This window comes from Delphinapterus leucas, chromosome 1 (assembly GCF_059928025.1).
Source record: "Delphinapterus leucas isolate spDelLeu-1000000601 "Yukka" chromosome 1, BTC_Dleu_Yukka2, whole genome shotgun sequence".
In the NCBI taxonomy this organism is placed as follows: Eukaryota; Metazoa; Chordata; class Mammalia; order Artiodactyla; family Monodontidae; genus Delphinapterus; species Delphinapterus leucas.
In genome coordinates this window covers 37,557,840-37,629,928 of record NC_143129.1, presented here as the reverse complement: position 1 = coordinate 37,629,928, position 72,089 = coordinate 37,557,840, and the positions used below count along the sequence as shown (strand labels likewise).

At 41.8% G+C, this 72,089-nt stretch overlaps 1 long non-coding RNA gene and 4 pseudogenes across 1 annotated transcript; 3 read left to right on the top strand and 2 right to left on the bottom strand.

Moving 5' to 3' along the window:
* Positions 1–5,194: 5,194 nt before the first annotated feature.
* Positions 5,195–8,576, top strand: LOC111171279 (UDP-N-acetylglucosamine--peptide N-acetylglucosaminyltransferase 110 kDa subunit pseudogene; annotated as a pseudogene).
* A 16,610-nt stretch (positions 8,577–25,186) lies between these two features.
* LOC111171423 (UDP-N-acetylglucosamine--peptide N-acetylglucosaminyltransferase 110 kDa subunit pseudogene) lies at positions 25,187–53,776 on the top strand (annotated as a pseudogene).
* Positions 53,777–59,564: 5,788 nt separating this feature from the next.
* Positions 59,565–64,679, top strand: LOC149750467 (uncharacterized). Its single transcript, XR_016392235.1, has 2 exons — positions 59,565–61,865; positions 64,472–64,679. It is a non-coding gene; the product is annotated as an uncharacterized LOC149750467 (long non-coding RNA).
* A 4,113-nt stretch (positions 64,680–68,792) lies between these two features.
* Positions 68,793–68,898, bottom strand: LOC115801783 (U2 spliceosomal RNA; annotated as a pseudogene).
* A 474-nt stretch (positions 68,899–69,372) lies between these two features.
* LOC149750466 (putative POM121-like protein 1) overlaps positions 69,373–72,089 on the bottom strand; it is a 3,355-nt pseudogene continuing 638 nt past the window's right edge.

Genomic DNA, 72,089 nt, shown 5'->3' with positions numbered 1-72,089 from the left:
GCTATCACCATGCCTTTTTTGTTCTCTGTTCATATATCTAAGTCCTCTTCTTTCTTTAAGGTCAATCTCAAATCTCATCTGAAATGTACATTTATTGATAGATTCAACCCATAATGAACTGTCCCTTCTTTGTCCTCCTTAGGCTCTGATTATTTATAAAAACTCATTTTTGAACTTAGAAACTGTCCAATATGATATATTAGTTATTTCACCAGCATGTGTTATATCCTCAACACAATTATACGCTTTTGTGGGGCTGGGATCATACATTCTGTCATTTTTCTCAGTACTCACACTTACTTTGATAAAAGGCACATTCATTCATCTAAACATCATTTATTGGGTGTTAATTAAATATCTCAACTCAGTAAATATTGTTTGAATGAATGCATGCATGAGTGAGGGAGTATGCAATAGGTAGCCTAATGTAGCGCCCAATGTGAGAAAACCAAAAACATAAACACAAAAGCAAGCCAAAAAGTGGACCAGGACTTTCTGTAAAATATGCTTTTTGTTGGATGATGCCATGAAAATCAAGATGCTCCTGAAAGGTCTTAATAGCTGACCAAGAATAGTAAACAATTGAAATTCTCTCAGGCTTCTTCAACCCTATCACTGGACACATTTATAGCTCTCAGGAATAGTATTAAAAGAAGAGATTAATGAAGCTTTTATAGATGAGTTGATAAATCTCTAAATATTTAAGTCTTCATTGCCTCCTAGGTTTTCTCTATTTTGGGTTTCCAAAAGATTTCAATAAACCACAGGATAATTAAAAATTAGACATTATCTTTCTTACCTTGACGTTTTGATGGTAAACACCTTTTCATTGTCTACATAGTGTTGCCCAATTTCCACCAGTACAGTATTTAAGTGAATTTTGCTCTGGATGGTGGGATATATAAGATGTAAACGAATTGTTTGTATATGTTTTAGAATTCTTCAAAAGGGCCTGGCCATGGAAATGCATTGAATCTTACTTAAATAACTAAAGTAACTTCCTCAGAATTATTATTCTATTCTGGTTAGGATACTCTCTGCTCTGGTTTGTTAAAATTTCCCTTTAGAGTGGTTTTAATTTTGTTTCTGATAGGGTCCTAGGATTTATTGCCACACCCATCCTGCATCTGTTTTTCTTTGAATTAGTCACCTTGCAGTTTCTGATTCATAGAAGGCCTTACAGGTTAGTGACAACCGGGCCATCACAACGCTGGGAAGGACAGGCCTACTTTTCAGAGGTGTTGATGTTTTCTGTACCTGAAGCTTTTCAAGAGGTATCAATCTTCCTCACCCCCTCCCTTGGCCCTCTTAATGGACTAAGCAGTTCCTCATGAGATTTCTGTAGGATATCTGTACCAACTTCTCAATATTGTTCCATCCTGATTCTAAATTCCTGGCCTCAAGGTAATGTTAGATTTCTAGCTCCAGCCCCTATTTACATAAAGCCTATACTAAGGAACGGAACCCACAGACATCAGTCCGCTCTTATTTCTCTAGATTTAATTTCTCTGTTACTTTCTGAAACATGCAGGTGTTCCTTTCTTTCTTTTAATCTCAGCTATGTGCTTTTAACTTTTTCAAAATTGACCCAGAATTTACATGTGTCTCCAGTAAGAGTACATTAAATTGAGCTTAGTCTGCTATTCTACTGGCATATTTGAGGTCTAGATAATTTGCTACTTAACTGGATTCAATGACCTGTATATTTCAGGCGTCTAAAACTTACCATGTTCCAAATTTCCCTCCTTATAGTTAGTAATTTTCTTGGGAATCTGGATGACATTAAATGGAATAAAGTTAGTGAGTGGCCCAGGAATGCCTGAAAGTTTGTTTGTCAGAGTGGCCAGGGAAAGTGAAGCAAGGAAGAAAAGCAAATGAAAAACAGAATCACATTATTATGGCTGAGTTTACTCCCAGGATTCCATGCAGAGCTCTCTGTAGAGCTGGTTTGGGTTATAACTTATGCCAGAGCTCTACGTGGGGCTGACACCATCTCATGCCAAGCTCTCAGTTCTGGGCTCACGTCATCTCTGGTCCACTGTGTGGAGTGGAAACTTTGGAGGAATGGCCAATGTATTCCGCGGCGTAGGAAGAGGGAAATTGTGAATGTGACTTTCTAAATTGTGGAGGAACTAACCACTGTAAATGTGCCTTGAACTATGTTGTTTAATTTGACCAGTCAGATCAATGACTTTCCCCTTGAATGAAATGCTGCTACGTATATGAGCAGAAAAACAAAACTGGTATAAGGAAGAGATAGCTAGTGGGAAGCAGCCGCATAGCACATGGAGATGCGCTCGGTGCTTTGTGACCACCTAGAGGGGTGGGATAGGGAGGGTGGGAGGGAGGGAGATGCAAGAGGGAGGAGATATGGCGACATATGTATAACTGATTTACCTTGTTATAAAGCAGAAACTAACACACCATTGTAAAGCTATTATACTCCAATAAAGATGTTTAAAAAAAAAACTGGTATAAGGAGATGGAGAGACTGGGAGTCTTATTTTCCCACCAATTAACTTTGCCTCTGACCATGACCTTCCCTTTGAGTCTCCTAGACCTTGGGGATAATCGCAACCCCTTGGGTTGGGTGATGGCAACCCCATCTTCACTAGAACCTCTATAGTTAACTTTGATTTGTCCCACTCCGTCTATCCATCCCATGTATGCAGTCAGACATTTGATCTTGGACTTTTCCTGACAAAATATGCTTGAATATAACCATTTCTTTTCAATCCCACTGCTACTGCTATTGTCACTGCCTTAACTAGAACTTTATCTTTAAGTTCTTTATATAAATATATAAATATAATATACAAATAAATAAAATATAATAATTCTGATGATTTTAAAGTCTTTTCTTGATAAAAACTTTTCCTAATAAAGATACACAATATATAAATATTTTTGTATTATCTGTTCTTTTCTTAGAATTTTAGTCATATGATTCTCTCTCTTGGTTTGTCTAGAACCTTTTGATTGAATGCTGGCTATTTGGCTTTTTTTGTTTTCCTCTTTGGAAACGTTGTTTTGCTTCAAAATATTTTATTCTACCTGGAAGTAGCAAATCTTCAAATTACAATTTTTTAAATGCTTTCAAATATCAATACTATAGGTGTCACAAAATCTAGAAAAATGACATTTAAAAATTAACTACTGCCAGATGTGTCTCTATAAAACTTTTCCCCCACTCTTTTAGCTATATATTCTTTAACTGCCTCCTCATACGACAGTTTATGTATTTTCGAAATAATATTTTAAGAAAGAAACTTTGTAGTTTTAGACATAGATTTCTTGTAACATGGTTGATTAGAATTTGTTTCTAGTTATTAATAGTTTAGAAAAGTTTATTTCAGCTTCACAATTTATTATTGATAATGTCACATTAATTTTCATTGTTAACTTTGAGAAAACCTCTATGGGTTACTTCCTCATAAATATTTACTATTTTAAATACATTACTGATTTCAGTACTGCTATAGGTTTGTGCATTACAGGGATTCTGATAAAATTCTCATTCACACCATTTCATTACACACATTGTTGATGGAGTATATTTATTTATTTATTTATTTATTTATTTATTTTATTTTTGGCTGTGTTGGGTCTTCGTTGCTGTGCGCAGGCTTTCTCTACTTGCAGGGACTGGGGGCCACTCTTCGTTGCGGTGCACAGGCTTCTCATTGCGGTGGCTTCTCTTGTTGCAGAGCACGGGCGCTAGGCACGCAGGCTTCAGTAGTTGTGGCTCGCAGGCTCAGTAGTCGTGGTTCACGGGCTCTAGAGCACAGGTTCCGTAGCTGTGGCACACCGGCTTAGTTGTTCCGTGGCATGTGGGATCTTCCCGGACCAGGGCTCGAACTCTTGTCCCCTGCATTGGCAGGTGGCTTCTTAACACTGGGCCATCAGGGAAGCCCCTGGAGTATATTCTTGACAGAAGAAAATTTCCGTTTTGACTAAGCATTGATGAGAACTGAATCTTTGACTTATCTTTCACATGCCTGATGATTGAAATAATTTTCCACAGAATAGCTTCTGGTTTTGTACTTTTCAGTTCTTTTTTTCTTCTTCAAATGCACATGTTTTGAGACCTGTGAAGTGCAAGACATCGCTATATTGTAAGGTGGTTTTTGTCCTTATGCTTCTATGTCTTGGGCTAGTTAAGTCAGTAGTCAGTATGAATACTGGAAGTTATTCCTGTTATGGGATAGTATATAGTCAATTACATATGGCGGTGTCTGAAAATCACATAATAGCCTCACTTAAAACATCTCCTTAGGGCTTCACTGGTGGCGCAGTGGTTGAGGGTCCACCTGCTGATGCAGGGGACACGGGTTCGTGTCCCAGTCCGGGAAGATCCCACATGCTGCGGAGCGGCTAGGCCCGTGAGCCATGGCCGCTGAGCCTGTGCGTCCAGAGCCTGTGCTCCACAACGGGAGAGGCCACAACAGTGAGAGGACCGCGTACCACAGAAAAAATAAAATCTCCATAGCCAGATTTCAAAAAATCCTGTGACCATTCCAATATGATCCAACATAGCAGAATATGATAGAAGGAAAATTTGAAAAGAAAGAGACGCTGGTCTTACCTGATGGAAGTTAAAATATCTCACTTTTGACAATTTTGCAAAAACATATAATTCCGTGAACTAATTTCTAGGGTTCTTCATAGGACCTAAAAAGGAACCCATAGAGTTGTGGAACAATAGAAGCTGCTGTGACGTGAAGTCCGGGCACCGCAACAAAGAGTAGCCCCCGCTCGCCGCAACTAGAGAAAGTCTGCACGTAGCACTGAAGACCCAACGCAGCCAAAATAAAAATAAATAAATTTATTTTTAAAAAAGTAATACTCAGGTTTGAGGCATGAGAAATATGATGAGAAATTAGCTAATCCTTTCAGAACTTTTAAAATATCAAACTCAGTCTCTAAAATTTTAGCATTATATACAACATCGGTTGCTTATTAGCGCATTGGGTAGGCCATTTTAAAATTTTCTGATATTACTGTATTGAAATTCGCGGCCCTACTGTTTTCCACAGTGACTATATGAATGATGAAGTAAAGTCAATCATGTATTTCCTCTCCAACTGGACAGAAAACAAAATTTTAAAAGTGTTTGGACTACTGACTTTTGATTTCTTCTAAGGCAAGTGTATGTAATTTTTATTCCCTGATTAGGAGAAAAATGGTGGAAGAGGGCAGGGTTGAGAATTAAGATTTCAAGAGCGTGAGAGGTAGATGGCCAACCAGAGTTCCTAAGGTTCGGTGCCTGTAACTGTTGCCGCCGCTTAAGCCTGCCAAAGCAGTGGTACGGCTGCTGCCCTCGTATTTGCTACCTCTAGAAACATTCTTGCCAGTAGTGGCGGCAGCGGGACTCAATTACCCCCTTTTCTCACTCTCTCCAGAAGCTCCAGATGGCATCTTCTGTGGGCAACGTGGCCGACAGCACAGAACCAACGAAACGTATGCTTTCCTTCCAAGGGTTAGCTGAGTTGGCACATCGAGAATATCAGGCAGGAGATTTTGAGGCAGCTGAGAGACACTGCATGCAGCTGTGGAGACAAGAGCCAGACAATACTGCAGTACTTTTATTACTTTCATCTCTACACTTCCAGTGTCGAAGGCTGGACAGATCTGCCCACTTTAGTACTCTGGCAATTAAACAGAGCCCTCTTCTGGCAGAAGCCTATTCGAATTTGGGGAATGTGTACAAGGAAAGAGGGCAGTTGCAGGAAGCAATTGAGCATTACTGGCATGCATTGCATCTCAAACCAGATTTCATCGATGGTTATACTAACCTGGCAGCCGCTTTGGTAGCAGCAGGCGACATGGAGGGGGCAGTACAAGCCTACGTCTCTGCTCTTCAGTGCAATCCTGATTTGTACTGTGTTCGCAGTGACCTGAGGAACCTGCTCAAGCCCTGGGTCGCTTGGAAGGAGCCAAGGCATGTCATTTGAAAGCAATGGATAGGCAACCGAACTTTGCAGTAGCTTGGAGTAATCGTGGCTGTGTTTTCCATGCACAAGGGGAGACTTGGCTTGCAATTCATCACTTTGAAAAGTCTGTCACCCTTGACTCCAATATTCTGGATGCTTATATCAATTTAGGAAATGTCTTGAAAGAGGCACGGATTTTTGACAGAGCTGTGGCAGCTTACCTTTGTACCCTAAGCTTGAGCCCAAGTCATGCAGTGGTACATGCCAACCTGGCTTGTGTATACTATGAGCAAGGCCTGATAGATCTGGCAATAGACACCTACAGGCGACCTATTGAATTGCTACCACATTTCCCTGATGCTTACTGCAACCTAGCCAACGCTCTGGAAGAGAAGGGCAGTGTTGCCGAAGCAGAAGATTGTTGTAATACAGCTCTGCGGCTGTGCCCCACCCATGCAGACTCTCTGAATAACCTAGCCAATATCAAAGGAGACCAGGGAAACATTGAAGAGGCAGTTCGCTTGTATTGTAAAGCATTAGAAGTCTTCCCAGAGTTTACTGTTGCCCATTCAAATTTAGCAAGTGTATTGCAGCAGCAGGGAAAACTGCAGGAAGCTCTAATGCATTATAAGGAGGCTGTTCGAATCAGTCCTACCTTTGCTGATGCCTACTGTAACATGGGAAACACTCTAAAGGAGATGCAGGATGTTCAGGGAGCCTTGCAGTGTTATACTCGTGCCATTCAGATTAACCCTGCATTTGCAGATGCCCACAGCAATCTGGCTTCCATTCACAAGTATTCAGGGAATATTCCAGAAGCAATTGCTTCTTATCGCACTGCTCTGAAGCTTGAACCTGATTTTCCTGACGCTTATTGTGATTTGGCTCATTGCCTGCAGATTGTCTGTGATTGGACAGACTATGAGCGAATGAAGAAGTTGGTCAGCATTGTGGCTGACCAGCTGGAGAAGAATAGGTTGCCTTCTGTGCAGCCTCATCATAGTATGCTCTATCCTCTTTCTCATGGCTTCAGGAAGGCTATTGCTGAGAGCCGTGGGAACCTCTGCTTGGATGAGATCAGTGTCCTTCATAAACCACCGTACGAACATCCAAAAGACTTGAAGCTCAGTGATGGTCGACTGCGTGTAAGATACGTGAGCTCTGACTTTGGGAATCATCCTACTTCTCATCTTATGCAGTCTATTCCAGGCATGCACAATCCTGATAAATTTGAGGTATTCTGTTATGCCCTGAGCCCAAATGATGGCACAAACTTCCGAGCGAAGGTGATGGCAGAAGCCCATCATTTCATTGATCTTTCTCAGATTCCATGCAATGGGAAAGCAGCTGATCGCATCCATCATGATGGTATACACATCCTTGTAAATATGAATGGTTATACCAGGGGTGCTCGAAATGAACTCTTTGCTCTCAGGCCAGCTCCTATTCAGGCAATGTGGCTGGGCTACCCTGGGACCAGTGGCGTGCTTTTCATGGATTATATCATCACTGATCAGGAAACTTCACCTGCTGAAGTTGCTGAGCAGTATTCTGAGAAACTAGCTTATATGCACCATACTTTCTTTATTGGTGATCATGCTAATATGTTCCCTCACCTGAAGAAGAAAGCAGTCATCGATTTTAAGTCCAATGAGCACATTTCTGACAATCGGATTGTGCTGAATGGCATCGACCTCAAAGCATTTCTTGATAGTCTCCCAGATGTACAAATTGTCAAGATGAAATGTCCTGATGGAGGAGACAACACAGACAGCAGTAATACAGCTCTTAATATGCCTGTCATTCCTATGAATACTACTGCAGAGGCAGTTATTGAAATGATTAACAGAGGACAAATTCAGATAACAATTAATGGATTCAGTCTTAGCAATGGACTGGCAACTACCCAGATCAACATTAAGGCTGCCACTGGAGAGGAGGTTCCCCGTACCATTATTGTAACCACACGTTCTCAGTACGGGTTACCGGAAGATGCCATTGTGTACTGTAACTTCAATCAGTTATATAAAATTGACCCATCTACTTTGCAGATGTGGGCAAATATTCTGAAGCGTGTTCCCAATAGTGTACTGTGGCTGTTGCGTTTTCCAGCAGTGGGAGAACCTAATATTCAACAGTACGCACAAAATATGGGCCTTCCCCAGAACCGTATCATTTTTTCACCTGTTGCTCCTAAAGAGGAACATGTTGGGAGAGGCCAGCTGGCTGATGTCTGCTTGGACACTCCACTCTGTAATGGACACACCACAGGGATGGATGTCCTTTGGTCAGGGACACCCATGGTGACTATGCCAGGAGAGACTCTTGCTTCCCGAGTTGCAGCTTCCCAGCTCACTTGTTTAGGCTGTCTTGAGCTTATTGCTAAAAATAGTCAAGAATATGAAGACATAGCTGTGAAACTGGGAACTGATCTAGAATACCTGAAGAAAATTCGTGGCAAAGTCTGGAAACAGAGAACATCTAGCCCTCTGTTCAACACCAAACAATACACAATGGACCTAGAGCGGCTCTATCTACAGATGTGGGAGAATTACGCAGCTGGCAACAAACCTGATCACATGATTAAGCCTGTTGAAGTCACTGAGTCAGCCTAAATAATGACTGTGTGCACAGGAGAATTACCCCTGTACCTGAGCCTCAACCTTCTGGGGGAAAGGCAACTACTTTCTCCTTATCTGTACAATACCATGTTGCAGATGGATGACAGACAATGATAAGAAATAGCACAGCCAGACTTGCTTCCTGCATGATCACGATCACAATAGGGAGAGACACAAGAGATGGGAAACTGCTGTTCCACAAGGAGTCTCCATAGAATTTTGCAGCATCCAGGTGTCTGGAAGGTCTGGAAAGTAAGTCTGGAAGGTCTGATCTCCCTTGGTCTTCCATGAGATGGATGGTTGGTGTGGAAGGGAGATAGAGATTGCCCAGCCATTTTGTGACTATCATGGATTGATTGAGTCTTCTGGATTAATATTTTTCTTTATATTTTGGGTATTGGAGCTTTTAAAAATGTTTGGTTTCAGGTATTTTTATTCATGTGAAATGTATATGATTCCCTTGAGATAAGGTTTTAAGCTAAAATATTCCTTGTTTTAGTTTCTGAACTCTACAGATAAATGGGGACTTTGCTAGTGTAGTCTTTTTATAGGTTTGATAAACCACTTGAGCCTATATCAGTCATTTTAGTGTCTGACATAATGTTTGGAACTATCAGTGCTTTGTTGGTTTATAGATGATGGCTTAAATTCTTTTCCTGGTCCGTTTCCTTCTTCCCTTCCCCCCACTTTAAAAATTCTCCTGTAACTTGGCTAACAAAAAACAAAGTCTGATTCGAAACCTCCCAGAGTGTTTCTCTTAAACACATCTTCTGATGCCAAATGAAGTTTCTTAGGAGTGATTATTAATTCTGAAGGGCACAGTTGTGGTACTGTCACTGATGATAATAATAATGGATTTTTGGCCTAGAGTTTTGACCTATTTCACCAGTGTTTTACCGTTGACTGCCCCTCTATGCTGCTTCCAAAAGTGATAGTGTTTGTTGATTTTTACTTTCATTGCTAAAGTTTGTTTTTTTTTTAGTGAGTCCTGTTCTTCCTTTTTCTTTCAGCAGAAATGAAATCCCAGGTAAGTATAAGTATTCAAATATTTGATTAGTAATTCGCAGTTATCTCCAGTACATTAAATAACTTTCATCAAAAAACATGTTATAGGTAAAAAGCTCTGAAGGACCAGCTATGTATATGATAATTATGTTTCAGACCTTCTAGGGTATTATATATAATAACTTGTCTTCTGGACGTGGTCTTGAAGTCTTTATGGATTCAGCCTCAGTAGTAGCGAACTGCACTGCTACTTGCTTTGGAGTACAAATTAGACTTTAGCCCTCATGGAGGTTGAGTTTTGCTATTGAAAACCATCGGAATGAAATTATTGTATTTCAACAAAGGATCGAGGGCTCGAGGCTTAAACAAGGCAACATACGTTTGGGAAGCAGTCAGCCTTGAGAGCAGGTAAGGACATGCCAGGCATGCGGCCGCTGCTCGAAGGGACTGTCCCTACTTGTTCCCCTCCTTGTTCCATTCCATGGGGATAAATCACCAGGGCCCAGAAATCAGAAAGAATGTAAAATGAGACAAGCAAAGCTGTCTCTCCCCTGCACATGCAGGTTTTGATGCTTCTGGGTTTATGGGTTTTCTCCCAGGGAATTTAACCTTGAGCCGAGACAGTCTGTAGATAATGTAAACCACCATCTGGCAACCTTCCGATTTCTAGTCTATATTATCTGCAACTGTAGCATAATAAAATTTGCCTTGCCACCATAAGTTGTCTGGGTCCTTCTGACCCCATCCGTCGGTGCTACTTCAGTTCCTTACCCCTTCCCTTCTGACCCTGGGCGGTGAAATCCTCTTTCTCCAGCTGGTTCGCGGCAAGTGGCACACGAACAGGAATCTGAAGCGTGAAGGCAATTAAAAGAAAAAGAAACTGCAGGTAAGAGAACCCTTACGCAAAATATGTGTGGCCACCAGTAAAAGTGAAACTAGTAGAGGCATAAGGCAATAGTCAGAAGTAAAATAAGATGGGGCCAAAGGGCTCAAAGGAGTGTGAATTATTTGCCAGGTTTTACTTTCGATGCTTAAAACTCGGGGTAATAAAGTTTCTACCTCACAGTTGACTGAATTTTTACAGCATATCCATGGTGTATCTCCCTGGTTTCCTGATGGCGGCTCTTGTTGACATAGAAATCTGGCAGAAAGTTGGAGAAGATTTAAAAAATTATTATGAGTCTCGAGGGCCTACTCATACTCCTGTTGTTACATATAGTTTGTGGACTCTGATAAAAAATATGTTTAGATTCTTCTCATGATAGTGTTGATTTGAATGTAAAGTCAGAAAAGCATAAGCCTCTGACAGAAGGAGAGACTGTATTATCAGCTACTGTGTCGCCACTTCCTAAACCGAAAGAGCTAATTAATTTAAATATTTTAGATGAAGAGGAACATTTTGATTTAACAGATGAGGCTTGTAAACATAAAAGAGAGAACTATCCTGAGGATGGTTTTCTAATGGCTATGATAGATAAGTCAGTGAAAAAGCTGCAGGTTAATAAGGACTGTCTTCCTCAAAAATCTACCTCTGTAAAAATGCTCAGTCCCTTGCAGCGCACTTTACAAGGAGCAATAAAACGAGGAGAAGATCCTATTTTCCGTTGTCCCGTCATAGAAAGACCTGATTCTAATAATACTCAACAAGCTACTAGGGAGCATCAAGCTCTCCCTTTTAAAGTTTTGAAAGATTGAAAATCTGCTTGTGCTCAATATGGGCCCACTGCTCCTTTTACTACTGCTACGGTTGACAGGGGAAGCTATTGCAGGAGAAGCTCTTCCCCCCGCTGATTGGAAGTCTATTCCACGAGCTTGTTTAAATGGTGGAGATTATTTAATATGGAAGTTTGATTTTTATGAACGGGCTGCTGAACAAGCAGAAAAGAATGCTGCCCATAATATTCCAGTTGATTATCATATGCTGATTGGGGAAGGACAATATCTTTCTTTACAAGATCAATTAACTTATCCCTTTGTTGCTTATCCTCAGATAAATCATTTGGCATTACAAGCCTGGAGGAAATGACCTTCTACACACAAAACTGAGGATCTTTCAACAATTAGACAGGGACCTGATGAACCATATGCTAATTTTGTAGATAGGTTGTCACAGGCGGTGGGGAGACTCATTGTGGACGGACTCACTGGTACAATTGTAGTTAAGCAGCTTGCTTTTGAGAATGCTAATAATGCATGTCAGGCTGCGATTCGACCTTGGAGAAAACGGGGAAAATTGGAGGATTATATTCGCCTTTGTGCAGACATTGGGCCTACTTATATACAGGGTGCTGCTATGGCTGCAGCATTAACTAAAGTGGGGTTCAAAAACAATCAAAAGAAAACAAAGACGTTTTAAATGCGGAAAGGCAGGTCATTTTGCTAGAGAATGTAGATCTTTTAATTCTAACCCTAGTCCTTCCTTCCCTACTCAAAAACCTCCAGATGGTCAGAAAATCCCTGGTTTATGCCCTAAATGCAATAGGGGAAAACATTGGGCACAAGATTGTTGCTCAGTGGCCCACAAGGATGGGCCACCACTGTCGGGGAACTCCTCCCGGGGCCTTCCCCGGCCCCAACAAATAATAAGGGCAATGTCTGTGTATCCTCCTCAAATTATCAATCAGACATTAACCGAAAACAAAAACATACAATATCCTTGCTCTCCAGAGCAACACCAGGAAGCGCAGGACTGGAGCTCAGTACCTCCGCCCGATATGTACTAACTCCTGAAATGGGTCCTCAGGCCCTCTCTACGGGCATCTGTGGACCTTTACCCAAGGGTTTGATGGGACTATTATTGGGAAGAAATAGTGTCACCATGAAAGGTTTAACTATTATACCAGGAGTCACAGATTCTGACTACGAAGGAGAAATAAAAGTCATGGCACAAACTATTAAAAATATAATAACTATTTCTCCTGGTGATAAAATTGCACAATTGCTACTTTTGCCCTTTGTACCTCGTGGACATATTTGACAACATCAAAAGAGAGAAACAAAGGCTTTTGGATCGTCTAATGCTGCCCACTGGATTCAGAAGATAGGGAAAGAACGTCCAGGAATGAAATGAACCATTAATGGAAAGGTTTTTTCAGGTTTGTTAGACACTGGAGCTGATGTCTCTGTTATGACGCAGATACACTGGCCTAAACGTTGGCCCATTAGTCCTACTATTACAGAACTTCACGGAATAGGACAAAGTTCTTCTCCTATGCAAAGTAGTCAGTTTTTATTATGGCAAGATAGTGAGGGCCATTCAGGATACTTCCAGCCTTATGTTTTGCCTAGGCTGCCTTTAAACCTCTGGGGCCGAGATATATTAAAAGAAATCGGAGTATTACTTTATAGTCCAAACTCTCAAGTCTCTAATATGATGTTGGATCAAGGATTTCTTCCCACAAAAGGGCTGGGAACAAATCAACAAGGAACTGTCTATCCTATTGATGTGAAAATAAAAAATAATAGACAAGGTTTGGGTTTTTCTTAGGGGCCTTGGATTCTCCTCCACTCACTGCTGATCCAATTACTTGGCTGACTGATGACCCTGTATGGGTGGACCAATGGCCCCTCACAAAGGAGAAATTAGAAGCTGCAGAACTATTAGTACTGAAACAATTAGGGCATTTAGAAATTTACAGTAGTCCTTGGAATACTCCTATTTTTATTATCAAGAAAAAATCTGGAAAATATAGGTTATTACAGGATCTAAGAGCTGTTAATAAAACTATGCTAATAACGGGAGCTCTTCAACCAGGCCTACCCTCTCCAAAAGCCATACCACACAATTATCATCTTTTAGTTATAGATTTAAAAGATTGTTTTTTCACTATTCCTTTGTTTCCTGAATATAGAAAATATTTTACTTTTAGCTTGCCTTCCTTAAATTTTAAGGAAGCCATGACGAGATTTCAATGGAAAGTATTGCCTCAGGGCATGGCAAATAGTCCTACATTATGCCAAAAATATGTGGCTCAGGCCTTGACTCCTGTGAGAAAAAGGTTTCCATCGTTATATCTCATACACTATATGGATGAAATACTTTTAGCCACTGATAATATTTCTTTATTAGAGACTGCTTTTCAATTTTTACAACAGTCCTTACAATCATTTGGCTTGGTCATTGCCTCAAAAAAAATTCAAAGACAATCTCCATTTTTATATTTGGGAAAATATATTGATAACACTACTATTAGGCCTCAGGGACTGCAAATTCGAGTTGATAATTTAAAAACCTTAAATGATTTTCAAAAATTACTTGGAGATATTAATTGGCTAAGGCCTTCCTTAAAACTTACTACTGCTCAATTACAGCCTTTGTTTGATGTTCTTAAAGGTGACTCAGATCCTTCTTCTTCACGCTCTATGACTCCAGAAGGATTTCAAGCTTTACAAATAGTCAATAGATCTATCAGTTCTACACAATTAACTAGAATTCATACTCACCTTCCAGTTTTCTTAATAATTTGTCCAATTCCTCATGCGCCTACTGCCGTCTTATGGCCAACTGTTGGAATTATTGAATAGATTCATATGAAAACTACACCCTCTATAGTTATTAACGCTTATTATGAACTTATTAGTAATTTAATAATGCAAGGTAGAACTAGGTGCTTACTACCTATAAGTATAGAATCTTCTCAAATTATTATCCCTTATTCAGTTAGTCAACAAAATTGGCTTTTCCAACATAGTAATGAATGGGGTCTTGCTCTTGCAGGATTTTCAGGTACCTTGGAATGCCATTACCCTGCTGATAAATTGATCCAATTCAGCAAACTTAACTCAATCTTTCCTTCTATAATTAGGCAACAGCCTGTTCCTCATGTACCTTTGGTTTTTACGGACGGTTCTTCTTCAAGAGTGGCTACTGTAATCATTGACGACGGAACAAACCTCATTAAAGAAACTTCCTTGACTTCAGCTCAACGTGTTGAACTGTATGCTGTCATTATGTCTTTTAAACATTTGCCTTCTATATATTTTAATTTGTTTTCTGATAGTAAATATCTTATTAGCTTATGATTTCTTCTGGAGACTGCGACCATAGGACATACTAATGACCCTGAATTATCATCCTCTTTTCGTTTGCTTCAACAGCTTATTTGTTCCCATGATGGTCCTGTTGCAGGTCTGTATATCCGTGCTAATTCTAACTTGCCTGGTCCATTGACTAAACTTAATGTGACTGCAGATGTTTTAACTCGATCTAAACGTGATCTTTATCCTGTACATTTTCCTCCCAAGAATAGAGTTGAAGTTACTCCTCCTCCTCAATCTCTTTTCCCTAAAGTAGGGCATGTCCCAATTTACCGTACTCCTCCTTTCCGTTCGTCATGCTGTCAAGAATGCCTAATGTACTGCATTCATTACCTTCATACTGTTGATACTAATGGTCCATGTCCTGGACACCCTCATATTATGGTAAGTTATGATCAAACTGCTTCACAAGCAGCACAGCCGTTGCACGCTCTACACCGTCAGTCGGCGTCTACATTACACACACAATTTTCCCTTAGTCGTGAAGCCGCCCGACAAATTGTTAAGCAATGCCCACAATGCTTACCTCACCTTCCTGTTCCACCTTATGTTGTTAATCCTCGTGGATTATTACTTAGACATTTATGGCAAATGGATGTTACTCATACCCCGTGTTTTGGGAAATTACAGTTTGTTCATGTCACTATCAACACTTATTCTGATTTCCTCTGTGTTACAGCACAGACCGGAGAAGCTACTAAACATGTTATCACTCATTTATTACACTGTTTTGCTTTCATGAACCTTCCCAAAATTATTAAAACAGATAATGGGTCCGCTTACTCTAGTGCTGCTTTTGCAACATTTTGTAATTCATTACAAAATTACCCATATTACAGGCATTCCATATAACCCTCAAGGACAAGGTATTATAGAACGTGCAAATAGATCTTTAAAGCTAACCATTGAAAAAATAAGAAGGGGGGAATTGTATAGAACAACACCACATAACCTTATAAATCATGCTCTGTTTATTTTAAATGTTCTCACTGTTGACAAATTTGGCTGCTCTGCACGAGAAAGGTGGGTGGCTGAGCCAAGCTTGGCCTGTCAATCTCCGGAGGTCCTCTGGAAAGATCCGTTAACCAGCACTTGGTGTGGTCCTGATCCTGTGTTGATTTGGGGACGTGGTCACGTGTGTATCTTTCCCAGAACAGCGCCTGGACCTTGCTGGCTTCCTGAGCGCTTAGTCAAGCAAATAGATGGCTCGCCACAGCTCACAACTAGTTCAGAAGATGAAGAAGCTCTGCATCTCTCCCGAAAATTTGACAGTGTTGATTCGGAAGAAGAAAAAGAAGAGGAGACCACTTGCCAGGACTCTCAAAGGAGTGATGTTCCAACTTGGGAACAAATTAAACAACTGGTTTCACGAGCTCAAGAGTTAGTGAAACAACAGAATAATCCTGTTACACCTGTAACTTTATTTTTGGTTATGTTGGTAACCATTTCATGTGTTCCCTCTGTTAATGCAGCAACTTACTGGGCCTATGTACCTGATCCTCCACTATTACAACCCATATCTTGGTCTGAAGCAGAGTTTCCTGTATTTTACAATGATAACTGTTTATGGGCCTGTTATTGGGAATATAAAATAAATCAGTATATCTGTAAATTATACTAACTGGTTTAGTACTCATCCTGTCTGTCTTAGCCCATTGCATCTGGAAACTGGACGTGTAAAGCCTATTAGTTATAAGCATACAGATGTTTATGAGGGAACGGATCAATCAGTTAGTTCATCAGGCTCTCCAGGCATCCTTCATTTTACAGGAACCAACATTAATCTTACATGCCCGGCTACCAGCCGACGAGAGGATCTTAAGGATACCATCATTTGGTATAAAATGGGCAACCTCTTAATATTAGAGGTCAAATCTCATACGCCTCACCACTTAGGGATTCCGCTATTACTATAGCCAAGGTTACAGGTGAAGATTAAGGAAATTATTTCTGTATGAAGCGTTTACTTGGAGGACAAGGGATACTTATAGCTGGACATAAGGTTACTATGCTTAACAGAAAATCAAAAAATCAATTTCCTCCTTTTATGACCGTTAACTTTCCTGGATTCACTTTTGAACCTTGCAATGCATCTTGGAATAATAACAAAATATGGTGTACTATAGATTATATCAAGGTGTCAATTCTTATCTCTTCTATTCCCATCATAGATAGGTTTATCACATTTCAAAAGAACTGGGATATATGGCAACTAGCTCTAACTTTTTCCAATACACGTGTTATAACTTGTGTTGCTCCTCCATATACACGTTTGTGTGGTTCTATTAACATTGGTAATTCTTCCGAAGGAGGATGTAATATTAGCTGTGTTAACTGTACTTTTAGCAGTTGTATGTTCCCTTCTGCAGGAACGCAATCTGTGCTTATACTAAAGCAAACCATGTATATTATGGTGCCTGTACATCTGAGAGAACCTTGGTATGAAGATACTGGAGTACAGGCATGGGTGGAACTCTCTAAAGCCTTGCAGAGAAGGAGACGCTTTCTTGGGTGGCTAATAGTAAGTTTACTTGCCTCGGCTGCTCTGTCTGCTACCGTGGCTACTGCCGGTCTTGCTCTTTCACAGAGTATTCATCATGCTCACTTTGCTAATCAGTTATCTCAACATACCAGTCTTGCTTTATCTTTACAAAGTCACATAGATTTACAGATTAATAACAAGTTAGATGAATTTAAAAACGCAATTTTGGGGATTGGAGATCAGATGGCAGCATTAAATTGAGGATGCGTTTAGCTTGTATACATGGATGTTTGTTACTCCTTAAAAGTACAATGACTGTATTTGGGAATGGGAAAAAGTAAAAATGCATCTGCTGAGTGTTTGGTCAGATAATAATATTAGTCTTGATCTTAAGAAATTAAATGCTGCAATTCAGGATATACAAAATGCACATCTTGATGATATTTCGCCAGAAGATGTAATTCAAACTTTACTGGACCATTTAAAGTGGTTAAACCCTCAGTCTTGGATTACCGGAAGGTTGTCAGGATTTATTACCCTGGCCATAATTTGCCTATTATTGATATTAATCTTCTCATGTCTGTTTTGTATCCTCATGCAACAGTATACTATTCTCGGCACTAAACTTCATGGAATTATTTTGCAGCAAAAGTTAAAAAATACAAAAGGGAGACCTGTGGGAAGCAGTCAGCCTTGAGAGCAGCTAAGGACATGCCAGGCATGCGGCCGCTGCTCGAAGATACTGTCCCTACTTGTTCCCCTCCTTGTTCCATTCCATGGGAGAGAAATCACCAGGGCCCAGAAATCAGAAAGAATGTAAAATGAGACAAGCAAAGCTGTCTCTCCCCTGCACATGCAGGTTATTTTTGATGTTTCTGGGTTTATGGGTTTTCTCCCAGGGAATTTAACCTTGAGCCGAGACAGTCTGTAGATAATGTAAACCACCATCTGGCAACCTTCCTTTTTCTAGTCTATATTATCTGCAACTGTAGCATAATAAAATTTGCCTTGCAACCATCAGTTGTCTTGGTCCTTCCGACCCCAACCGTCGGTGCCACTTCAGTTCCTTACCCCTTCCCTTCTGACCCTGGGCGGTGAAATCCTCTTTCTCCAGCTGGTCCGCGGCACTCATGAATATATGTTTTTGTCTTGCTGTACTGCACCTGTGCTGTCTAGTAACAGATATTTTGTCTGCTAGTAGTGTTCTAGATTATGTCTTTCCAAAGCGCTGAGGCAGTGCACCTATTCTGTAGTTGCAGCCGATGCCTGAATGTATCCTAGCTGACAACTTATTGATTAATAAGAAGTTGAATTTCTGAAAGATTTGTACTGTTAACCAAAATCTGAGCAAGGAGTCTCAAATGTAATTCTTAGCCAGAATTACATGTTAATGAACCACTTAACAGTGTAAATCAAGGAACATCAGTGTAAGGATTTCTTTTAATTTATTTTTTACCTGCTTGAAATAAAGTTTGCCAGCTTGGTTGCAGATGAAAGGACGTTTGAAGTACACCAAACTACTAAATGTGGGATAGGATAATAGACTTCCAGCGTCCTCAAGGCTGTGACCTTGCAGCCATTTTACATAGCACATCTTCCTCCTATAGGGATGAACCTTTCCGTGGCCCGAAAAGTGGCAGCTCTGTTGAAGCTTTGCTTATTGTAACAGGCTTTTGTTTCCAGGTTACAGGTCTGTGGAAGACTTAAATCTGAATACAGATATAGATATTACTGGAAATTAATTGTTTTTTCTAATATACTCTGATTTATCAAAAAAGTAAAACATTTAAATTGTGCTACATAAATTCAGAAGTTGTCTTGCAATCTTTAAACAATAAATGAATGAGTTGCCCTTAAAAAAAAAAAAGAATTAAGCAGTTAGGCTTTGTGGACCATATACAGTTTCTGTAACTTCTCCTACCCTTTTTTCTTCAACAACCTTTCTAAACGTGGGACATTATTAGCTCACAGTCCCACAGATCCAGGCTGAGAGTCTGATTTGATTTGTGGCCATTATTTGCCGATTCCTGCTCTGCGTCCTTACTGAGGAGGGGACCATATTTGAGTAATCACTTCTTTGAATCAACTATTGGTCTTCTGGGGCTTGTCCTTACTCTCCTACAGTCTCTCATCAACATGGCATCCAGAGAGATCTTGTTAAAACATAAGTGAGATCATGTCACTTAAGTCTCTTCAATAGCTCCTTCACAGGAAAAGCAAAGTCCTTAAAGTGCGTCCACAGCCCTAGAAGTGTGGGCCTCTGTTTCCTGTCTGTTTCCTTCTCCTCTCCGCTTTGCTCCCTCTGTTTTCCACACACTGACATCCTTTCTGCTCCTTGGATACTCCAAACCCACACTTGCCTCATTGCCTTTCCATCTGACTGTTCCCTCTGCTTGTACTATTCACTTCCCAGATATGCACCTTGCTCCCTCTCACAACCTTAAGTTCCCTCTTATATTTTATATTCCCCAGAAAGCTCTCATCGATCACTTAGTTTCAGATCGCAGCCTCCTCCTACCAGCTAACAATCTCCATCTCCCTTCCCTGCTTGCTGTTTTTCTCCAACACTTACCTGATATACTATTCTATCCATTTATTTAATTTTAATTTACATATTTATACTTATGATTTTTTTTTTTTGTGGTACGCAGGTCTCTCACTGTTGTGGCCTCTCCCATTGTGGAGCACAGGCTCCGGACGCACAGGCTCAGCGACCGTGGTTCACGGGGCTAGCCGCTCTGCCGCATGTGGGATCTACCCGGACCGGGGCATGAACCCGTGTCCCCTGCATTGGCAATGGGACTTTCAACCACAGTGCCACCAGGGAAGCCCTATACTTATGATTTTATATTTGCTTATTTACTTTTGTCTCCCCCTTCAGCTCAAGAGAGACTATATTCATCTGTGTTAATCACTGCTGTGTTTCCTGTACATGCCTATAAATCATACTGAAGAATGGTGCCTGAAAATTGGTAAGGGATCAATCAATTTTCTTGGCTGGATGAAGGAATGTGTTCATAAATTAATGAACAGATCTTCGGGGCTTCTGACTTGAGGACTAATGGGAAGAGGATGGCAAATGGTTGGGACAGGGTACTGCAAGAAGTAGTATTTGGAGTACTCTGATAGCTATCCTAACAGATAAGATTGTGTTCATTTAAGTAGTTTTAATGAGAGAGCTGGGAACTAGGGACACACAGCATTAAGGTTTTTATAATGCATTCTGTAGAGTTCTTTTTAAGTCTGTACAAATATCATTGAAAATATATGCATACATATACACCTCTGTTACTTAGTGCTTTACGAGAGCCCCTCAAGGAAGGGGTAGTAGGAACTCTCAGTATCTTTCCTTTATGATGAGCTTAATTTATTCAAAGTTACATCATAATTTATTTGTAACTGTGAAACTAGACTTAGTTATTGACTAGACCCTCCCTAGAAACGTATGACATTAATAAAACCAACAAAACTTTGTTCAGTTTCCAATGATAGACACACTACAGACTCAATCAATTATGGGCCATCCAGTTTAATGAAGGGAAGAAGTGATTGAACAAATATAGAGCAAACAGAATATGAAGTTTTATCCTCCATTAATATTAGTAACGGATACTGTGGGCTCCAATGCCTTCAAGATAGCTTGAGACCATCATCTCTGTGTCATGGGCAGGGGGATGTTCAGCCAGGATGTCTTTCACTGTCACTGAGAAAAATTTCCATAATATATAATGATACCTACTGAAACTGTTATGGGGCATTTGGGTAATAAGGAATCCATTAGCATATTTTCCGGAAGACTTGACTACAAAATGAAGACAGTAGATTTGGACACTTTCAGCCATGAAGAAGTTGTTTGGATATTCATCTTTATGCCTAATGAAATAAGCTTATTTCATCTCTGCAGCTTCCCATATACCATTTTCCCACCTCTGTTTTATCTTTGGAAAGATTTTAGAAATTGAAAGTCAAGTTAAAAAGTGAGTGACAACTTAAATGATATATGGAATATTTTGCTGACTTACAAGAGCATGCAGAATTAAATATGACCCAGTTCAAATGTTTATTTTAGTGTGTATGTTGAGGTGGAGTTTTCAAGGTGCCAGAAAATGAGAATTCACCTTGCAGTGTGTGTTACCAGTTCTGTTCATTGCACAGAATCATCTTCATAAAACATACTGTTTTCTATGTACCTGGTATATATCTCAATTAGTTTGAAGAATTTCTCAGATACCTCTTAATATGTAATGCTCCAATTCCAATCTTGCCATGCCCTATACCAGTGACACAGCACACAGGAGTTTTATTTCTCTGGGTTGTTCAGAACCCAATGAAAGAACAATGGACTGGGATCCAAGAGATCAGGGTTCTTGTCCCAGATTTACCATAAAATAATTGTGTCCTCTTGGGAAAATTATAGTCATTCTACATCCCTTTTCTTTACTTTGACAGAGCTGCACTAGATGACCCCAAATAATATAACACTCTTTCAGTAGTAGCTTAGATGTTATTGGTATTCTGAAACAAAGGAAGACAATGACACATGAAGCTGTACCACATCTCTGTAACTCTGTTGTCTTAGAGTTGCTTCCATTTTACAGATGATAAGATGACTGTGCATAGAAGTAGATGTTTGGAACCAGTGGTTCCAAAGTAAGTGGAGGTAAACCACAAATTTCCTTCCTTCCTGAAGCTCACTTAGCCAAACCATAGGCTTTTGACTATTAAGCTGTAAAGCATATTATCAGTACATTTTGAAAGAAGCTATTCTTCTAGGATTTCCAATTAATAGCAGGAGGTTTTGAAATTATTAAAAGATCATCTAATTTTGTGAGATTTACAGCTCTATTTTCCTGTCAAGCAAGTTGTATTAGTGCCAGAGAGTCATCTGAGCTTCTGGATGCTTCTCTGAACCTCTTGAAGTTTTCTTCTTGCTATCTGAAATTCATGCCAGATAAGCCTTTTTCTAGAGCGTATGTACAGACTTGTGTATTTTTATATAGGAAAGCGATGCAGTGATTCAAGTCGGGGGTTAAGCCCTCATTCTCAGAGAGGTATTGAGCTCCTGGTGAAATATAATCATCATTTCCTCAGAATCGAAAAGCAGTTATCTCAGGTGTATAATCCCATTAACTAGTTATACATTTACGTAGGATACATGTATTTATTGTACCTAAGAGGTGTGTTCTCTTTGGGAAGTACAAAGCTCTTAGGGACATAAGTTGTTCATTTTTTTGTTATCCCACAAATCCTGTGACCCTTTGAGCAGGAAAGTCCATATTTTACTAACATCTAGAACCAGCAGTTAACACGGTGTCTAAGATGTAGTCAATAAATATGAAATAGATAAATGAACACATTTTTATGTAACGGCCAGGACATGGACAAATAGAAATTTTTCATTTTCAGTCACAAAGCAACAACAGACATAAAAATGATACAGACAACAAGTGCTACGGTCATTCAAAGAAGGCATAGAATAGATAGAAGGATCTCCTCTATGGCACAGGGAACTATACTCAATACTTTGTAATAACATCTGTATGGGGCACCTGCTCCACACCAGGCCGTATGACAGGTGCTTACGTACTTTCTCTCTCCCCCATCCTATGGGGAAAGTACCTCTGCTATAGATTTAACATTTGCCTCCCCCAAAATTCATACGTTGAAATCCTAACCCCCAAAGTGATGGTATCAGGAGGTGTGACATTTGGGAGGTGATAAGGTCATGAACAAAATTATTGCCCTCATAAAAGAGACCCCGCATAGGTCCCTCAACTTTTCTGCCATGGGAGGTTACAGAGAAAACACGCCAACTGTGACCCAGGAAGAGGATACTCACCGGACTGTGAATTTGCTCGCACCCTGATCTTAGACTTCCAACCTCCAGAACTATGAGAAATAAATTTCTGTTGTTCATAAGGTACCCAGACTCTGGTATTTTGTTATAGCAGCCCAAATGGATTACGATAACCTCTGTCCTTAGGTTTCAGACCCAGAAACTCAACTTTGTAGAGGTTACGAGAACCCTAAAGCCACTCAACCAGGCAGAGGCAGATTTGAAATTTAAGTCTCCAATTCCACATGTAAGTCTATCAGACCCTGTCTCCAGACATGATGTCATGAACAAGAGCTAATGCAACAAAGAGTTTACATGCAGCAAAACAATTAGCAAACAAAGTAAGAATATAGTAGACCGACTGTTTTGGTCATCCAATAGCCATTCACCACTCTTCCAGTTGAACAGAAGCCATGCCCCGTGGGCACATTCAGCCCTGCTGTTTTCACTTCCCAGATTTGAGGGTAGGAAATTATTATCCCTCCTGGCCATCAGCACCCTGACCTCTACCACCCACCGGGCCAGCTTCAAGAACAGCTGGATCCACCTGTTCAAATGAAACAGGTCTGCTCTCTGTGGTGTTGGCTTCTAGTTCAAGCAGCTCTCCCCACATGATAGCAAAGCTGGCTCCCAGCGGTTGCAAGCATGAATCCTACCAGCCTAGCAGTCCCAACAGATACCTCTTAAGTATTTTTTCCCCAAAACTCCAGTTAAGAGTCCTAGGCTGATTCCAATTTGACCTGCTCTGGACAAACATTTTCTTTAGAACAAGAAGGCTGTCAGACAATATACAGGATGCCCGCCTCGTTAAAGCTGAACTTCAGATAGTAATTTTTTTAGTAGAAGTATGTTGCATGCAATGTTGAAGACACCCTAAAAAGTCGTGGTTTTCATCTGGGGTTCAGCTTTAACTGGGCGCCCCGTGTGGGCTTTGCCGGCTGTGGTGGGCGTCGAGCGGGGTCGGCGGGGGACTGTGGCCCAAGCCGGGTTGCACACCCAGCCCACAGCGTGCAGGGAGAGAGGGGTAGCCTCGTCTCCGCTGCAGGAGCTGAGACGGGGAGAAGGGGAGCGCCCCAAAAGGAAACCAGCTGCCCCTCCCAGGAGAGAGGAGATGGCTGTTCAGCAGCCAGAAACAGCAGAGGAGCCCGAGCACCGAAGCGCACATATTTCTGGTGGGCGAGGGGCACGCGGGCCGATCCGTGGGAAAGAGGGGAGCCCGCGTCTGCCCCTGCGCCTCCCGAGCCTGTGCGTTTCCCTAAAAGAGCAGCAGCAGTGCAAACTGACGGTTCACAGTTGTGATAAATCGCCTTAGGAAAGCACTTCGATTAAAGTCACATCTAACTAGAACGCAAGAAGTCACCCCTGAACAAATCAATTGCGAGAGGGGCAGCTCTGGGCGCGCACCCACCCCGCTGCTGTTTTGCTTTCCCCGGAGGACGAGGGCCGCTCACTGGGTCGCGGGGACAGCGCGCTGTCTCAGCTGGGGAAGAGGCGCTTCCTCAGGACACATGCAAAACCCAAAGTGTGAAAGGAGGCCTTTATTCCATTCCTTTGGGGGATTTCTTAATGACGTAAAGCCCAACTTGGTTTCAGATCTGCCTGTTGTTTCCGTGACAGAACCTTCCTGGGGGGTCCACCAGAAGCGGGGTGGCCAGGCGCCACAGGGCTGTGCTCTCCTTCCCAAGCCAGTTCATCTCCACCTGTAGCATTTTCAGAGAAACTCTTGGATAGGTTTTCTCCAACAGGTTCTTTTTCCTTCACTTTATAAAGTCATACTCCTGCACAAAATGAACGGCCTGAAGACATCACTGAGCCTCTTTTTCTCCCAGGGTCAGGGCCAGCACGGCCCCCAGACCACAGGGGCGCAGGACCTCACAATGGGCTTCAGAACTTCCCCTCCCCTCCCGCCCCTCCCACCCTGCCCTACCCCTCCTCTCCTCCCCTGCAGAAATCACATCCCTTTCTCAAGACTCCCCACTTCAGCTTGACTTCCAGCAGATCTTTACCCTGCCAGTTAGTAATTCAGGACCAATTAGGTGATTGCTTTCATTTATGGTAGCAGTTGGGGGGGGGATGAAATGGCTTTGCCCCTATTCTTGTTGGAAAAATAAATTACACCCACTGTCACTTGAGATCTTATTTTCCCCCAATGAAACAAATTAGCAGCGTGGTTCATTTTCCCAGCATTCACTCCGAAACAGATGGCAGTGCCCTGGAACGTGGCTTAGAGCTGTGCGGTCAGTGCAATTGTTTGGGGCTGTTTGTGCCGACAATGACAGGAGACGCCTGTCTCCCGAAAGAAGAGTGGCCCTTGTCTTGCTTAGGCCAACGAGCTGCCCAGAGCGCTGCCCGCCTGGCTTCTGAGGAAGGTGTACACCGCCATCTAGTGGAGATGGGGGCTCATTGCAGTGTACTCGTTCTCCCGCCTTTCCTTCTGGCCGGTAAGAACAAGCAATAATGCTTCTTGTAAGTTCCTAAAAATAGGGAGGTCTTATATCACCAGGAGTGAAATGTTTGCCTCAATGTCTGTAATGAAAGTGCAACCGCATGCTTGCACAACGTCTGTCTTGTCAGTAGCCCTCTTTCATCCCGATGTTTAGGTCCAAGACAGGATCGTCATTGTCTGAGCAATGGGTATTTCTCTGAGTTGTTCTCCCCTGTCCCAAGTAGTGTGGGAGGAGACAGTCAGCACCTTCACAGGCGTCTTCATCTCTTCAGCTTCGCCATCACTCCTCATCTCGCCCACAGCAAGCCCAATTCCAAAGTGCACAGGGTAGAGGCGTTCGAAAGTTGGCTTGTTCAACCAGGGGCATTGCCACTTCCCAGAGGGGCCAGAAACACACCCACATCCTAAGACTCTTTTCACTCTTGGCGATGAGGGGGTCCCCACTCTGTCCCCTGACTACACACAAGTCAGTGTCTTTTTCCTTTCCACTCATTCTACCTACATGAAGAGCACGTTCATCTCCCCAGTTTTAACACAGGAACCATGATTTTCTTGGGTTTTGTGTACTGGGGAGGGTGGGGAGAGATTGGGAGAGAGAGCAAGTACATCCCAATATGGAAGGGCTTCGGGCCGTGGTTCTCAACCAGGGGCAATTTTGCACCCAGGAGACATTTGAAAGTGTCTTGGGACACTTTGGATGGTCACAGCTTACGCGAGGCTAAAAGTCCTTCCGTCACAAGACAGGCCCACAGCAAAGAAGCATCCAACCCCACCCAGCAGTCTTGCTGAGGCTGAGAAAGCCTGGTTTAGGCCCGCAGATATCACCCTCCAGCAAGCCGGTGAGAACACTGATTGTCCTCAAATGGCCCACACTGCAGAGGCTGTTGATAGATAATGCATCCTCTCCCAAGTCAGTACTGACCACCGTTTTTCTTCTTTTAGACTCTTCCATTTTAAACATAATTTAGCTGTCTCTTTTTTTTCCCTCTGCTCTGCTGAGAAGAGAAAGGATTGGAAAGGGGGAGGGCAAGGTGACAGAAAAGGAGGATTAGAGGCCTCACCTGTTTCTCCTGGAGAAGCTGGGCACATTCCTCTCTCACACGTGCTTTGTGACCCAGCAGAGTACAATTAAAAGCCAATATTTTGCTTGTTATTCAAGTCAGACATTAGTCCGGGTAATGGCGTGCTTGGTGTAGAGATGGATTTCCTTGTTGGAGCTAAGCACAGGACTAGCTGAATTCTCCATGGAGAAATCTTGATTTGTTCAGGTCTTTCATGTTTTCTACAGAGAAGGGATTATGTCTTCCTAAAGAGGCGCCTTGCTTAAAAAGCTACAAAGTGTAAGAAAAGGATTTAGGGCAGAGGGGCCTGTGGTTACGTAGATGAGGGGTACAGGGAATTTCAGAGCCAAGGATTATTTAAAGCCATAAAGTTAAAAAAATAATTGCTTTAGGGACTTCCCTGGTGGCGCAGTGATTAAGAATCCTCCTGCCAGTGCAGGGAACACGGGTTTGAGCCCTGGTCTGGGAAGATACCACATGCCGTGGAGCAACTAAGCCCGCGTGCCACAACTACGGAGCCTGCGTGCCACAACTACTGAAGCCCACGCGCCTAAAGCCCGTGCTCTGCAACAAGAGAAGCCATGCAGTGAGAAGCCCGTGAACCGCAACAAAGAGCAGCCCCTGCTCACCACAACTAGAGAAAGCCCACGCGCAGCTACAAAGACCTAAGGTAGCCAAAAATAAAAATAAATTTTAAAAAATTTATTAAAAAACATTGTTTTAGCACTACTGCATCAGTGCTGGCGAGTACACTGTAAAGGCAATTTAGCATGAGCTAATATTCATTTTACTTTGGCTAATTACTGCATGGATCCAGGAGAGGGAGGGGAAAGAAAACATGCCCCCTCCCTGGCAATCAGGGAGGACGTTGGTTTTGGTTTCTTTGCCTTATAGGCACGCTTATTAGTTGAGGTGCCCAGAATCCAGCCATCACAAGGGCCTTATTAGTTAAAACACAGGAAAATTGTTCTCTCAAGGCAGAACAGTGAATGCTCTGCTGTCCCAGTGACCAAGCAGAAGCCACTATTAGTTTAAACTCCATCGATTATTCTTAGCCAGAGAGGACATGACATACACAGTCCTGACTTCACCCATGTGCCTGCTGAGCCTGGGTCAGGGGCTCTCAACCCAGAGCAACTCTGTCCCCTTCCCCCCAGCTCCCCGCCTCCCGGACAATTGACAATTTCAGGAGGCATTTCTGCTGTCACAGCTGGGGAAGGACTGCTGGCGTCCGCTGGGCGGAGGCCAGGGATACTGTAGGAGTATCCCACAATGCCCAGGACAGCCCACAGCAAAGAATTATCGGACACAAAATGTCACCAGTGGCAAAAGTAAGAGGTCCTGGTGTAGACAGAGGCAATTTCCTCTCCTTGAGTAGGTGAAGGTCTTCAGAATCTTCGCTTCCTCAAATACATAATGGACGAGTCATGAGATGACCATATTTCATGCTAACTAACACGCTTTTCTTCCCCCTTTTCTACACTGGGTATTTATTCTCCCACTTCAGGAAATCGAGTGACACTAAGAAAAACTTGCCCTGGAAGGATGATCCGCGGGGGCGAACCGAGACCCAAGTCGGTGCCCGCCCTCTCCTTCTCCGATTCACACACACGCACCCAAGAGAGAAGACAGCGAGCTTCTCTGCAATCCCCTGGTTTGGAGATTTGAGAAGTTTTATTCCCTTGTCTGAGATTACCCATTCTTCCCTGCATGAAGCATGTTCAGGGAAGTCATTTGTCCTGCAGCTTTACAGGAGTTAAGATCCCGCAGCAGTGAGATATCAATTTCCTCCCTGGAGAATGAGGACTCTCCCTGAGGGAGGTTAATGCTCAGGACAGGAGCATCCCTGGAGCTGGTGACAGCCAAGGGGCTGTGACTCAGGACTGTCCCGGGCAGGCCATCAGCTCTCTGGGAGAGCCTCAAGGATGCACTTAGCCTCCGTTTACAGGAGGTGAGGAGGGCAGAGTGCTGCAGACGGGGAGCGGGGCGGCCACACCCAGACTAAACCCTAGCCGGCACCCTGCAAGAGACAGAAAACCTCTCCCCTCAGGTCCCACCAGCCCTGCTCTCCCCTTCTGTGCACCCCTTTCAAATGCGTTTTTCTGCTTTGCCCCCTCCCATTCAATCCGTTCTAGGTACAGTGGTCACGGTGATCCTGGTAAGTGCCAAGTCAGATCGTGTTTCTCAGAGCTCAAAACCCTTCAGAGGCTCCCATCTGGATTCGAAAAAAAGCAGTCTTCTCTCCCTCTCCCCCTCCCCATCCCCCCGTCTCTCTCTCTCTCTCTCTCTCTCTCTCACACACACACACACACACACACACACACACACACACACACTGTCCCTCCCCTTCCCTCAAGCCCTTCCAGACACACTGGCACGCTGTCCCTGGCTGTTCCTAGCAGCTCCCTCCCCATAGCCTCCTGCACTTACTATTCTCTCTGCCTAGAATGTTCTTTCTCTCCGTATCTACAGTGGCTTCTCTCTCCGGTCTGTCCCCATATCCCCTTCTAATTAGGGTAGCCCTCTTTCCCTTTGATGCTTTATTGTTCCCGTAACCTGCATCATCTGGTAACATGCTAAAAACTTCCATGCTTTCATTTGCAGGTCCTTCCCTACCCCACCTCTCACTCCCAGATTGCAACGCTCTCTGTATAATGTTTTCACAGCTGTCTATCTCGAGGACCAAGTACAGTGACTGGCTCCAGCAAGCACTCAGATATTCGTTGAAGAAATTAGGAACTGGACCAGGCTACTTAGCTTCAGAAGCTCTTTCATGGAAGTTCCCATCCCCTCCGTACCAGTTCTCAGCTAGTTGACTGAAGACTAGCACCCTGACAGTGAGGCAGCTCTAAACTGTGAACGACAAAAATATTTACTGTGTCTCCGAGGGCCACTTGTGTTTGGTGTTTTATTTTTTTAATACTGTTTTAAATTAATTTTAAAATTAACTAATTTATTTATTATTGGCTGCGTTGGGTCTTCGTTGCTGTGCGCGGGCTTTCCCTAGTTGCGGCGAGCGGGGGCTACTCCTCGTTGCGGTGTGTGGGCTTCTCACAGTGGTGACTTCTCTTGTTGCAGAGCACGGGCTCTAGGTGCATGCACTTCAGTAGTTGTGGCACACGGGCTTCAGTAGCTGTGGCTCGCAGGCTCTAGAGTGCAGGCTCAGTAGTTGTGGTGCACGGGCTTAGTTGTTCCGCGGCATGTGGGATCTTCCCGGACAAGGGCTCGAACCCGTGTCTCCTGCATTGGCAGGCGGATTCTTAACCACTGCGCCACCAGGGAAGTCCATGTTTGGTTTTTATTTGTAGTGAAATGCACATAAAATTGTATCATCGTATCACTTATGAGTGTAGAGTTTAGAAACGTTCAGGAGATTCACGTTGTGCGGCAGCCAATCTCCAGAACTCTTTTCTTCTGGAAAAACTGGAACTCTCTGCCCTCCAGCAACCGCTACCCCCAGCCCCTGGCACCCACCATTCGACTTTCTGTCTTATGAACTTGACCACTCTAGGTGCCTCATACAAGTGGAATCGACAACATTTGTCTTTCTGTGACTGGTAGGTTAGCATCATGTCCTCAAGATTCATCCATGTTGTAGTGTGTCAGAACTTCCTCTTTAAGGCTGAATAATATTCTGTTATGTATACACCCCGTTTTGCTTATCTATTCATCTGTCAGTGGGCAGTTGGGTTGCTTCCACAGTTTAGTTATTGTGAACAATGCTGCTATGAACATAGGTATACAAAGTATCTTGGAAAACCTGCTTTCAGTTATGTTGGGTATATACCCAGAAGTGGAACTGGACCATATGGTAATCCTACTTTTAATTTTGAGGAACCACCATGATATTTTGCACAATGGCTGTACCATTTTACATTCTCACCAGTAGTACACAGGGTTCCAATTTCCTACATCCTCATTAACTCTTGTTATTTTTTGTTTTCACAGTAGCCACCCTAATGAGTGTAAGGTGGTGTCTCACTGTAGTCTTGACTTGCATTTTCCTAATGATCAGTGATGCTGAGCATCTTTTGATGTGTTTATGGGTCATTTATGTATCTTCTTAGCAGAAATGTCTAATCAAGTCCTTTGCCCATTTTTTAGCCAGGTTGTTTGCTTTGTGGTTGAGTTTTAGGAGCTCTCTGTACACTCTGGATATTAATCCCTTATCAGATATATGATTTCCAAACATCTCCTCTCATTCTGTGATTGCCCTTTTCCTCTGTTGATAGGGTCTTGATGCACAGAGTTTTAAAAATTTTCATGAAGTCCAATTTCTCTATTTTCCTTTTGTTGCCCGTGCCTTCGGTGTCATATTCAAGAAATCATTGCCAAAATCTAATGCCATTAAACTTTGGGGCACTTGTGCTTTTTCAAAGGACCTTTTAATAAGTTCCCCAGTTTGGGGAGTTCAGAGCCCTGAAACCGAACTATAAGTGTTCCCAATGCAGAAAGTACATAAGAACCAGAGTGCTTAATCAACATTTCTGTTGGCAAGCAAGGTCCCAAGGAGCGTGTGGAAGCACAGCAGAAGTAACACGGAGGACTTTTAGGAATGTTCTCTGCCACCTTAATTTCCTCCTTATTTCTCCATATATCCCTCCCATTTTTCCTTCCTTCCTTTCAGATAACATGTCTGGGGCAGGATATGGTGAAGAAAATGCTTTTACCTCACTCCCCTATAACAACACTGACCACTCCATGAGCCTTGGAGAAGCAATTTGCCTAATTTGGAGAGAAAAACTCCATTCAAGCCCTGCTGGGATGCAAGTTCAAATCTGCGTGACCACAAAACCCACGTTCATGGACCCACTTGCCTCTATTGCTTTTTTAAGCTATAGGAATGCTGGATGAGGAATGTTGTCTGTTATCAACTAGAAAAACATGATCCCCCTTTGAGCCTTCATGTCATTACCTATAAGATGAAAATGGATAAGCACATTTTCAGTGTTACTTTTGAAGTTTTCAGTGCTATCTTACATGAAAATAACATGAAGAAACAGAAGCAAACCTGCCTGATTCCCCCTTATGCCTTGACTATTTGGCCTGCAGAGAGGCCTCCAAGACCCTCCTTGGATGATCCAGGGTTCAGCCCAGCACTGAGCTAGACGACCACGGGCTCCGCTTCCAGCCCAGTGAGTCTTTGCATGACTGTTTTGGGTTTTTTTTTTCTAGACTCCCATTTCTTAAAAGTTTGAGAACCAGTTACAGATCTCCATTTCACCAAAGGGCTGGCATGTCACGAGGTCACCAATATTTGTTTTATGTACTGCTAAGAGATTAAGGGACAGTATAATTTCAGAGAAAAGTTAGGTTCCCTGGAAGTCAGGAATCCCAGCATCCTGCCCTTATTCCAATGACCTTGAGCAATGAAAGGTCTCCAGACCTTCATTTCTCATCTTCAAATGAGAAGACAAATTGGACAACATCACTGTTTCCTAAAGTGTGATGTGTACACCGCTGTGGAAAGTAAGCAATAGGTAGAAAAAAGTTAGGTGCTTTTATCTTATGTATATATCTATAAATACTTAAATAGCCTCTCAGCTCTACAGTATCTTAGCTATTATTGATACAGCAAGGCTGAAGTCGGTGACACACACACAAGCAAGACCCAATGCTAGTACATGCGGTGAAGGTATTGCACCTTCAGGAATTGTCCTTTCCACCCAAACTGTCCAGAAAGATTGACACCGATGAAATGGATAGCTATTGTGGATCCTCATATACCAAATTCCCATGAGCTTTGCTGAGAAGACCTCAGCAGTGCATCAAAGCATCCCTTTGATGCAATGTGAATAAGGTTTAAAAAAGTTATTAATGGGGGAGGCAAAAGTTAAATCTATAGCAGAAGTACTTTCCCCATAGGATGCAGGAGAGGGAAAGTACGTAAGCACCTATCATAGGGCCTGGTGTGGAGCAGGTGCCCCATACAGATGTTATTACAAAATATTGAGTATAGTTCCCTGTGCCATAGAGGAGATCCTTCTATCTATTCTATGCCTTCTTTGAATGACCGTAGCACTTGTTGTCTGTATCATTTTTATGTCTGTTGTTGCTTTGTGACTGAAAATGAAAAATTTCTATTTGTCCATGTCCTGGCCCTTACATAAAAATGTGTTCATTTATCTATTTCATATTTATTGACTACATCTTAGACACCGTGTTAACTGCTGGTTCTAGATGTTAGTAAAATATAGACTTTCCTGCTCAAAGGGTCACAGGATTTGTGGGATAACAAAAAAATGAACAACCTATGTCTCTAAGAGCTTTGTACTTCCCAAAGAGAACGCACCTCGTAGGTACAATAAATACATGTATCCTACGTAAATGTATAACTAGTTAATGGGATTATACACCTGAGATAACTGCTTTTCGATCCTGAGGAAATGATGATTATATTTCACCAGGACCTCAATACCACTCTGAGAATGAGGGCTTAACTCCCGACTTGACTCACTGCATCGCTTTCCTATATAAAAATACACAAGTCTGTACATACGCACTAGAAAAAGACTTATCTGGCATGAATTTCAGATAGCAAGAAGAAAACTTCAAGAGGTTCAGAGAAGCATCCAGAAGCTCAGATGACTCTTGCTTGACAGGAAAATAGAGTTGTAAATCTCACAAAATTAGTTGATCTTTTAAGAATTTCAAAACCTCCTGCTATTAATTGGAAATCCTAGAAGAATAGCTTCTTTCAAAATGTACTGATAATATGCCTTACAGCTTAATATTCAGAAGCCTATGTTTTGGCTAAGTGAGCTTCAGGAAGGAAGGAAATTTGTGGTTTACCTCCACTTACTTTGGAACCGCTGGTTCCAAACATCTACTTCTATGCACAGTCATCTTATCATCTGTAAAATGGAGGCAACTCTAAGACAACAGAGTTACAGAGACGTTGCACAGATTCATGTGTCATTGTCTTCATTTGTTTCAGAATACCAATAACATCTAAGCTACTACTGAAAGAGTGCTATATTACTTGGGGTCATCTAGTGCAGCTCTGTCAAAGTAAAGAAAAGGGACCTAGAATGACTATAATTTTCCCAAGAGGACACAATTATTTTATGGTAAATCTGGGACAAGAACCCTGATCTCTTGGATCCCATTCCATTGTTCTTTCATTGGATTCTGAACAACCCAGAGAAATAAAGAGAAATAAAACTCCTGTGTGCTGTGTCACTGGTATAGGGCATGGCAAGATTGGAATTGGAGCATTACATATTAAGAGGTATCTGAGAAATTCTTCAAACTAATTGAGATATATACCAGGTACATAGAAAACAGTATGTTTTATGAAGATGATTCTGTGCAATGAACAGAACTGGTAACACACACTGCAAGGTGAATTCTCATTTTCTGGCACCTTGAAAACTCCACCTCAACATACACGTTAAAATAAACATTTGAACTGGGTCATATTTAATTCTGCATGCTCTTGTAAGTCAGCAAAATATTCCATATATCATTTAAGTTGTCACTCACTTTTTAACTTGACCTTCAATTTCTAAAATCTTTCCAAAGATAAAACAGAGGTGGGAAAATGGTATATGGGAAGCTGCAGAGATGAAATAAGCTTATTTCATTAGGCATAAAGATGAATATCCAAACAACTTCTTCATGGCTGAAAGTGTCCAAATCTACTGTCTTCATTTTGTAGTCAAGTCTTCCGGAAAAATATGCTAATGGATTCCTTATTACCCAAATGCCCCATAACAGTTTCAGTAGGTATCATTATATATTATGGAAATTTTTCTCAGTGACAGTGAAAGACATCCTGGCTGAACATCCCCCTGCCTATGACACAGATTGGAGCCCACAGTATCCGTTACTAATATTAATGGAGGATAAAACTTCATATTCTGTTTGCTCTATATTTGTTCAATCACTTCTTCCCTTCATTAAACTGGATGGCCCATAATTGAGTCTGTAGTGTGTCTATCATTGGAAACTGAACAAAGTTTTGTTGGTTTTATTAATGTCATACGTTTCTAGGGAGGGTCTATTCAATAACTAAGTCTAGTTTCACAGTTACAAATAAATTATGATGTAACTTTGAATAAATTAAGCTCATCATAAAGGAAGGATACTGAGAGTTCCTACTACCCCTTCCTTGAGGGGCTCTCGTAAAGCACTAAGTAAAGTAACAGAGGTGTATATGTATGCATATATTTTCAATGATATTTGTACAGACTTAAAAAGAACTCTACAGAATGCATTATAAAAACCTTAATGCTGTGTGTCCCTAGTTCCCAGCTCTCTCATTAAAACTACTTAAATGAACACAGTCTTATCTGTTAGGATAGCTATCAGAGTACTCCAAATACTACTTCTTGCAGTACCCTGTCCCAACCATTTGCCATCCTCTTCCCATTAGTCCTCAAGTCAGAAGCCCCGAAGATCTGTTCATTAATTTATGAACACATTTCTTCATCCAGCCAAGAAAATTGATTGATCCCTTACCAATTTTCAGGCACCATTCTTCAGTATGATTTATAGGCATGTTCAGGAAACACAGCAGTGATTAACACAGATGAATATAGTCTCTCTTGAGCTGAGGGGGGAGACAAAAGTAAATAAGCAAACATAAAATCATAAGTATAGGGCTTCCCTGGTGGCGCAGTGGTTGAGAGTCTGCCTGCCGATGCAGGCGACACGGGTTTGTGCCCCAGTCCTGGAAGATGCCGCATGCCACGCAGCGGCTGGACCTGTGAGCCATGGCCGCTGAGCCTGTGCTCCGCGTCGGGAGAGGCCACAACAGTGAGAGGCCCTCGTACCGCCAAAAAAAAAAAGCTATGGAAACAAAACCTATGGATGGAGACCTACATGAAAGATGGAAGAGTATAATAATGGCCAGAGTACATTACTGTGGCAGAAGCAGCAGCCCTTAAGGAGGACAACTTTATAAATTACAAATTGGATTTAAATAGACAGGGAATTGGAAGTGGAGACATTATTTTCTGCAGAAGATGATGGACAGGGGAGAACAAAAAAAATAAAATTGAGATTGTTAACAAAATACAATGCTAAGCATATAAGTTAGGACTGAGTCCTTAACTTCCATTTTTATTAATGAGTGGGTGAGTATAGATTACTGACTACACAGAACCAAGCCTGGGAACACATTTTATATTTATGATCTTTGTGCCTAAAACTAGATTCTCCTGCAATTTAATATGACACTAGGACAATGACTGGCCAAGTTTTAGATTAATCACTCTTACACAAAGATTTTTCATTCATATAATCTCAAACAAATACTGCGTCACCAATTAAGTTCCAGATCCTATGCACTCTGGCTGAAGATATAAATATCTTGCAAGCCCAGCGTCACTTTCCTCTTTCTCTGGTAACAAATCACCCTTTCTATTATGACAATGGCCCCAGTTATCGGCCCAGGAATAAACACTTGACTCAGAAAGAGCCAATTAAAGCCCTCCTTTAGAGTTGATCGAGAGCTTTAAGGTTAGAGTATTTCAATCTTACGAAATTTTTGTAAAACAAAATTATTTCAAAATCTACTAATTATTCTTTAAGTTCTAGAAACTGCATTCTGTGACTAAGAGGACAATTTATTTGCAGTCGTTTCTGCTCTGCCCACTTTATGTTTCTGTTATTGTGAGATAAAGGCAGTGGGGAATGGCAAACCAATTCTGATTCATTCAACACATGAGTCCTTCTTAGGTACAAAATACCATTCTGAACATTGTCCGAGATAAAAAGATAAATAATACCTAGTCCCTTATAATACCTAGCCCCTTACCCTCAAGGATCTTCCAGCTTAGCAAGGGAAATAAAACATGCACAGAGATGACTGCAACAAAAAGAAGATAATGATTGCTGCCAGATGTTTGGGGAGAATGAGTAGAGCAAAGAGAGAACACAGAATAAGGCAACATTCAACAGTCAGCCAAGAACTATTTGTTGAGCAATTGCAAGCTGTGAGCTGGAAATGGAAGAGGAGAACATAGATCTTCACATGGGCAGGTGAAAAATCAAGTGTTATTACTTGTAACACAGCTCTTCAAATATGTTTTTTGGCACCAAGTACCTACTAGATAGCCTTAAATTAAAAACTAAATAAGGATGCAGTCTCTATCAAGTATAGCCTGAGGTACTGATGCCTAAATACTAGGATCACAGTATTTGTGTTCCCAAGGATGCCTTTCTATTGCTTTGCTTCTTTCCCCCTTTCCAAATTAGCTAATGCTGCCTTAACAGGATATCTGTTTCACTTGTTCCAGCCTTTTTCATCCAATGTATTGAATAGCAGAATAGGTGAGTTACAAGAGGATATTTTGACTTCAAACAACAGAAATAAAATACTATATAATTGAAAAAAAAGAGGCAATCTTTCAGGCACATGTGGATCCAGGAGTTCACATGTTTTAACCAGGTCCCTTTCTCTCTTCCCCACCCCTTCTTCTCTCTGCCTTTTCTCCTCTCTGGTGTCTCTAATTATGGAATTCAAATATTTCCCTGTTTATGTGGGAGCTTCTGGCACAGCTGCGGGCTTATACGCTCGCAGCTCCAGGGCTGGCTGGAAGGGGCGGACGCATCACAGCATAAGGTTGCACAAGGTGTGCACTTATATAGCAGGGTATTCACTAAGGCACCCAAGTTATTCTAAAGAATCCTAATAATACATTAGGACCGTTTTGAATATTTTTATTTGATTAGCCATAATCTTCTAGTTATAACATCCATCACCATTTTGACCACTGAAACTTGGCCTTCTTTTCTTACAGCCTAGCCCTGTGGTCTTGGGCTAATCACTAACCTGCTTAGATACAATTTTCTTCTCTATGAAATAGAAACAATATTATATGCTTTGAAGGGCTGCAGGAAGATGAGCTGTAATGTTTATCAAGTGCCTAGTAAGTATCCTGGCCCATAATAAATACTTGGCTAATTGTAGATGTTAGTTTCATTTTTAGTTTTATTTCGAAACATTGCTCTTTACTTTTGGAACTCTAAATTTGTTTTGAGAGTGGAGGACTTGTTGTTTGGATTCCTCCAACACTCTCTGTATATTCTGTACTTCTATCCCTACATCATTATTCTTAATGGAATAAATGATCTTTGGTCTGGTGATTCCAAGGTGACGAGGAGCTAAGTGGATGTTCAGTATACACCTGGAAGTATGGATTTTCATGCCCAGTGCAAATGTGGGAAAGGCATTATTCCCACATTATAAAGGGGGTAAAGACCTCCAACTTGAGGAGACTCTGGGTTGAGAGATGAGAGATTTACAGGTACTGTGTTTATCCTACAGGGTACCACAGGGGCTTTTATGTTCTGTAGCAAGAATTTGCACCTTATACCCTTGTAGTTAGAAGTAAAGCATACCACATAACTAATATCTAGTAAGCATTAGAGTTAGAATAAATACCATTTATTTAACGTTTCCTTTGTGTTAAGCATTTTACAGTTACGACATATGGATGGATACTATATTGTAATGGTTAAGAGTGTAGTTTTTTGAGCTGGATAATCCTGGATTGGAGTCTCATATTTATTACCTCTTTTTTTTCTGTTTTATTGAGGTATAATTGACAAAATTGTAAGATAGTCAAAGAGTATATCATGATGATTTGATATACATATGCGTTGTAAAAGGATCCTTCCCATCACGTTAATTAATACATCTAACAGCTCATGACACCTTTTTGCTTTTTTTCTTTTTTTGGTGAGAACACTTAAGTTCTATTCTCTCCGAAAATGTTAGTTATACAGTACTGCAGCTGAAAGTTTGTACCCTTTTACCAGTCTTCCCCTCTTTTCCCCACCCACACCCCAGCCCCTGGCAACCAGTTTTCTACTCTGTTTCTATGAGTGTGGCTTTTTTTCTTTTTAGATTCCATATATAAATGATATCATTCGTATTTATCCTGTCTGGCTTATTTCATCAGCATAATGCACTCCTGTTTCATCTATATTGTCACAAAGGAAAGGATCTCCTTCATTTTTTTAAGGCTGAATAATATTCCATTACCTCTTAAATGGGTGACTTTTGGTACATTGTTTACACTTTCTAAGCCTCAGGGTTTCTTTTCTTCTGTAAAAAAAAAACATATATATATATACTAACAGGTTATTTTCTGATATGTGGAATGTTTGTTGAATCAACAAATAATTAGTTGAGATCATAAATGTGACACTTAGCACTGTATTAACATTTATTAATACTCTCCCTGTTAATTTCTACAATAAATTGTATAATAAGTAACAATAATAATAGTACTACTAGTAGTTTTAGAAAATGCATAGGATGTGCCAGGCATCATATACTGTACTATCCTCCTTCATGTGCACCACAAGTTACATGTGGATATCATCTTCCACATTGTTTCCTTTAAAGAAAATTGAAGCTCAGCAAGATTGAGTAGCTTGCTCCAGATGTGAACTCAGGTCTGAATCACTCCACATATAGGTTCTTAATGACTCCATGTCTTTAATTCCACATCTGCATTTGTTTGTTGTTGTTGTTTTTAACTTCCAAGCATCTGATGTGAAATTCCTTTCTCTTTGGGGAATTTTCCACTTTGTGGGTCTTGGTGAGAAACAGAGCCTTCCTCTCCTTATACAAGCTGAACATGTCCGATACACTGTTTACTCACATGCTCAGTCTCCCTTCCAGATGGAAAACAGTCGGGCGACCTCGGGTTGGCCAACTGCACCCTTCTCTTGGATTTTGCATTACAAATAAATGATGTAAAGAAGCAAGGCCAGCAGTGCTGGGTCAACCTCCTGTTTCCTGTTCCTGCTTGGTAGCAAGGCCAGCTAGGACTTATAACATCACTTTGGCCTGATCCTATAATTGCAATAGCATAGCCTTGGCTTTCGGTTGTTTAGTCTGCTTCTAGTTACTGAGACCTAACCATAAGCTTCCAGAAGCTTCCTTTTCTGCTCAAATTAGCGTATCTGGTTCCTGATGGTTACAAATAAGACCTTTCCTGATATACAATGGTGACCTACTTATCCAGGCAGATGTAACATCGTCCTGGCGGGGACAGAGGGCAGGCAAGTTCCTTGAACAGCTGAACAAGAAGAAAAAGACCTAAGAAGGAAGAATTGAAGCCAGTTCTGCTTGTGTTATAATTCTACCCGCAGCTGCCTCTGTTTCACAGACCACATGCTAAGGACCACGTCCCTTCCCCTGTAACAGACGAGCAAAGTAGACCCAGGCCTTCCAACCCAGAGACCAGCTGAGCTGTACCGTGGACAATCTAGGATGTGAAAGACTTCACTCAATGTCTTTGTCACTTGACACATTGTTCCTCTGTAGCTTCTTTGTGTGACAAGAATATGCTAAACCAACACTTAAGTGGACAGAGGTGAAAGATGCCAAAATTAGCTACAGAAAAAAAGGTGTAAAGACTTGTATTTTCTGTTATTTGAAGGTGTTAAGACCCCACATAGAATATGAGTCCTTTAAAGGAAAGTTGTGAATGGCCCAGGGAATGTTGAATTTCCATGTGGCCATATGTTCTTGATCGGTCACGATGATGATGATGGTAGCATCAGTAGCATTTATCAGTGTTTCCTGGGTGAGAGGCACTTTATCCTAATGACCTTTTATCCCCATGACGACCCTGTGAAGTAGGAAATACTGCTGCAGCATCTTCAGCGTTTTTCTTTTTTTTTTTTTTTTATCAGGAATTTACCCTAGATCACAGTTGGGTGGTAGAACGACCAGAACTGGACACTAGCCTTTCCTGAATTCCCAGAGTGTGATCTTAGCAGTTGTATTGCCTGATGCAGAGCCATGTAAATGTTGCCAAAGCAATGAAACGTGTACCTATTTCTAAGAGATTCTAACTCAGAAGCTCTGGGGTTAAGTGCAGAGCAGTTGAGTGTGATTGTCTTTACAGACAGTAGATAACTTAAGAGAAGTTGTTTAAAAGTATATTTGCATATTGCACTACACTGTCATATCTGTGATTGGTTAGCTACGCAAATCCCAATCCCATCTCTAATCTCATTCATCTCTTGTATATTTGACCTAATTGAGGCAGTATTTTTTTTGTTCTTTCCCACAAACACACATCGAACATCCAAAACATGCTTACCATTTGTGAGCATATTCTCTTAGTTATTTAGGAGTTGAGTAAGAGTGAGAGAGAAGGGCTTCCCTGGTGGCGCAGTGGTTGAGTGTTCTGCCTGCCGATGCAGGGGACGCGGGTTCGTGCCCCGGTCCGGGAAGATCCCACATGCCGTGGAGCGGCTGGGCCCGTGAGCCATGGCCGCTGAGCTTGCGCGTCCGGAGCCTGTGCTCCGCAACGGGAGAGGCCACAACAGTGAGAGGCCCGCGTACCGCAAAAAAAAAAAGAGTGAGAGAGAAAAAGACACATAAATATGAAATATGGTCATCATTTTTTTAATATCCTTTATGTTGTTAATCCCTCTTAGCATTTACTGCCATTCACTCATTTGTATTATTTGGGGTATAGCAGTTTATTCACACAGCATTTTTACATATGGCTTATCATTTGTATTCTATTTTAATAACACTAATAATTATAGACTATTGACAAACTCATCAGACCCTACATATTCATTTCAAAATCATGAAAATAAGGTGGAAAATGAGGTGTAAAGTGGAAAATCTATGTGTACGTTTTCATTGGTGGAATGAGGAGCTACCTGAATATCACTCCTTTAGCTTTTCCTTCAAATGGTGCACTTTTTCCTCCATGCATAGGAGTCACTTCCATTAGGTAAACAGTAGTCTTGAGGGCAAACCTCAGAAGTAGAAACAGGAGAACTTTTCAGTTATGGTAAAATCAAACATATTTTTCTTCAGTAGTGAAAAAAAATTCTTCATGAGAAGTTCAACCACCGTGAGTTCCATGGTGAAAAACTTTCCCCTTATAGATGCAACTTCCCCCAGAATTCTGAGAAATGTCGGTAGTAGAGAGGGGTGTTGCATACACCTGTTTCATTTCCCTCTGACTTTTCCTTCTCCTTTCTCTATTGACATTAAAATCTATAGTGAAAGCACATAGTAAGCAGTCTAGGACAAAATCTAGAATTATTCTTATGTGATCAAATGTACTAAAATAACAAAAGCAAATCTTATTTCTAGCTAATAAAATAGCATTCCTTATATGATGTCATATTATGGTAGAAAAGAAATATATGCGTCTATTTTCTTCTATATTAAAACTGCTAAGGAGTGGGGACCCATGAACTAAATCAGTTGTTTTGGGTTCAAGTTGTAGTTTTTAGTAGCAAGTTTTCAAAGCAAATGTAGTTCGTTTACTATCACCACTAAATGTGCAACTGTGTAGATTTGTGGAAAAAAGTATTATCAAATACATATACTTTAAAATGATTTGTGTAAATTTATCTATTCATATTATTATTCTCCCCAAGTAAATCAAAATCTACTATATACTATGTTTTTCTTCTATAGCTTAAAAGGGGAATATATGTTGAAACTTATTCAAATATTTATTAGGTGTCTACTAAGTGCCAGGCACTCTACTAGGCAGTAGAGCTGTTGTATTAGAGGTGGAAAATGTCCTTGACCTCCAGAACTGATACTCTTGTAAGAGAAATACTGGGTCAAACTAAGTCAACAGTTTCTTTGCTACAGAGCTTTTTACCAGTCTTGTGAATTATGAGTCTCTGATAAGGAGATGTAGTGGACAACAGATCCCAAATTTATTTGAAATCTTTTCCTTCATGGACTGTCTCATAGGATTTATGATCCACTGAACATACTTGAGAGACACTAGTATTCTGCAGTGGTTAGTTAATTGTTTTCTATTAAACAACTATATACTAAATCCATGATATTATTATCTGGATTTTTTGGAGGATACAATGATGTACATGGCCACTGTGATGATAAGGGGGTCCAATTTAGTTAAGAAGAGAAACCACAGGAGTTGTAACTTAATGTAACAAAGAAATACACACACATATACATATATTTATATGTAAATTACTATTTATATAGTATACAATGTCTTCTGAAGAAGATAGAGTTGTTTGTAACTTGGGATCTCACAGGAGGTTTCAGGTAGACCCTGAGCTGGGCAGAATTTCAGTAAGTTAATTTGGTTCTGACCGTACGGTAAAATCAGGTATTTGCACTGGTCAATCTGACCTTGATGGAACAGCATTCCATTTGCAGGGAATAGTGTGATCAAACATGCAGTGGTAGAGATTGCCAGATTGTAATATTCCAGTACCTGGAAAGTGTTGGAACATCTGCTTTCTCCACGGTCTAGAAAAGTGAATCTCAAGTGAAATGCACGTATAATGGAGGCCAGTGCTCTTTGCTTTGTACACTGCTTTGATTCTACAACATGCAACAATGTAGTGATCTGTTTCAGATTGTCATTATTCGAGAGGGTTCTTAGTAACAGGAGTGGAAAAGGAAGACCTCTCTTCCTGTGTTTCTGCCCTACGCTCTTAAGCCAGAAAAGGTACCAACATCACTGACCTGACCTTGTCTCAGGTATCTATCAGGATCTACTAGAATCATTCTAGTGAAAGGTAACTAGACGTCCAAAGGACTTAAAAGATACACTATAACCTTTGTATACTTTATATACCTGGTGAAACAAAAATGTCACCTGAGTGGTCCCCTTCCCTAGAAATACCAGTATGTTTTTCCAGTGCATGGCAGAACTTTGCAGGTAAAACTGGGATAAAGGTGAAGAACAGTCTTAAAATTCTAGTCCTTGAACAGCACCTAACACACAACAGGTTTTCAATAATCTTAGCAACAGTATTCACAAATAATGACCATCAGCGTAACTGCTCTTTTGTGCCAAAATACATTACCATATTCCTTTTTTTCCTTCAGCTTTACAACTTGGGTTCTACTATTGTTTCCATTTTACAGATTAGGAAAGTGAGTCTCAGAGATGCTAAGTCACTTGGGCAAGGTCACAGAGCTTGTAGGAGATAAACCTGCACCCTTACTGTTGGATCCTACAAACCAGACCATAATTTAAGTCCTTCAAAATATACCTCAGAACATTTGAGTAAATTAATGGATAAATCCTCCTAGTCAGACTGACCAGATCATTATATTAGGTTCAGCTATAAGTGGAGGAAAGTCATAATCATAGTTGGACAGTTAATACAGTAATTTACTAGCTTTGAATTTTCTAAATGATGTTTAGCTGGTAGTTTCATGATGATAACCATCGAATAAAAACAGGCATATTTTGGTGTTTGGAATAAGATCTCATATTGAATAAAATACATATTGATTCCTAGACCTATATGATGTGAGTAACAGATGACATTGAGATGTCATCTAGAAGTACTCCTGTGCAGTTCATCATGTCAACCCAGCTAATAATTTTACAATGTTCAGAGTGAATAATATATGCAGCCATAAAGCATATTTCTAATCAATGCAAATAATATTTTTCCTATGCTAAACCCAGAGTTAAGTTATAACACGCATCATAAGATTAATGGGCCATGTTTTCTTCATCACTTTGCTAAATGACTTAGTCTGGAAACCATTCAGAAGGTTGCGAATTGGAGCTGAGCAGTAGTAGTGAGACTGTGCCTCTGATGATGAAACTATTTCCACCCCGACGCCTACTGCTCCCTTCTTGGGAAAGAAGGCAACATGTCTCCTAGAAAAAGTCACAGGTTTATAAGCTGGCTTGTATAATACGTTTGGAGGAATAGTGTGTCTTTTAAGCAGAGCCTATCTCGGCATATAAAATAATTTTTACCTACCATTTAATGAAATTAGCACTCACTTTGAGGCTCGGTCTTTTGCCATTTGACTCCTGGATCACGTCTATGGATATATTTTTTTCTTCAGACGAAGTGTGAACCCAATATAGTATCCATCATTCAGTCTATCTAGCTGATGTACATCCTCTGAAGCACAAGCTCCCTGAGGCCAGGCACTTTATCTGCTCTATCAGTGTAGCCCTGATGCCTAGTGTCTAGCTTTTGGAGATTCTTAATAAACATTTGTACTGAATAAGGTATGTATATGGTGAGCAAAAGTTGGCTTCCCATTTTACAGTCAAGAGTATCCCACTCATGTTCTGTGAACACTGGATAGCAGAATCTTACTGTTATTTTTCTGTTCCCTTTGCAAGATTCCTGAAAGGGCATTCCTGTCCGTAGAATGTCCATCTCCTCCCATCTTCCTGGAGAATAACTCTTCTTTCTTAAATACTTAGCCCCATTATTGACTCTTAAGATTTAATGTATTACCTCCTTACAAACAGGAAAATGCAGTGCTTTTTTTTTTTTTTTCGACAATTTATCACCAGAAAATTATTCTAACACCTGAAATTCTGGACCTAAAAATGCCTGGACTAGTGGTTCTCAAAGTCTGGTACCCAGACCAGCACATCAGCTGCACGTAGGAATTTTTAGAAGTGAAAGTCTTGGGCCCTGCTCCAGACCTGCAGACTCGGACACTCTGGGGGTGGGGCCCACTACCTGTTTCAGCAAGCTCTCTGGGTGATGCCGATGCATACTCAAGTTTGAGACCCACTGCTTAGACCTAGAGTTTAAGGTTTAGGCTTTGGACAGATCTGAGTCCTAAACACTACTGAGACACTGGAGTGACCATGAGCAAGTTACTCCTGGGAACCTCTTAGCATCTGTGTGCCTTGCTTAGCTAATAGTGATTTTAATTAATTAGAATAATGCACACGGTGTACTCAAGAGAGTAACCAAAGCATACTTTATGTTCCATAAATTCTAGCTGTTTACCGTTATCATCAATCAGAGCTTACTGACACATCCTGAAGACATTCTTCTAATAAGTGTAATAATGTGGTTTGTAAAATTAACAGCTTAGAAGAGCATATTACGAAGTTCATCAGACAGGGTCTCAGCAGGAAATCAGGGGTACATCAATAGGGATAAATTGAGCCCAATGTAGAGAATCAAGAGATAGTGTAGTGCCCTGGGTTCAGTAAAAGTGTGGCTACTTTATAGGAGATGAAAGAGAAAGGAAGCCTTGCTGGAGAGAGAGTCCTCCCCAAAGATGCTGTGATGCCCCACAGAGAAGCACTATACGTTAGTTGGGGGATGCAGCCAACTCCCAGCAATTTGGCAAGAATTAATACCCTAACTTCACTCCCCTCCTTCATTCCCTACAATCTTCTATTGGTGCTCTTCATTGGTGAGCCAAACAGAAGCCAGAGCAAGGACACTTACTAAGATAGGCCATGCAAGCCATCCATATAGAGTTGGGTGGAGAAAGGATGTGGAAGGGCAAATAGGACATATTTCCTGCAGGTGGTGAGCGAGCTGTAAAATCACTCGCCCTTCTAACATCATTGCCATTGCAGGAGCACGGAGGAGCAAGTGGTTAGTTCTGACTTGGCAGATCCAGGAGACTGCAGGACAGAACTGGTATATGAGTTGGGCTTTAAAGGTAGATTTGAATTTTAATGGAGAGTATGGAGTAAGAAATGGTGAAGAACCAAGGGAAAGGGAGATTCATTGCAAATGGAGAAAAGAAAAGTGGCATAAAGACAAGAAAAGTCAAGACTTACGGAAGAGATAGCAAATACTCTGCGTGTGACTGGAGCAGAGAATGGGTAGACAAAGGCTGGAAGTTAAGATGAAGTCATCCTTGAATAACATTAAAGTTTCCTCCTTTAACCTCAATTTCCACCTTCTACTCCCTTCACTAACATTGGAAAATTAAAAGTGAATTTGGGTTGGTGGCAATGGCAGTATGAAGCAAAGAGAGGAGAATAAGAGTAAAAAATTTAGTAGTACCTTGGTGAAGCTGGGTAAGTGATGGGTGGTGGTGTCACGTCAAAGCATGGGCCAGTGATTGTGACAAATATAGGCTTATTTCTTGACTATATGACTTCAGTTAAGGTACTTAAGCCCTCTAGGCTGCAGTCTCCCAACCTGTAAAATGGGGATAAAACCTCGCTTCCTCCAAGGTTTCTGTGAGGATCTAATGAGCAATGGAAGTAAGAGTTGAGTCCAGTAATCAGTTTTTAATACATATAAACTAATGTGAGGATAAGGGTAAGAATACTTGCTATCATTTATTGAATACTTATTATGTGTCCAATATTGTGCTAGTCTATTTACATATCTTTTCTCACTTAGCTTTCTTTTCTCTTATCTGCCTTTCCATAGGCAAGAGATAAGTGATGGCTCAGTTATGAGGAAACGCAGTTGTGAGGAAAATGTCAGAGGGAAAATGTACCAGAAAGTTAATTCCTGATGGATCTGTCAGCCTTAAACAGAGCATGTCTGTGCTAAAATGTGTAAAATATCTGTGCTAAAACTACTCAGTTGGACAAGTTTTGATAAAGTATTAACTTAATGAATAGGCATAAACAGCTTGGAGCTTTTTGGAGGGTATGTGGTAATATTAGTATTGGTGTGATGACTTTTGAAAGTTCTATGGCGTATAGAAGTCAAAAAGAAGACCCGGAAAGGGGGAAAACTCTCTCTGAAAGTTATTGGGGAAGTCTGGCTGGTAAGACTCCAAAAGGGAGACTCAGTAAGGGGCCAGGTTATTCATAGGCCTTCTAAGAATGTGTCCATGAGAAATATTTACAATGATTGGATGCCGGAATAAAGGAGAACACTGGCTCCATAAATGGTAACTTATTTTACACAAACAGGCTAATGATAAAAATAATGAAAACCTGATGGATTTTTAAGAGTTTCATTGACCAAACTGAGACAAAAGTGCATACCAGCTAGATGCTCATAGTTTTAATCAGTTCCCTTTGGAGTCAAGCAAAGATAGCACCTGAAATGGTAAGGGACATTTATGCAAGGTCACAAAGATTTTTGGTGGTGCATTTGGGATATAAACCCATTTCCATAAGAATTCTTTCAGAAGTCAAATGTTTGCTTGTCAAAAATAGCATGAACTTACTTCCAGGAAAAGTTCTTAAGAAAAAATAATTTGAGTAATGAAGAACACTGATGTAACAGTTAATTTAATTTAAGAACCCAGAAATAGAGGTAAAGAGTAAAGCAATTATGGGTTAAGAGTCTGCATAAATTCCCCTGGAAGGGGGATATGGTCAGAGATGGCAATTTGAAAACAGTGAGTCACCAAAAGTAAAAGTTTAAATTACAAGCTGTTTTGGGGGTCTTCAAGAGAGGTTTTATAGATTGAACAACAACAGCAGCAAGGATAAGATATAACGCTGTCACGTAGACTGCAGCCTGAAAAGAAAGCATTGCAGAAAAGCCACATCATCCTGAATTTATATTTCCGTGCATTTGAACAGATTGGAGAGCAGTAAAGTTGTTTTAAGAGCGAGTGATTTAAGTCAGCCAGCTTGTGAATAATACGAGATATTTTTGCATTTACATTAACTTATGTCCATAAATAACGAACTTTAACAATGAACAAAATCCATAATCCTGATAACGCTAAGAAAACTGGAAAGATACCTTTACCTTGAAAAGACAGGATAAAGAAGACAGCATAGAAATTTAGGGAGATTGCAGTTTTGGAAAAACCATATTAACATTTATTAGCTGCTACAGCTTTGAAATGTGATGATTTAAAGAAAGAAGTAGACTGTTGATTTCTAAAAGGTAATGTGTTGGCTGAAAGAGACGAGAATCTTGTTGAGACCTAAAGTGTTCTTTTAAGGATATATTTCAATGTCATTTCAAAAAATAAACGCATTTCCCATAACAAAACAGTGAGGTTAATGGAATAATGCAGGTGAAAGCTTTTTGGCCCGAAGGAGTTCCATCCTTTGGAACAAAGTTTTATTGTTGAACACACCATGACCCAGGCCTGTGAGTGCCAGCACAGTGGCTGTTTTTACAAGATCTGGTACAATATTCACAGTAGTTCTGGCCTTAGCACTAGGCAAGGATCATTCTTTTTGTATCTTCCTGATTGCTTCCTCTACAGAAATGGGATAATCCCTCCTCTTCTAAACTGGAAAGTAGTTTCTTCCCTCAATAAAACTAGTTTCTTCTCCAGGTTGAGCTTTTCCAACTCTTAGAGGTCTAAAATGAATGATAGGAAACATACTATATTTGCATCTATTTTTATTTAAGAGTTATCTAAGGAGATTTATCTAATTAAATAGGAATTTCCTAACAGATGCCAAAATAAACAATCAACAAGTTTTCTTTAAAGATCATATATATTATATAACAAGATCCACCTAAGAGTTAAAATATAAGTAGGTATACAATTCAACTATTTGAAGATAATTTTTCTTCTTACCACTGAAGCAATAAGCAGGTAGTAGTACAATTTGGGGAAAACAATATTTCTGGCTTTTGTTTATTTTAATTTGTGATATTCATGAGATCTTTTGTGAAGCCTTTGGGTATATAGTAAAATTCATGGGTTTTTAACTTTGTATTGACTCGTATTTTTGTAGGTTTTAAATTTTTCTTCTGGCTTTAATTTATGCTATCTCCTTTTACTTCATTTAGAAATAATGTATTTTTCTCAGGATTGCAATCTCAGTGCAATCCTCTACTTTTCTATTTGTTGGACGTTCTCTTAGACATCTACATTTTTATGTAGTTAGTACATTTCTAGTTTTTTATACAATTGATAAGAACTCTTTAATCTTATGAATTCTTTATATTTTCTCTTTGGAGACAAGATTTATAGGGATTTCCTTGGGCTTAAACTAGAAAGAAGAACGAATTTGCATATGAAATGTTGAAGGCTTTGTTACAAAGTGGACTAACATTATATGTATGTTTGAAATAAACTGCTTCAACCAGAGCACCTAGCTGTTAACCTCCAGATTAATATCTATCATAAAATATGTGCATGCTTCCAACACATGGCATTGCCTCCTATTACTGCATGTCCAGGAGAAATTGTTTTGTCTTGTAGCAAAAGACATTAGCTCTTTGCACATTTTTTTTTTTTTTTTAATGACAGCTATCCAAAAATCAAGCGTTCCCTTGTATGTGAGGACAGAAAAGGACAATTTTTAGACAGGTCTAATATCCAGTTGTACCTTTCAGTCACTTAGAGAGAAGGCTTAGACCCCTGAAGCCCAAAGTCACAGTTTCTTTAGGATTATGGTGGTATATACCTCCAGTTTATAGAAAAAAAATGCGTTGTAGAAGATCCAAGTTAAATTAGGACTAAAATCCAAGTTAAATCTAGAACTAAAGTTTTACTGCCCCAAATACTTGTAAACTCTAGGTTACTGCTCTGTTGTCCATTTCATCAGTTGCAGAATATTCAAGTTAGTCTTTCAGTGCTAACAAGAACATAAAAATGCATTATGTCTAAAAGCAGAACATGACTGCCAAGGCAGATCTGCGCATTACCTGAGAGTTTGGGGGGCCACCCAAGCGGCATCTACTTGTTTGCTACTGACCTTCAGTTAGATTTGCTCAAGAATTGTTACAATGTAATAACATACACCCTTATGTACTCTTGAGTTTATTGAAAACACACAGCAAATGTGCACACACACACACACATACACGCCAGCACACACCTACTCTAGAGCCTAGAATTTTAAGAGTCAGAACTTTTTACTTGCTTCTGGATTAAGATGGACCCTGTATTTCCTCAGCATGCTAATTAGAAACTCTATAAACAATTCAAAACCAGCTTAAAATTCTGTTTTACAAAAAAAAATTGATGTTAAATATTATCCTCAGAGAGTTCTACTCTGACTTTTCAAAATGTTTTTTTCTCCCTTCATGGGATAAACAGTTAGGGTTTCTTTTTCTTTGTTTTTTTCTCTCTCATTGTAAAAAATTCTATCTTGAAAGCTGATTTATTATTTCTTCCTTAGCATGGATGACATGGAAACAAAGATGATATTTCATCAGTCTTGTTTTTATTTAAGTTGAAAGGTTATATATTTCTACTATCTACTGCAGTACTGCTAAATATTTTTATAGTGTTTGTAAATCTTATGACATTATGTTTTTAGTTTGTATTTAAGACATTTACTCAAAAGGGACCATATGCCTCAGTTCATGTCACTCTATCATCAGTGTGTATGGTCACTCTATTTTCTAATACTTTTAAGATTGGTTTTGGCCCCGACGTTCCTCTGCCAGATTTATTTCCTTTATTTTCCCCTATATAGCACCATTTGGGCCATTTAATATGTAATCTCCCAACTCACCTTGATAGTTATTTTAAACATATGTATATATTTGAAATACCGAATTGTTTTGTATTTTCTAATTTTTGCAAAAGTAGTATCGACTAAAAATCACATCCTATTCTTTTATTTTCTACTTTCATCTCTACACTTCCAGTGTCGAAGGCTGGACAGATCTGCCCACTTTAGTACTCTGGCAATTAAACAGAACCCTCTTCTGGCAGAAGCCTATTCGAATTTGGGGAATGTGTACAAGGAATGAGGGCAGTTGTAGGAAGCAATTGAGCATTACCGGCATGCATTACGTCTCAAACCAGATTTCATCAATGGTTATATTAACCTGGAAGCTGCTTTGGTAGCAGCAGGCGACATGGAAGGGGCAGTATAAGCTTACGTCTCTGCTCTTCAGTACAATCCTGATTTGTACCGTGTTCGCAGTGACCTGGGGAACCTGCTCAAAGCCCTGGGTCGCTTGGAAGGAGCCAAGGCATGTCATTTGAAAGCAATGGAGACGCAACCGAACTTCGCAGTAGCTTGGAGTAATCTTGGCTGTGTTTTCAATGCACAAGGGGAGATTTGGCTTGCAATTCATCACTTTGAAAAGGCTGTCACCCTTGACCCCAATTTTCTGGATGCTTATATCAATTTAGGAAATGTCTTGAAAGAGGCACGGATTTTTGACAGAGCTGTGGCAGCTTACCTTTGTGCCCTAAGCTTGAGTCCAAATCATGCAGTGGTACATGCCAACCTGGCTTGTGTACACTACGAGCAAGGCCTGATGGATCTGGCAGTAGACACCTACAGGTGAGCTATTAGATTGCAACCACATTTCCGTGATGCTTACTGCAACCTAGCCAACGCTCTGGAAGAGAAGGGCCATGTTGCCGAAGCAGAAGATTGTTATAATACAGCTCTGCGGCTGTGCCCCACCCATGCAGACTCTCTGAATAACCTAGCCAATATCAAAGGAGACCAGGGAAACATTGAAGAGGCAGTTCGCTTGTATCGTAAAGCATTAGAAGTCTTCCCAGAGTTTGCTCTTGCCCATTCAAATTTAGCAAGTGTATTGCAGCAGCAGGGGACACTGCAGGAAGCTCTGATGCATTATAAGGAGGCTGTTCGAATCAGTCCTACCTCTGCTGACGCCTACTGTAACATGGGAAACACTCTAAAGGAGATGCAGGATGTTCAGGGAGCCTTGCAGTGTTATACTCCTGCCATTCAGATTTACCCTGCATTTGCAGATGCCCACAGCAATCTGGCTTCCATTCACAAGGATTCACGGTATATTCCAGAAGCAATTGCTTCTTATCGCACTGCTCTGAAGCTTGAACCTGACTTTCCTGACGCTTATTGTGATTTGGCTCATTGCCTGCAGATTGTCTGTGATTGGACAGACTATGATGAGCGAATGAAGAAGTTGGTCAGCATTGTGGCTGACCAGTTGGAGAAGAATAGGTTGCCTTCTGTGCAGCCTCATCATAGTATGCTCTATCCTCTTTCTCATGGCTTCAGGAAGGCTATTGCTGAGAGCCATGGGAACCTCTCCCTGGATGAGATCAGTGTCCTTCGTAAACCACCGTATGAACATCCAAAAGACTTGAAGCTCAGTGATGGTCGACTGCGTGTAGGATACGTGAGTTCTGACTTTGGGAATCATCCTACTTCTCATCTTATGCAGTCTATTCCAGGCATGCACAATCCTGATAAATTTGAGGTATTCTGTTATGCCCTGAGCCCAAATGATGGCACAAACTTCCGAGCGAAGGTGATGGCAGAAGCCCATCATTTCATTGATCTTTCTCAGATTCCATGCAATGGGAAAGCAGCTGATCGCATCCATCATGATGGTATACACATCCTTGTAAATATGAATGGTTATACCAGGGGTGCTCGAAATGAACTCTTTGCTCTCAGGCCAGCTCCTATTCAGGCAATGTGGCTGGGCTACCCTGGGACCAGTGGCGTGCTTTTCATGGATTATATCATCACTGATCAGGAAACTTCACCTGCTGAAGTTGCTGAGCAGTATTCTGAGAAACTGGCTTATATGCCCCATACTTTCTTTATTGGTGATCATGCTAATATGTTCCCTCACCTGAAGAAGAAAGCAGTCATCGATTTTAAGTCCAATGGGCACATTTATGACAATCGGATTGTACTGAATGGCATCGACCTCAAAGCATTTCTTGATAGTCTCCCAGATGTGCAAATTGTCAAGATGAAATGTCCTGATGGAGGAGACACCGCAGACAGCAGTAATACAGCTCTTAATATGCCTGTCATTCCTATGAATACTACTGCAGAGGCAGTTATTGAAATGATTAACAGAGGACAAATTCAGATAACAATTAATGGATTCAGTCTTAGCAATGGACTGGCAACTACCCAGATCAACATTAAGGCTGCCACTGGAGAGGAGGTTCCCCGTACCATTATTGTAACCACACGTTCTCAGTACGGGTTACCGGAAGATGCCATTGTGTACTGTAACTTCAATCAGTTATATAAAATTGACCCATCTACTTTGCAGATGTGGGCAAATATTCTGAAGCGTGTTCCCAATAGTGTACTGTGGCTGTTGCGTTTTCCAGCAGTGGGAGAACCTAATATTCAACAGTACGCACAAAATATGGGCCTTCCCCAGAACCGTATCATTTTTTCACCTGTTGCTCCTAAAGAGGAACATGTTCGGAGAGGCCAGCTGGCTGATGTCTGCTTGGACACTCCACTCTGTAATGGACACACCACAGGGATGGATGTCCTTTGGTCAGGGACACCCATGGTGACTATGCCAGGAGAGACTCTTGCTTCCCGAGTTGCAGCTTCCCAGCTCACTTGTTTAGGCTGTCTTGAGCTTATTGCTAAAAATAGACAAGAATATGAAGACATAGCTGTGAAACTGGGAACTGATCTAGAATACCTGAAGAAAATTCGTGGCAAAGTCTGGAAGCAGAGAACATCTAGCCCTCTGTTCAACACCAAACAATACACAATGGACCTAGAGCGACTCTATCTACAGATGTGGGAGCATTACGCAGCTGGCAACAAACCTGATCACATGATTAAGCCTGTTGAAGTCACTGAATCGACCTAAATAATGACTGTGTGCACAGGAGAATTACCCCTGTACCTGAGCCTCAACCTTCTGGGGGAAAGGCAACTACTTTCTCCTTATCTGTACAATACCATGTTGCAGATGGGTGACAGACAATGATAAGAAATAGCACAGCCAGACTTGCTTCCTGCATGATCATGATCACGATAGGGAGAGACACAAGAGATGGGAAAATGCTGTTCCACAAGGAGTCTCCATAGAATTTTGCAGCAGCCAGGTGTCTGGAAGGTCTGGAAGGTAAGTCTGGAAGGTCTGATCTCCCTTGGTCTTCCATGGGATGGATGGTTAGTGTGGAAGGGAGATAGAGATTGCCCAGCCATTTTGTGATTATCATGGATTGATTGAGTCTTCTGGATTAATATTTTTCTTTATATTTTGGGTATTGGAGCTTTTAAAAATGTTTGGTTTCAGGTATTTTTATTCATGTGAAGTGTATATGATTCTCTTGAGATAAGGTTTTAAGCTAAAATATTCCTTGTTTTAGTTTCTGAACTCTACAGATAAATGGGGACTTTGCTGGTGTAGTCTTTTTATAGGTTTTATAAACCACTTGAGCCTATATCAGTCATTTTAGTTTGTGACATAATGTTTGGAACTATCAGTGCTTTGTTGGTTTATAGATGATGGCTTAAATTCTTTTCCTGGTCCGCTTCCTTCTTCCGTTCCCCCCACTTTAAAAATTCTCCTGTAACTTGGCGAACAAAAAACCAAGTCTGATTCAAAACCTCCCGGAGTGTTTCTCTTAGCTCGAAGGGAAGGGACTGTCCCTACTTGTTCCCCTCCTTGTTCCATTCCATGGGAGATAAATCAGCAGGGCCCAGAAATCAGAAAGAATGTAAAATGAGACAAGTAAAGCTGTCTCCCCCCTGCACATGCAGGTTATTTTTGATGCTTCTGGGTTTATGGGTTTTCTCCCAGGGAAGTTAACCTTGAGCCGAGACAGTCTGTAGATAATGTAAACCACCATCTGGCAACCTTCCTTTTTCTAGTCTATATAATCTGCAACTGTAGCAGGAAGGTGTGAGTCTTCCTTTGGTGCCAGAGTGAAATGCGAGTTGGAGTTGGAAAAGAGGCCCACAACCAAGTGTTAGAGAAGGAAATGTGAAGTCATTAGTGAAAAACCAGGTTGAAGTTAAGGTGAAGAGGCATGAGGAAATGGTCAACTGTTACAGTATTACAAAGATCATCAAGAAGCATATCCATGAATGTGGTTTGTATTGCAATCTGCTGAAAAAGAGACAAGTATCCTGGCCTGGCCTTCATGGAGATTATATTTTATTGATTCTGATAATAGATTATTGTTGAAAAGGTCCTCCTATAAATTATAACCATGCAAAGGCAGCAAGATAATTTTTTTTCTTTATGTATGTGTTTCTCATTCCTACTCACTTCTCTCTTAGGGGAAGAGAAAATCACACAGAAAAAAATGTCAAGTCTCAGCTATTCATTTTCAAAATAATTTTTTTCCAAATTCCAGTGGAGGCAATAGGTTAACTGTTAAGATTTGTAAGGCTCAAAAAGCTAGATTTTTACAAAGTGTACCCAAATTTTATTCTATAACTAATAGCTTTGGAAAGAATGTGTCATGATGCAAAGTTGGAAAAAGCTGGTTTTTCTTCCGTGAATGACTTCAGTGTGTTGGGAGAAGAGGCAGAGAAGAAATCAAAGTAATTAAACATGGGGTGAGTTTTCCTGATAGGGGACTCTAGTGCTTTAAAATAGACTAGATAACCCTAGGGATAAGCTGAGGGTAGAACAGACCAATGCCTCATTTCCAATCTGGTGCCCTGGAAGAAAACAGTGTATTTCCTTTGACGTCTTGAGAGGTTTCTCTTCTGCTTTGTTTTGTTTTTGGTTCATTTTGTAATCAACGTTATTAAGGTATCATTTACATACAATAAAATGCAGACATTTTTAGTAAACGGTTCAGTGACTTTTAATTAATGTATACATTTGTCTAACTACCACCCCCATAAAGATAGATAACAATTCTAAAACCCTAGAAAGTTTCCTCCTAGGCTTTTGCAAAAGTATCCCCATCTCCCACCCCAAGGCAACCACGGATCTGTTTTTTATCTTTAGAGATGACTTATGCCCAGTTTACAATTTCATGTAAGTTGAATAATACAGTAGGCGCCCTTTTGATCTGGCTTCACTCGCTCAGCATATAGTTTTTGAGATTCATTCATGTTGGGATGCTTTAAAACAGGACTTTAACCTGGGTGGCTGATGTTGTCTGAAGGCACTTATAGGTACATCTGAGTCTCTGGCATTGTCACTGTCTGTTCTTGGCTCCGTGTTTTCAACTTTACTAAGAAGCACAAGGTTGAAGTAAGGAAGATCATTGTCAGTATGATGGAGGTGAAGTGGATTCTGTTATATAATATTGTCAGCATAAATTGACCTGCTTGGAGTCATTGTGTTGATAATCGACAAGAATACTCTTCCTCCAAAAACCTTGGTGCTATAAAACTTCTAAAGGACGCTGTCCTAGGACTCTTTTAGTTTTCATATTTTGGGAAACATTTCTGGAAAATTCAAATGTTCACAACCTGAAAGAAGCAATTATTCACCTGAAGGCTGACTCTGCTAAAGTTGAGTTGTCCGACCTTTACATGTTGATAGAAGCCAAATAGCCTTGCAAAACAATGCTCTCTTATTGGATATAAGCATATAGATTGTTTAAGATGGACGTGTATATGCAGTAAAGTGAAAAAACAGAGAATCTTTGAGTTTCCCTTGCTGGGTTTTTTTTATTTTTTCATTTAAGTTTCTATAGCGTATGCTGATAATTCAGGGTAACCTCAGGTTAGTTTTAGTTCCACTCTTTACATAAATGTTGAAGTACTCCATACCCACCTTTTTTCTACCTTCCTTCTTTTCTTCCATCTTTCCTTTCTAACTTCTTATAATCCATTATACTTAATCCTGCATTTGCTGAGGTGGCACTTAGTGTAGGAAAATACTGTGAAATTTTGCTGTTCAGAATGCATGTTGACCAAATTCTATATTGAGAAAAGGTCTGAATTTACCCAGAGTAACCCTTTCTCAGCGTCTTTGAATAAAGGCCATAGAAAGTGGGCTATATATAGTATCCTGACAGGTATTTAGAATTCATAGCAATTGCCCTCAAAGAGCTTACCTATCGTAGATGCATATGAATGCATTTAATGATTGCTTTATTGGCAGCAGTGCCATCGTACACGGTCTGTTTGGTTTTATATCATTCTCATTACCTGCTGATTACCACTGTATTCATTGCAAATGGAGTGGTTTCTATGGCTTGTGAATTTCACGGCCAAATAATATGTAATTTATCGCACACTTTAGTGTAGAAGATGGAGACTCCATAACTTTTCGTGTGCTCTTTGCCCCTTTGGAATGTATTACCCTGAGATCAGGCAAAGTAATAAATTTATTTCAAATGTGCGTGATAGCTAAACATCAATTAGGACTGATGGGCAATATTTCTTCTTCCAGCAACATAACAGTGTTTAAAGACTAAGCCATTGAACGTGGAGTTACTGAACATGGGACTCAGCTCACTGGGATCCCTTCTTAGAAAAATAAAGCAAAACTTGAATTGGATTTGTGTGGCTTATTCAAGTAGTAACTTATCAGCTACACTTGAACTTAATTTGTCACAAACATTTGGTATTTTATTAACTCCCTTCCCCTTCTTCCCCCGACTCTCACGAGAACGGATCATGAGTATCTTAAAACATACTAAGTCGTCTTCCATCCCTGTTAATCTAACTACAAAAGCACACTTTCCTTATCCAATGCAACTTACTGTCTTTTAGAGTAGCTGTGCCTTTAATTCTGTACAAAATTACAACCAGCAAAGAGAAACATTTTCAAGGAGCCACCACATTGTAGAGCTTTAGAAAGAAGACTTTAGAATTAAGGGCAAATATATCAATTTATAGCTAAAGCACCTGAGGCCTAAAGTAGGCAGGTTACCATCGAGGTCAGGGAAAGGGGTGGAAGATCAGGTTTCAAGCTGAGGAAGAGTCTACAGGGACTCAATCTGAGCACGTCAAAAACGGAAATGAGACCACGAATGTTCTGGGAAGGCTGGCATGTGGCCTCAAGTGTGGGATTCAGACACGGAGTGGGCCCGGGGGGAACTGAGCTTCTGCAGTAGGCAGAGAAGTCCACCTCCCTCCTCTCCGGAAAGTGCTGCTGACATCAGGGAGTTGAGGGGAAAGAGCAATGAGTTCCAGTCCACCTGAGAAAGCAGGCCAGTCTGATTAACTCTGAATTTAGGCTTATTTCAGATACTTCTTGAGAAAGAACTTGGACAAGAGCAAGTCCCACGCAGCCTCTTTTAAATCCATGCCCAGTATTTTCTGGTGGAGTTGCTTAAACCCTCCAAGTGACTCCAGCATTTTAATTTCACTCTGTAAATAATTCCGACAGTTCTATGATTGATTATTTAATGGGCAAATAAGTAGGGTCACAAAAGAGTGTGAATGTATTTTACAGAATGAGGATGGGCGGAGTGGAGCAGTCTGGAACAGCACACCGATAAAAAGGGATCTTGGTAAAGAAGAACGTCTATTAGAAATGGAGAGGAATTCGCAAGGAAATTAGTGCCTGACTCCACGCCCTTCTCTCTGCATGTTTAAAAGCTAGTTTCTAATTTTATTTTCATAGGAGATGTCTCTGTGATGAATTGTCTTTTACCTCCACACTAGTTATCACATGGACATATTGTGAAGTTTGTGTGAGAGAAAGCAAGTATTAGAATTTGTCTTGCAAGCAGCTATAAGCACTGCCTGGAACAGTCTAGGATAGAAGGAGAAGGAAAGGAAGGTGGAAACAAAGGAGAAAGACAGCTGATGATGCTGGAGTCTCTCGCTGGGATTTGTGGTATCTCGTTTTGAAACTAAGTACAGAAAGTCAGAACTTGACTGATTGTTTCTTGATCACGGTTTGTTTTCATTTTTGCTTTTTTCGTGCTCTCTCATCAGTTATTCCAGCCAGTGCCATGTCATTTTCAGTTTCAGTAAGCATGCCTGTCTTGTTTCCATTTGCATTATTCATGCAAACGTTGATTGAACTGATGACCCCGAGTTATCACGGAAACATTAAATACACCAGTGGATACATTTCTTAATTTTAGAAAAAAATTACCGAGTGAAGGTTAAAATAACTCCTCTTCATTTTGTCATTTTAGAAATACTTCTCCTAACATGCAATACCTCATTGCCTAACAATGCCAGATAAATGAAGAATTCCTATGTATTCCTGAATGCAGGCTAGTCTGTATATTTTTTGGCAGGTATGACCGTTACCGAGGGTAACGCCTGGTTTGCTGGCCATGTCCTGTCTCCTAGAAAGTTGTACTTTCTGTTGTCTTTCAGTTGGTCCATTGGATATCAGAGGTGAATTTATAAAACTATACTTCCCTTTACACTTACTTTGTTTTGTTTTGTTTCCCTTGAAGTATAGTTGATTGACAATGTTGTGTTTCAGGTGTACAGCCAAGTGATTCAGAGATATATATATTTCTTTTTCAGATCCTTTTCCTTTATAGGTTATTACAAGGTATTGAATATAGTTGCCTGTGCTATACAGCAGGACCTCGTAGTTTATCTACTTTATATATAGTATACATTTACTTTCTGTGATCCACGCTGGTCAGACCACATAATTATTTTCACTTCTGATATAATTTTTTCCGGTCCAACCTCAAATCTTTGATAAGAAGATATTTTAAAATAAGTTTAGCATGTGTGTGCTCTAAATCCAACAGTAGTTATTAGAGATATGATTTTGCACTAGGTATTCCTTCCTTTTTTTTCTTGGCCAACCAATTGAAAATTAGTTTTTATTTTCTGGTTGATTTGCTAGACGTTTATGACTATAATAAAAGTCTTAAATTTTGTCTCATATCTTAAAACAATCTGAATTAGCAATGGATATAGTGCCATACATAGGGGCTGTGATATAAGTATAGTTTCTAACTTCAAAAACATATAACCTAGAAGGGAACACAGACACATATGCAGCAATTATGGTAACTGCATTTGTTTACTAAGTGAAATAGTACTGAGATGGATAAAGTGCTAGCGAGCCTTGAACAGGCAAATCAGCTGCAAAAATAGATGCGCAGTTCTTTAAAAATATTTTTAACATTTTTCCAGGTACATGTAGAATATAACTTAGCATAAAAACGGTATGGGTTTGAGGATATGGGGAGGGGGAAGGTTAAGCTGTGACAAAGAGAGTGGCATGGACATATATACACTGCCAAACGTAAAATAGATAGCTAGTGGGAAGCAGCCGCTTAGCAAAGGGAGATCAGTTCGGTGCTTTGTGACCACCTGGATGGGTGGGATAGGGAGGGTGGGAGGGAGACAAAAGAGGGAGGGGTTATGGGGATGTATGTATATGTATAGGTGATTCACTTTGTTATAAAGCAGAAACTAACACACCATTGTAAAGCAATTATACGCCAATAAAGACGTTAAAAATAAATAAATAAGTAAAAGAAGACTGACTCATCCAATTAAAAAAAAAAAAGAAATTCTCTCATCCCGGATTCAAGAGAAGGGATGAAGTAAAAGGATGAGGAAGAACAAGAAGAGGAAATGTGAGCGTGGAGAGGGTAGGAGGAAGAGCAGAAGGCAAATAAGTGTATGTGCTTCCCTTGCCATCCCTGACTTTTTTTTTTTTTTTTTTTGGCGCTTCAGGAAAACCCAAAAGCCAGAGAAGAGCACAGAGGTGCTCACCACTGCATGTGAACAAAAAGGTGGAGAGAAGAGCATGGTGGTAATCTGCGCAGGCAACTGGAGGATGACCTGAGTGCATCTCGCCAGGGAACAGTCCCCGTTCAATAGAACCCCTGAAGATGCCAGGCTGTTATGTTTAGATGGGGGGCCGAAGGTGTCTGTGGGGTCATCACATACATCACTCCTGGAGGTGTTGTTCACATTGTGTTCTTTGTAAAGAGTGTCCCTGGTGAGGTTCAACATCTCCCTCTGCAGGACCCAGCCTTGCCCTCCCAACCCGCCAAGGTCAGCAGACAACATCCCCAGTTAATCACCAGGTGTAGTGAGATATCTGGAGTGGCCCTGGTACCCCCCAGTTCAGGCGTCCTGGGGAAAGGGTGAGGAGGACAGAGGAACCGGGGCTTCTTCTCATGCAAGCAGACAGCTCACCTGGCCCAGCGCTGCTGCATCCCTGTGGGCACACAGTAGCCCTGTCATCCGGTAGGGGACACTGCAGGATCCACACCTGGCTGGGATTTGCCCAACCCCTGGGGACCCCTCAGCCTCTGTGGAGCCCCACTGAAGGGCCTGGGTCACCTCATGGCACCATTTCTCAACCTGAGGTTCTATAGATTTTTCATAGATGTGTAAAAATTGAATACAACACACACACACAAAATGAAGGCAATTCAAAGCAATGCTAATTGAGGATGAGTTAAAGGGCCAGGATTCCAAATTAATTATGACCTTAAAATTAGATAACAAATACATCTGGTTTTATTACACGCTGAAAAGCAGTGTCTTCTACAAACTTTTCATGTTGGGATACAGCAAAGCTATAGAATTTATGATTCTATGACCACAGCATCAGGATATTTTTAAATTAAAAAACACAGGCAAGTTTGGCTGGGGTGTTAAAGAAAAACGATTATTAGGGAAAAAGGGAACATTGCGGTTCTCTGCCCACTTCCACTGTGCTGGTCTCATGATGGGCCGTGTTGCGTGTGGGCTGGAGGGACAGGGTCACTACTCCCACCTGTGTCATCAGACCTCCCACTCCTCACAGCGCCCAGGTGGGAGGGACCCACACTTTTCACCCTGGAGCCCCAGAGCCTCCCCTTTCCTCTGCATCACTTTCACTGTTCAGGGGACCAGTCACTTGAACGCCGCCCGGCCAAATGCGCAGGTTAAATCTCCCCTGTAGGACAGGTCTCTCTGCTACCAGAACACACTTGGCAAAGAGCAGCAAACAGGCCCCAGTGCCCTGGGGATGTGAGCCCTGGGGATGTCAGGGCCCAAAGTCACTTGCAGGGTCTGAGTAGCCCCCTGGGTCCCACACACCGACCCCAGGGAGCCCACCTCCCCACTGACTCCAGTCCCTGCCTTTGTGTGGCAGGTTCTGGTCTGACACCTGTGAAGACTGTGACCTGGAGGCCTCAGCCTGAGACTCAGAGGGGATGGAGCTTGTGCAGCGTCTGGCAGCTTAAATGAGACACGAGGCCAAGGAAGGAGGGCCGCCTCTCTGCTCCGCCTCCGCTCCTGAGTCAGGTAGTGAGTGCCGGTTACTTCCTGTCTGAGCTGTACAGATTTAGCATAAATTTTAGATATAGGTCTTATTTTTAACAGTGAAAGGCTGTTACATCCAACAAAATTGATCTCTTTTTTTTAAAAAACATTTCTATGTAAAATAACACACAAATATAGAAAAGCACCCTCCACAAAGGGAGGGCTCAGTGAATTACAATGGGCGCTGCACTCTGGGGAGCAGTAGTTCTTCCCTCTGTAAAAGCCCAGATGCTTCAGAGAAGCTCCTCTCAGCTTCCTTACTCTGGCCCGACCTCCACAGCGGAAATCCCAAAGGGACTGGGTTCTCCCAGCCCTCCAGCACCCTCCACTACTTTCTGATTGTGCTGCCACACTCATTTTGAGTTATTTGTGTGTAAATCACTGCACTTGGAATATACATGGAGTAACTGACTTCATTCTTATAACCGAATAAGTTAGCACTTATTCTTCTCCCCTTCGACAGGGGGCGGCCAGGGTGCTGGGGGCGTCCTGTATATTGAACTGGGTGTTGGTAACAGATGTGTTTATATTTACAAGAAACCATAAAGCTCTATGCTTAAGATCTGTGCCCTGTACAATACACCAAGTAAACTTCAATTAGAAAGAGATGCCAAAAAATTTCCCCACAAAACAAACTTCAGGGCCAGGTGGTTTCCTCTGATTTCTACCAAACATTTAAGACAGAAACGATGCCCGTCTCCTACACACTCTTCCAGAGAACAGATACAGAGGGGACACACCCACACTGCTTTCATCGGACCAGGAGAATACTGATGTCATACCAGCAGTAGATATTACAGGACAGGAGAAATTACAGACTAAACACTTCTGAATGTCGATGTCAAAATCCAAAAGCAAATATTAGCAGTCTAAATCTAGAGGTTTTCAGAAAGGAAGGAAACTGGGATTTCGTGGCGGTATTTCCAGTGGTTGATGTGGACAGGATCACTGGGTGTTTGGGCGCTGCCTGGGAACGTGGAGAGAAGGGACAATGCCATCGGGTTAGTGGAATGAACATTTGGTGACAGAGATTAGGAGGGCCTGGGTCATCCTCAGAGACAGTCCTGGGCTGGGGTCTCTAGACTGTGGCTATGGAGGGATCCCTCTAGAAGGGCATGGGCCTCTCTCCTGTGCCACTGCAGGGTCTAGGGATGGATGAGGAGTTTGTAGGGGCTGGATTTTGATGAGGAAGGATGAGCAGGGAAGGTGCGCCCTCAGAGCCAGTGCAGCCACGGCCCCTCCCCAGCCAGGCCGTAGCCCAGGCTACTGAGACAGTTGCTCACATCAATAGTCAGGCGACAGTGGGGCACGCCAGCTTCACCCACTAAACCACCAAGCACAGCCCAGCAGGCCACTGTCCTAATTAATCAGCACTAACTGTGCATCCAGGGCTGGTTGTTGAAGACCAAGCTAATTTGTTAGAGACGTGCCATGTGGGCAACTGGCTTGGAGAGACCAGGGCTCTGAGCCACGTGGAGACAAGCCGACCACTGGTCAGACCACCAGGAGGCTCACCCAGTGTGTGAAGACGCTGAGGGAGGAGGGACGTAGATGGGACCCCCTGATCCTTCAAGGGACCTTCTTTCAGGGATATTTAAGAGCTGTGGGGTCAGGGATCAACATGTAAGGGAGGCAGCAGGTCAGGCATGGGCCCTCCTGTTGGCTCAGACCCCTCCTGTCCTTGGAGCAACCATGGGGCAGGCAGGAGGATTGGGGGGATGGAGGCAGGGGAGCCCTGGGCTCAGGAGTCCAGAGCACCATCTAGAGCATTCAGGGGTTCAGGGATTTCTGTCCCAGGGAACCAACTACATTCCTGTCCCACATCCATCTGTCATCAGCTTTGCGACTCCGGGAAAGTCACTTAAAATCTCAACATTTTAGTGCCATGTACCATAAAATATGGTTCACAGCACCTGCCATGAGTTCCCCACGGGGCTGATGTGGGGATCACAGGAGATGATGACAGATATTCTTCACAAGCTCTAAAGCATCACACCCATAACCTTCCCCACTCCCCTGCCCTGTGGCATCCAGGTCCCCTCTCTGGAGGCAGCACTACCACATTTCTTGCTTATTCTTCCAGACATTTAATATTTGAACACTTAGGTAGCGCTTAGGAAGTAACCATCATTTTTCATCAGGGTCTACCTGATTTGCTGTATTAAGCTTCATCATGTAATACTAATAAGTGGACCCTATTAACATTTCCACTATCACAGAACAAGGAACTGAGGACAGAGGGTCTGCATAACCTTCCCAGGTTCATGTGGCTTCTGGTATGATTTGAATCCAGACCATCAGGCACCAGCCCCCACTCTGTCGGTCACTGTGCTGTGCTCCCCTTCTATATTATCTCACTAAATAAAGTCATGTCCCGTGCAGTCAGCCTGCTGGCTATTTTAAGTGCACACCACATTGCAACACCCTCTTCTCAGCCCAGCTTCGATTCACTTGACTCCCCTAGACTCCCCTAGGAGGCTGGTGAACAAAGAGAACAGACGTGTGACCTGGGAGTGAATTGACACCTATGCATGGTCTTCTCCCAGCAACATATCAATAGTTCTCTCAGTTTTTGTTGTGTTTTCCAGGATCATGACTCGGGTACCAAGAAGAAAAGGAAGATTATAAAGGAATCAAACACAGGATGCACAAGAATATCATCTGTGATCAAGATAATCTGCTGGCCATCCGCAGCGGTGGTTCAGGCACATCAGAATCAGCATCTGGCCAAACAACAGGGTAGGGACCCAAATAGCACCCCCACTGACCACTCCATTGAAGGTACTGTGGAACTAATACCAGCAAGTAGATTCAGGAGCAATGGCTGTAGTTTGTACAGCAGAGCCTGGATCTGGCTGAGGGAGGATTGGGCAGGGAAGGTGCCCACTCAGAGCCCGTGCAGCCACTGCCCACTCTTAGCCAGGCCTTAGTCCAAGCTGCTCAGAGGATTGGTCAGTTTCTAGTCAGTGAGACCCTGGGGGCCTGTAACCTTCATCTGTTAAGTCACCAAAACACCAGCCCAGTAGACCCTGTTCCCAGCTAATGAATATTAACTGCTCATCATCCGGGTTTGATCAGTTGAAGATGATGCTAATTCTCTGTGCAACTGTCATGTGGGCAGTTGGTTTGGAATGTCCTGGGTTTTGAGTCAGTTAGGGAGTCAAGTAGACTACTGGTCATTCAGGGTGGTCACCTGACCACCAGGAAGTCTCACTGCAAATCAGCTGCTAGAATCAAGTGCTGAGGGGGAAGGGAGGGGAGATGCACACATATTTGGATACCCCGGTCCTTCAGGGTGTCTGCGTTTGGGGGAAAGACATTGTATTTGGGGTCAGGGATTGAAACGTAGAGCCAGGAAGTGGGTCCAGATTTGAGCCATTCTCTTGGGCCAGGCACCTCCTCCGAGTACCAGCTGTCTCCCTGCAGCATTCTTGGGGCAGGAGGATGTGGGAAAGGGAGTGAGGAGAGCCCTTGGTTTGTGTATCCAGGGTATGATCTCATGTCCATGTGTTCCGGAATCTCTATCCCTCCCCTGCCTCAGACCCATCACTCATCAGTGTTGTGACGCTGGACAAGTTACTCAATCTGTCTAAATTTCAGTGCCCTGAACCATAAAATATGGGTCACAGCCCCTACTCTGCCCACCCCACAGTGCATCACAAGAAATAATATTCTTTCCATGAGCTCTAAAACTTCTTACTCATGTCATCAATGTGAAAAAGTAGGCTCTATCCTCCTGTTTGTAGCCTCCTAGGTGCCCTTTCTGGAGACAACCTACTTATTCTTCCAGGCATTTAATACTTGAACATTTATGTAGGTAGCACTTATGAAGTACTCATCATTTTTCTTCAGGCTTTGTATTCACTAATTTTTAGCCTCAGAACATAATACGAATAAGCAGGTCCTACTAATATTTCCATATCCCTGGCCAGGGAACTGAGAAACAGAAGAGCTAAGTAACTAAACTTCCCAGGTACATATGGCGTTCAAATAGGATTTGATTTCAGGCCATCAGGCACCAGTACCCATACTCTCCCTCATTGTGTTGTGCTGACTTTGTACTTGTCTCATGTAAATAAAGTTATTTTCCCCATGTGATCAGCCTGTTGGGTATTTTAAGTGCACGCTAAAATGCAAGATCCATCTTCATAAGCCCTACTTTGATTCAGGGGACTCCCCGGGCAGCTAGTAATAAGGAGATCTGAAGTTTCACCTGTGAATAAGACTTTTGCCAGGAAGATGTCAACACCTCTCACTATTGTGAATGTATTTCCTAGGAACTTGTTTCAGGAATATGAAGAGAAAAAGACAAGGATTCAAACCAAGGATACCATATGGGGATTGATCCTCCGTGAAGAAAATATACTGGCTGGCCCTCACCGTCATTCAACAGCTCAAAATGAACATCTAGTCCCAAAGGGTTGAGCCTCAAATATCATCCCATACAAGCCACTCCATTGAAGTCACTGTGAGAATTCCATCCTGAAACTGATCAAGAGTAATGACTATAAAAATGTTGTCATATTATCTTTTGATTGAGATATAATTCACATTCCATCAATTCACATTTTTTTTAACTGTGTGATTCAGCTGCTTTTAGTGTACTCAGGTTTTGCAATCAACATCTCTAATTCCAGTACATTTTCATCATCCCCAAGAGAAACCTCATACCTAGTATCAGTCATTCTCATTCTGTCCACCCCTTTCACCCCAGCCCTGGGTCTTTCTGTCTCTATTGATTTTCCTATGCTGGACTTTTCATATGAATAGAACCACACAATGTGCGGACTTCTGTGTCTGACTTTTGCAGTAAGCAAAATGTATTCAAGGTGCATCCAGGTTGTAGCATGTATCTGTCCTTCGCCCTTTTAATGGCTGAATAATATTCATTGTATGGATAGAACACATTTTATTTTTCCATTCCTCAGTTGGCGAATAGTTGGGTTGTTTCCACTCTTTGGCTATTATGAATAACGATACGACAATATAACACTCATGTACAAGTTTTTGTGTGAACGTATGTTTTTTATTTCTCCTGGACATATACCTGGGAGTGGAGTTCCTGGGCCATATTGTATCTCTGTGTTGAACTTTTTGAGGAACGGCCAAACTATTTTCTTTTTCGTATTTGCACCAGCAATGCTTGAAAGTGCCAATTTCCCCACATCATTGCCAACGCTTGTTTTTAAAAAAATTATATGGCACAATAGTGGGTATGAAGTGGTATCTCACTGTGGTTTCAGTTTGCATAATTTTGACTAATAATTTTGGACATGTTTTCATGTGCTTATTGGCAATTTGTGTCTTCTTTGGAGCAGTATCTGTGCAGATTCTTTTTCTCATTTTTAAAATTTGGTTATTTGACATTTTATTGTTGAGTTGCCAGTGTTCTTTACATATTCTGAATACTAGGCTTTATCAGATATATGACTTGCAAACATTTTCCTTCATTCTGAAGGTTGTATTATGTCTTTCTTGATGGTGTTCTTTGAAACACAAAGAATTTTAATTTTGATAAAGTCCAATTTCTTTTTCCTTTTGTTGCCTGTGCTTTTGCTATCATATTTAAGAGTTCATTGCCAAATCCAAGACTATGAAGATTTATCCCTTTTTTTCTTCAGAAATTTGTATAGTTTAGCTCTTATATTTAACTCTTTGATCCATTTTAAATTCAAAGTCTATTTTGTCTGATATTGGTATAGACACTCCTGCTCTCTTGGTTACTATTTGAGTTTTCTCACTGAGTTTGGAATTCCCTTTTCTATCCTTTAACTTTTAACCTGCTTGAGTCTTTTGATCTCAAGTAAGTCTCTTGTAGACAGCATATAGTTGGATCATATGTTTTTACCTATTCCGCCAATCTCTGTATTTTGATTGGAGAGTTTAATGCATTTACATTTAAAGTAATTGCTGACAAATAAAAGACTTATTTCTTCTATTGTGCTGTTTCTTTTCCATCTGCCCAAAGCTTTTTTGCCCCTCATTTCCTGCATTCCTCTCTTTCGTTGTGTGTGTTTAGCTGATTTCTTACAATACAATATTTAAATTACTTTCTCAATTCCTTTTGGGAATATTCTATAGCTATTTTCTTTGTGTTTACCATGGGGATTACCTTTAACATCCTAAAATTAAAACACTCTAATTTGAACTTATACCAGGTTAAACTCAACAACATCCAAGTTCTTGAAGCTAAAAGAGCATCCTACTATCTCAATGCAAAAGACCTTCTCCAAGACACACTGCAGTTTCTGCCTGGCTGGGACATTGCCCCAGAGTGGGGTTAAGTTGAAGGAGTCGAAGGAGGCATACATTTCCATCCTCTGGATCACTGCTCACCAAAAAATACATAATGCCAGGCACATATGTAATTTTGACTTTTCTAATGAACACACCAGGAAAATAAAAATGGTGGAGTCAATGTAAATAATAGATTTTTAATTCAGTATCTGCAAAGTGTTCGAATGTTTACATGTGGCACGAGAACTGTGGTCATGTTACGAGGGCTTGAGAGCCGCATAGAGCAAGATAGAGGACAAACAGCATGCACTTGAAACTCTAAGAAGTGAACGCTAACAGGCAGATGGGGCCTGGAAGTCCAAAGTTGAATAACAGCCCGTAACAGGGTGATTATGGTGGGTTTTTTTCCTGCCTCTGTCTCCCAGCTTACGCAAGGCACGCAAAGTCCAGCAACAGCTGAAAGTTAAAACCATGGGATCAACCTTTTATTTCTAGCCAGACAAGTGAGAAAGTGGGGGGCTTGGATGTTGAGGAGTGAGGGGGTCATCCCCATTGGTCTTTTTCTCCCCAGTTACCACGTCTCCCCTGCAACCTCAGTGATGGCAGAGGCCTTCACTGAGAAATGGCCTGTGTCTCTGGACAAAGGAACAGGTTAAGAGACTCCTATTGTTTGAAGAGTGTGGGGGCATGCCCGTTATTTTCCTTTCTTTTCTCTTGCTATTTAAATTGACAAGAACAGATACTACACTTGATCTTAGCCAAAAGGCTGAGATGAAATAGACAAAATAAACTTTAAGCTAAAATTACTGTCAAGTATAAATTTTACTAATATAGTAATTCCAAAGGACCAAAGAGCAGGGCAGTGGCTTTATTGAGAACCCAGGATTTCCGAGTGTCCACCGTGCTCAATCACTTTTAAATCATCAGCACAGCCCTATAATTCAGAGATTTAGGTGAAGTGACTTGCCCACGGTCACACAGCTAAGTGAGAGTCTCCTGGGACCAACAGTAACTTTTGCAAAGGCGTCTCTTGCTATACTTAATCACTGCCGCCATCTGACACTCACATTCTTTCTTTTTGTACTATTCTGTTTCCTTGGGTCAAAGAATCCGACCCCTGAATTAAGGTTAAATAGGAGTTAGTGGCAGATCAAAAGCCAAAATCGCTTCAAGATACTCTTTTAATTCCCCCAAGTAATGCATTTAGTCACAAAAATATAGAACAATATAGACAATTACAAGTCAAGTGACCTTAGTGTTCACAGGCAAGCACTAATACATTTTAATGTACCATGATCATATTAAAATAGAAATAACTATGAAACATTTTCTGCGGAGAAGCAGCCCCTGCGGCAGGCAGCAGAAAGGGACAGGAAGGCTGCATGGCGCCCAGGCCCCCAATGGCCTAGGTCTCACCCTGCAGCGCACTGTTGATGCGCCGGAACGCTGCTTGCTTCTCCGAGTCTAGGTCTTCAGTGGCGACAGGGAAACCCAGCTCAGGGCCTGGGGGCAGCCTCAGAGGCTCCCCTCACCGGTGCGGCAGCAGAGGAATCCTGCGTTTTCGGGGCCTGGGACTGTCAGATGTGCGGGAGCCCTTCCTCCAGGGCCCTTTCTGCCCTCTTGCTGCCTCTGCATCTTTGTCAGGCTGGCTTTTCCTCTGGGAAACCACCGGAGCTGCAGAGGGCGACGGAGGGCCCTCCTCGCTCCCTTTCTTTGCAGACTTATGGGGCAGCCCTTGCGGTATGGCGGGACCCCTCCTTCTCTTCATTGGCGGGAAACCTCGGGTGGAGCTATATGAGCTCGTGATGGCGTTTCTTTGGGGGCAGGAGCTCATACAAGTGGTCTGCTGTTTCCTGGTGGATCTTTCTTCTGCCCTCTTGGCGTGGAGGTCTCTCTGCAGAGGTCCAGGCCTGGGCACGAAGAAAGAGCCCCACAGGGACCTAAATGCAGATCGTGCGCCCCCGGTGTCATCGGGGCCGCTTCTCTGGTCATCGTTCCTCCCTGTGACTGTGGGGACTTCCTCCTGCTTGGCCATCCCTTGCCCGCTCTCTCCCAGGGCCCTCAACACCGTCTTCTCTGTGCTGTAGTTCGGGACACAGCTGGGTGTCGTGGCCGGCACTGGCTGCCCCCGCGCCACACTGACAGTGACTGTGTCCACTGCGGACACTGAGCTGCGGGACGTCGTGGAGGTGCGAGCACCCATCACTGCCTTCTTCCGATGGCCTCGCCTGCAGATGGAGATAAGCACCCCCAGAAAGGAGTGCAGGGTCTGCGGGATGGTAGAATGGGGTCTCAGAGACTCTGTGGCAAAGCGCAGATGCAGAGTCACTGGACACTTGTGGGCTGGCCTGCGAGTGGATAGCCGGCCATAGACAGCTGGGTGACCCGGGCCGACCACGGTAAGTTGGTGGGCGTGGGGAGCGGGCCGGGGGCAGATGAACCCTCCTGGCAGGTGCTGATCCCCCAGTGCCCGGGGCGGGGGTGAGGGGCAGGGCCTACCTAAGTACCTGGCCCTAGAGAACTTGGGTGAGGTCGGTCCTTGGATAGAGAGCTGGGCTCCGAGCACTCTCCTTCAGCTGCCAAATCGGCCAAAAGCGGAGTGCGCTCTCTTTGGCCTGTTGCTGGGATGCAGCTCTGGAACCTGTGAGCGAACAATGGGCGTGCGTTGGCGGGGCGCAAAAGTTTAGGGAGGGGTGGCGCATGCGCAGAGTACACGTCAGGCCCTGGGGTGCACAGGTGAGGATGCGCGCCCCTGGACCGTCTAGCGCTTCTGAATCTCCCCGGGGGTCTGAGGGCTGGAGGTGTTTGCCTTGAGGGTGCTGAGCTTCTTGGCAGGGCAGCTGCCCCTTCTCCCCCGGCCGGCTCTAACTGTACAGGATGGGTCCCCGGCCACCAGAGCAGGAAAGCTGGAGAGCAGGGTACCTGGCTCAGCAGCCGCCGCCCGAGGTGGCAGATTTGGCATCAGCGCCTGTGCGTCCACCTGCCCTCCCGCCTGGTAACATTGGAGGAGAGAGCCGCTAAGAACAGAAGTGCAAAAAAAAAAAAAAAAAAACCCAGAAGTGCCCAAGCCAACCAGATCCTGCTGGGGTGACAACTGAAGGGGCAGGCAGGGCGGGCTGGGAGGGACATATATATCAGGTCCAAACCCAGAAAGATCTGAAATGCACAAGTCAGAATGAAAGTCCAGAATCATCCTTGGGCTTCGGGCTGAGCTGGAAGTATAGCCAAACTCTTCCAGGTCTCCAGCTCCACCTGCACTTTCTGCCTGGCTGGGACATTGCCCCAGAGTGGGGTTAAGTTGAAGGAGTCGAAGGAGGCATACATTTCCATCCTCTGGATCACTGCTCACCAAAAAATACATAATGCCAGGCACATATGTAATTTTGACTTTTCTAATGAACACACCAGGAAAATAAAAATGGTGGAGTCAATGTAAATAATAGATTTTTAATTCAGTATCTGCAAAGTGTTCGAATGTTTACATGTGGCACGAGAACTGTGGTCAGATTACGAGGGCTTGAGAGCCGCATAGAGCAAGATAGAGGACAAACAGCATGCACTTGAAACTCTAAGAAGTGAACGCTAACAGGCAGATGGGGCCTGGAAGTCCAAAGTTGAATAACAGCCCGTAACAGGGTGATTATGGTGGGTTTTTTTCCTGCCTCTGTCTCCCAGCTTACGCAAGGCACGCAAAGTCCAGCAACAGCTGAAAGTTAAAACCATGGGATCAACCTTTTATTTCTAGCCAGACAAGTGAGAAAGTGGGGGGCTTGGATGTTGAGGAGTGAGGGGGTCATCCCCATTGGTCTTTTTCTCCCCAGTTACCACGTCGCCCCTGCAACCTCCGTGATGGCAAAGGCCTTCACTGAGAAATGGCCTGTGTCTCTGGACAAAGGAACAGGTTAAGAGGCTCCTATTGTCTGAAGAGTGTGGGGGCATGCCCGTTATTTTCCTTTCTTTTCTCTTGCT